Source organism: Triticum urartu, chromosome 3A (genome assembly GCF_056163025.1).
Source record: "Triticum urartu cultivar PI428250 chromosome 3A, HENAU_Tu73, whole genome shotgun sequence".
NCBI lineage: Eukaryota > Viridiplantae > Streptophyta > Magnoliopsida > Poales > Poaceae > Triticum > Triticum urartu.
Window position 1 is genome coordinate 534,758,516 of NC_141875.1, and position 69,717 is coordinate 534,828,232.

The 69,717-nt window shown below is 44.7% G+C and overlaps 7 protein-coding genes across 29 annotated transcripts; 5 read left to right on the top strand and 2 right to left on the bottom strand.

The window, feature by feature from the left end:
- Positions 1-16,237: 16,237 nt before the first annotated feature.
- LOC125544899 (uncharacterized) lies at positions 16,238-36,329 on the bottom strand. 14 transcript variants are annotated; one of them, XR_015619294.1, is made up of 17 exons: positions 35,931-36,273; positions 35,112-35,845; positions 34,871-35,023; positions 34,576-34,790; positions 34,244-34,493; positions 34,078-34,176; positions 33,673-33,979; positions 33,393-33,588; positions 33,223-33,321; positions 32,817-33,148; positions 32,577-32,735; positions 31,903-31,983; positions 29,947-30,068; positions 28,941-29,606; positions 21,720-21,861; positions 16,984-17,476; positions 16,238-16,586 (listed from the first exon to the last, which is right to left on the bottom strand). XR_015619294.1 is itself a non-coding variant. In XM_087547622.1 (12 exons), the coding sequence occupies exons 8-12, from the start codon at positions 33,876-33,878 to the stop codon at positions 32,726-32,728; spliced, it is 843 nt and encodes a 280-aa protein (XP_087403748.1). In that variant the 5' UTR covers positions 33,879-33,979; positions 34,078-34,176; positions 34,244-34,493; positions 34,576-34,790; positions 34,871-35,023; positions 35,112-35,188; positions 35,743-35,845; positions 35,951-36,273; the 3' UTR covers positions 32,388-32,725. The 14 variants fall into 14 exon arrangements, 3 of the variants coding, with proteins under 3 accessions (XP_087403748.1, XP_087403747.1, XP_048564644.2); XR_015619292.1 differs by having other exon boundaries at positions 31,903-31,988; XR_015619293.1 differs by having other exon boundaries at positions 31,903-31,988; positions 32,569-32,735.
- LOC147980404 (uncharacterized) lies at positions 17,491-19,841 on the top strand. Of its 6 annotated transcripts, XM_087547623.1 has the most exons (5): positions 17,491-18,221; positions 18,302-19,035; positions 19,118-19,216; positions 19,298-19,554; positions 19,630-19,841. In XM_087547623.1, exons 2-5 carry the CDS (start codon positions 18,955-18,957, stop codon positions 19,703-19,705), a joined length of 513 nt encoding a protein of 170 aa, XP_087403749.1. In that variant the 5' UTR covers positions 17,491-18,221; positions 18,302-18,954; the 3' UTR covers positions 19,706-19,841. The 6 variants fall into 6 exon arrangements, 2 of the variants coding, with proteins under 2 accessions (XP_087403749.1, XP_087403750.1); XR_015619306.1 differs by having other exon boundaries at positions 17,491-17,715; positions 17,816-17,881; positions 17,961-18,221; positions 18,302-19,841; XM_087547624.1 differs by having other exon boundaries at positions 18,145-19,035.
- LOC125544898 (protein FAR1-RELATED SEQUENCE 5) lies at positions 21,318-23,271 on the top strand. Its single transcript, XM_087547620.1, has 5 exons — positions 21,318-21,456; positions 21,617-21,889; positions 21,971-22,235; positions 22,334-23,024; positions 23,138-23,271. The coding sequence occupies exons 1-5, from the start codon at positions 21,407-21,409 to the stop codon at positions 23,176-23,178; spliced, it is 1,320 nt and encodes a 439-aa protein (XP_087403746.1). The 5' UTR covers positions 21,318-21,406; the 3' UTR covers positions 23,179-23,271.
- LOC147980405 (protein FAR-RED IMPAIRED RESPONSE 1-like) lies at positions 23,465-24,980 on the top strand. The gene is made up of 3 exons (XM_087547619.1): positions 23,465-23,595; positions 23,672-23,959; positions 24,032-24,980. Exons 1-3 carry the CDS (start codon positions 23,479-23,481, stop codon positions 24,467-24,469), a joined length of 843 nt encoding a protein of 280 aa, XP_087403745.1. The 5' UTR covers positions 23,465-23,478; the 3' UTR covers positions 24,470-24,980.
- LOC147980406 (uncharacterized) lies at positions 28,983-31,896 on the top strand. Of its 5 annotated transcripts, none has more exons than XM_087547625.1 (4): positions 28,983-29,214; positions 29,283-29,348; positions 29,534-29,599; positions 29,935-30,070. In XM_087547625.1, the coding sequence occupies exons 1-4, from the start codon at positions 28,983-28,985 to the stop codon at positions 30,003-30,005; spliced, it is 435 nt and encodes a 144-aa protein (XP_087403751.1). In that variant the 3' UTR covers positions 30,006-30,070. The 5 variants fall into 5 exon arrangements, 1 of the variants encoding a protein (XP_087403751.1); XR_015619309.1 differs by lacking the exons at positions 28,983-29,214; positions 29,283-29,348 and adding exons at positions 30,626-30,724; positions 30,854-31,896 and having other exon boundaries at positions 29,537-29,599; positions 29,935-30,527; XR_015619310.1 differs by lacking the exons at positions 28,983-29,214; positions 29,283-29,348 and adding an exon at positions 31,187-31,896 and having other exon boundaries at positions 29,537-29,599; positions 29,935-31,110.
- A 961-nt stretch (positions 36,330-37,290) lies between the features above and the next one.
- LOC125544901 (putative calcium-binding protein CML23) lies at positions 37,291-37,875 on the bottom strand. Its single transcript, XM_048708689.2, has one exon. The coding sequence runs from the start codon at positions 37,798-37,800 to the stop codon at positions 37,363-37,365; it is 438 nt and encodes a 145-aa protein (XP_048564646.2). The 5' UTR covers positions 37,801-37,875; the 3' UTR covers positions 37,291-37,362.
- A 388-nt stretch (positions 37,876-38,263) lies between these two features.
- On the top strand, positions 38,264-38,906 carry LOC125544902 (putative calcium-binding protein CML31). The gene has a single exon (XM_048708690.2). It carries the CDS (start codon positions 38,325-38,327, stop codon positions 38,748-38,750), a length of 426 nt encoding a protein of 141 aa, XP_048564647.2. The 5' UTR covers positions 38,264-38,324; the 3' UTR covers positions 38,751-38,906.
- Positions 38,907-69,717: the final 30,811 nt, after the last annotated feature.

Sequence of the window (69,717 nt, forward strand, 5' to 3'; positions counted from 1 at the left end):
AGCGGCCCAGACCGACATTACGTGTACGCTTATGCGAGACTGGTTCTACCGACGTGCTTTGCACACAGGTGGCTGGCGGGTGTCAGATTCTCCAACTTTAGTTGAACCGAGTGTGGCTATGCCCGGTCCTTGTGAAGGTTAAAACAACACTGACTTGACGAACTATCGTTGTGGTTTTGATGCGTAGGTAAGAATGGTTCTTGCTCAGCCCATAGCAACCACGTAAAACTTGCAACAACAAAGTAGAGGACGTCTAACTTGTTTTTGCAGGGCATGTTGTGATGTGATATGGTCAAGACATGATGCTATATTTATTGTATGAGATGATCATGTTTTGTAACGGAGTTATCGGCAACTGGCAGGAGCCATATGGTTGTCGCTTTACTGTATGCAATGCAATCGCCATGTAATTGATTTACTTTATCACTAAGCGGTAGCGATAATCGTAGAAGCAATAGATGGCGAGACGACAATGATGCTACGATGGAGATCAAGGTGTTGCGCCAGTGACGATGGTGATCATGACGGTGCTTTGGAGATGGAGATCGAAGGCACAAGATGATGATGGCCATATCATATCACTTATATTGATTGCATGTGATGTTTATCCTTTATGCATCTTGTTTTTCTTTGTTTGACGGTAGCATTATAAGATGATCTCTCACTAAATTTCAAGGTAAAAGCGTTCTCCCTGAGTATGCATCGTTGCCAAAGTTCGTCGTGCCGAGACACCACTTGATGATCGGGTGTGATAAGCTCAACGTTCAGCTACAACGGGTGTAAGACAGTTTTGCACACGCAGAATACTCAGGTTAAACTTGACGAGCCTAGTATATGCAGATATGGCCTCGAAACACTGAGACCGAAAGGTCGAGCGTGAATCATATAGTATATATGATCAACATAGAGATGTTCACCATTGAAAACTACTCCATCTCACGTGATGATCGGTTATGGTTTAGTTGATATGGATCACGTGCTCACTTAGATGATTAGAGGGATCTCTATCTAAGTGGGAGTTCTTAAGTAATATGATTAATTGAACTTAAATTTAGCATGAACTTAGTGCCTGATGGTATTTTGCTTGTCTATGTTATTGTAGATAGATGACCCATGCTGTTGTTCCGTTGAATTTTAATGCATTCCTTGAGAAAGCAAAGTTGAAAGATGATGGTAGCAATTTAGCAATTACACGGACTGGGTCCGTAACTTGAGGATTATCCTCATTGCTGCACAGAAGAATTACGTCCTGGAAGCACCGCTAGGTGCCAGGCCTGCTGCAGACGCTGCTGATGACGTTAAGAACGTATGGCAGAGTAAAGCTGGTGACTACTCGATAGTTCAGTGTGCCATGCTTTACGGCTTAGAACCGGGACTTCAACGACGTTTTGAATGTCATGGTGCATATGAGATGTTCCAGGAGTTGAAGTTAATATTTCAAGCAAATGCCCGGATTGAGAGATATGAAGTCTCCAATAAGTTCTACAGCTGCAAGATGGAGGAGAATAGTTCTGTCAGTGAACATATACTCAGAATGTCTGGGTACCATAACCACTTGCCTCAACTGGGAGTTAATCTTCCTGTTGATAGTGTCATTGACAGAGTTCTTCAATCACTACCACCAATCTACAAGAGCTTCGTGATGAACTATAATATGCAAGGGATGGATAAGACGATTCCTGAGCTCTTCGCAATGCTAAAAGCTGCTTAGGTAGAAATCAAGAAGGAGCATCAAGTGTTGATCGTCAACAAGACCACCAGTTTCAAGAAAAATGGTAAAGGGAAGAAGAAGGGGAACTTCAAAAAGAACGGCAAACAAATTGCTGCTCAAGAGAAGAAACCCAAGTCTGGACCTAAGCCTGAGACTGAGTGCTTCTACTGCAAAGGGACTGGTCACTGGAAGCGGAACTTCCCCAAGTATTTGGCGGATAAGAAGGATGCCAAGGTGAACAAAGGTATATGTGATATACATGTTATCGATTTGTACCTTACTAGAGCTCGCAGTAGCACCTGTGTATTTGATACTAGTTATGTTGCTAATATTTGCAACTCGAAACAGGGACTACGGATTAAGCGAAGACTGGCTAAGGACGAGGTGACGATGCGCATGGGAAATGGTTCCAAAGTCGATGTGATCGCCGTCGGCATGCTACCTCTACGTCTACCTTCGGGATTAGTTTTAGACCTGAATAATTGTTATTTGGTGCCAGCATTAAGCATGAACATTGTATCTGGATCTTCTTTGAAGCGAGATGGTTATTCATTTAAATCTGAGAATAATGGTTGTTCTATTTATATGAGTAATATCTTTTATGGTCGTGCACCCTTAAAGAGTGGTCTATTTGTGTTGAATCTCGATAGTAGTGATACACATATTCATGATGTTGAAGCCAAAAGATGCAGAGTTGATAATAATAGTGCAACTTATTTGTGGCACTGCCATTTGGGTCATATTGGTGTAAAGCGCATGAAGAAACTCCATACTGATGGACTTCTGGAATCACTTGATTATGAATCACTTGGTACTTGCGAACCATGCCTCATGGGCAAGATGACTAAAACGACGTTCTTCGGAACAATGGAGCGAGCAACAGATTTATTGGAAATCATACATACTAATGTATGTGGTCCGATGAATATTGAGGCTTGCGGCGGGTATTGTTATTTTCTCACCTTCAGAGATGATTTCAGCAGATATGGGTATATCTACTTAATGAAGCATAAATCTGAAACATTTGAAAAGTTCAAAGAATTTCAGAGTGAAGTGGAAAATCATCGTAACAAGAAAATAAAGTTTCTACGATCTGATCGTGGACGAGAATATTTGAGTTACGAGTTTGGTCTACATTTGAAACAATGTGGAATAGTTTTGCAACTCACTTCACCCAGAACACCATAGCGTAATGGTGTATCCGAACGTTGTAATCGTACTTTACTGGATATGGTGCGATCTATGATGTCTCTTACTGATTTACCGCTATCATTTTGGGGTTATGCTTTAGAGACAGCTGCATTCACGTTAAATAGGGCACCATCGAAATCCATTGAGACGACGCCTTATGAACTGTGGTTTGGCAAGAAACCAAAGTTGTTGTTTCTTAAAGTTTGGGGCTGCGATGCTTATGTGAAAAAGCTTCAACCTGATAAGCTCGAACCCAAATCGGAGAAATGTGTCTTCATAGGATACCCAAAGGAGATTGTTGGGTACACCTTCTATCACAGATCCGAAGGCAAGACATTCGTTGCTAGGAATGGATCTTTTCTAGAGAAGGAGTTTCTCTCGAAAGATGTGAGTGGGAGGAAAGTAGAACTTGATGAGGTAACTATACCTGCTCCCTTATTGGAAAGTAGTTCATCAAAGAAATCGGTTCCTGTGACATCTACACCAATTAGTGAGGAAGCTAATGATAATGATCATGAAACTTCAGATCAAGTTTCTACCGAACCTTGTAGGTCAACCAGAGTAAGATCCGCACCAGAGTGGTACGGTAATCCTGTTCTGGAAGTCATGTTACTTGACCATGATGAACCTACGAACTATGAAGAAGCGATGCTAAGCCCAGATTCCGCAAAATGGCTTGAGGCCATGAAATCTGAGATGGGATCCATGTATGAGAACAAAGTATGGACTTTGGTTGACTTGCCCGATGATCGGCAAGCCATCGAGAATAAATGGATCTTCAAGAAGAATACTGACGCTGACGGTAATGTTACTGTCTACAAAGCTCGACTTGTTGCGAAAGGTTTTCGACAAGTTCAAGGAGTTGACTACGATGAGACTTTCTCACCCGTAGCAATGCTTAAGTCTGTCCGAATCATGTTAGCAATTGCCGCATTTTATGATTATGAAATTTGGCAAATGGATGTCAAAACTGCATTCCTGAATGGATTTCTGGAAGAAGAGTTGTATATGATGCAAAAAGTAGGTTTTGTCGATCCAAAGGGAGCTAACAAAGTGTGCAAGCTCCAGCGATCCATTTATGGACTGGTGCAAGCCTCTTGGAGTTGGAATAAACGTTTTGATAGTATGATCAAAGCATATGGTTTTATACAGACTTTTGGAGAAGCCTGTATTTACAAGAAAGTGAGTGGGGGCTCTATAGCATTTCTAATATTATATGTGGATGACATATTGCTGATTGGAAATGACATAGAATTTCTAGATAGCATAAAAGGATACTTGAATAAGAGTTTTTCAATGAAAGACCTCGGAGAAGCTGCTTATATATTGGGCATCAAGATCTATAGAGATAGATCAAGACTCTTAATTGGACTTTCACAAAGCACATACCTTGATAAATTTTTGAAAAATCTCAAATTGGATCAAGCAAAGAAAGGGTTCTTGCCTGTGTTACAAGGTGTGAAGTTGAGTAAGACTCAATGCCCGACCACTGCAGAAGATAGAGAGAAAATGGAAAGTGTTCCCTATGCTTCAGCCATAGGCTCTATCATGTATGCAATGTTGTGTACCAGACCTGATGTATGCCTTGCTATTAGTTTAGCAGGGAGGTACCAAAGTAATCCAGGAGTGGATCACTGGACAATGGTCAAGAACATCCTAAAATACCTGAAAAGGACTAAGGATATGTTTCTTGTTTATGGAGGTGACAAAGAGCTCGTCGTAAATGGTTACGTCAATGCAAGCTTTGACACTCATCCGGACGATTCTAAATTGCAAACCGGATACGTGTTTATATTGAACGGTGGAACTGTTAGTTGGTGCAGTTCCAAACAAAGCATCGTGGCAGGATCTACGTGTGAAGCGGAGTACATAGCTGCTTCGGAAGCAACAAATGGAGGAGTCTGGATGAAGGAGTTCATATCCGATCTAGGTGTCATACCTAGTGCATCGGGTCCAATGAAAATCTTTTGTGACAATATTGGTGCAATTGCCTTGGCAAAGGAATCCAGATTTCACAAGAGAACCAAGCACGTCAAGAGATGCTTCAATTCCATCCGGGATCAAGCCCAGGTGGGAGACATAGAGATATGCAAGATACATACGAATCTAAATGTTGCAGACCCGTTGACTGAGCCTCTTCCACGAGCAAAACATGATCAGCACCAAGACTCCATGGGTGTTAGAATCATTACTGTGTAATCTAGATTATTGACTCTAGTGCAAGTGGGAGACTGAAGGAAATATGCCCTAGAGGCAATAATAAAGTTATTATTTATTTCCTCATATCATGATAAATGTTTATTATTCATGCTAGAATTGTATTTACTGGAAACATAATACATGTGTGAATACATAGACAAACATAGTGTCACTAGTATGCCTCTACTTGACTAGCTCGTTGATCAAAGATGGTTGAGTTTCCTAGCCATAGACATGAGTTTTCATTTGATTAATGGGATCACATCATTAGTAGAATGATGTGATTGACTTGACCCATTTTGTTAGCTTAGCACTTGATCGTTTTAGTTTATTGCTATTGCTTTCTTCATGACTTATACATGTTCCTATGACTATGAGATTATGCAACTCCCGATTACCGGAGGAACACTTTGTGTGCTACCAAACGTCACAATGTAACTGGGTGATTATAAAGGTGCTCTATAGGTGTCTCCGATGGTACTTGTTGAGTTTGCATAGATCAAGAATAGGATTTGTCACTCCGATTGTCGAAGAGGTATCTTTGGGCCCTCTCGGTAATGCACATCACTATAAGCCTTGCAAGCAATGCAACTAATGAGCTAGTTGCGGGATGATGCATTACAGAACGAGTAAAGAGACTTGTCAGTAACGAGATTGAGCTAGGTATTGAGATACTGACGATCGAATCTCGGGCAAGTAACATACCGATGACAAAGGGAACAACATATGTTGTTATGCGGTTTGACCGATAAAGATCTTCGTAGAATATGTAGGAACCAATATGAGCATCCAGGTTCCGCTATTGGTTATTGACTGGAGACGTGTCTCAGTCATGTCTACATAGTTCTCGAACCCATAGGGTCCGCATGCTTAAAGTTCTGTGACGATTGGTATAATGAGTGTATATGTTTTGATGTACCGAAGGTAGTTCGGAGTCCCGTATATGATCACGGACATGACAAGGAGTCCCGAAATGGTCGATACATAAAGATTGATATATTGGAAGCCTACATTTGGACATCGAAAGAGTTCCGGGTGAAATCAGGATTTTACCGGAGTGCTGGAGGGGTTACCGGAACCCCCCGAGGGTTAATGGGCCTTGTTGGGCCCTCGTGGAGAGAGAGAGGGGCCGGCCAGGGCAGGCCGCGCGACCCCTCCCCCTCTGGTCCGAATTGGACTAGGAAGAGGGAGCGGCGCCCCAATTTCCTTCTCCTTCTCCCCCTTCCTTTCCCCCTCCTAGTAGGAGTAGGAAAGAGGGGAGTCCTACTCCTACTAGGAGGACTCCTCCTCCTGGCGCGCCCTACAGGGCCGGCCGGCCTCCCCCCTTGCTCCTTTATATACGGGGGCAGGGGGCACCCTAGAACACACAAGTTGATAACTGATCTCTCCCAGCCGTGTGCGGTGCCCCCCTCCACCATAATCCACCTCGGTCATACTGTAGCGGTGCTTAGGCGAAGCCCTATGACGGTAGCTTCATCAACATCGTCACCACGCCATCGTGCTGACGAACCTCTCCCTCGAGCTCTACTGGATCGTGAGTTCGCGGGACGTCACCGAGCTGAACGTGTGTTGAACGCGGAGGTGCCATACGTTCGGTACTGAGGATCGGTCGATCGTGAAGACGTACGACTACATCAACCGTGTTGTCATAATGCTTCCGCTTAACGGTCTACGAGGGTACGTGGACGACACTCTCCCCTCTCGTTGCTATGCATCACCATGATCTTGTGTGTGCGTAGGGAAATTTTTGAAATTACTACGTTCCCCAACAATCGCTACCGCTTAGTGATAAAGTAAACCAATTACATGGCTATTGCATTTCATACAATAAAGCGACAACCATATGGCTCCTGCGAGTTGCCAATAACTTTGTTACAAAACATGATCATCTCATACAATAAAATTTAGCATCATGTCTTGACCATATCACATCACAACATGCCCTGCAAAAACAAGTTAGACGTCCTCTACTTTGTTGTTGCAAATTATACGTGGCTGCTATGGGCTGAGCAAGAACCGTTCTTACCTACGCATCAAAAACCACAATGAGGTATAATGATTTCTTTTTGATCTTCAGAAAGAACCATGTTCATTGAATCCGATTCAACTAAAGTTGGAGAAACTGACACCCACTAGCCACCTGTGTGCGAAGCACGTTGGTAGAACCAGTCTCGCGTAAGCGTACGCGTAATGTCGGTTTGAGCTGCTTCATCCAACAATACTACTGAATCAATAATCAACTAGTGATGGAAAGCAATATGTATATACCCACGCCCACAACTCCTTTGTGTTCTATTCATGCATATAACATCTACGCATAGACCTGGCTCGGATGCCACTGTTGGGGAACGCGGTAATTTCAAAAAATTCCTACGCACACGCAAGATCTATCATGGTGATGCATAGCAACGAGAGGGGAAGAGTGTTGTCCACGTACCCTCGTAGACCGTCGTAAGCGGAAGCGTTATGACAACGCGGTTGATGTAGTTGAACGTCTTCATGATCCGACCGATCCTAGCACCAAAGGTACGGCACCTGCGCGATCTGCATGCCTTCAGCTCGGTGACGTCCCGCGAACTCTAGATCCAGCTGAGTGTCGAGGGAGAGTTTTGTCAGCACGATGGCGTGATGACGGTGATGATGAAGCTATCAGAACAGGGCTTCGCCTAAGCACTGCAACGATATGACCGAGGTGGATTATGGTGGAGGGGGGAACCACACACGGCTAAACAATGTCAACTTGTGTGTTCTAGGATGCCCCCTGCCCCCGTATATAAAGGAGCAAGGGGGAGGCCGGCCGGCCCTAGGGCACGCCAAGGAGGGGAGGAATCCTTCCTCCCAATAGGAGTAGGATTCCTCCTTTCCTAGTCCTACTAGGAGGGGGAAGGAAGGAGTGGGGGAGAGGAAGGAAAGGGGGGTGCCACCCCCCCTCCTAGTACAATTCGGACCCAAGGGAGAGGGCGCGCGGCCTGCCCTGGCAGCCCCTCTCTCTCCACTAAGGCCCATCTAGGCCCACTAGTTCCTCGGGGGGTTCCGGTAACCCTCCGGCACTCCGGTTTTCTCCGAAATCATCCGGAACACTTCCGGTGTCCGAATATAGCCGTCCAATATATCAATATTTATGTCTTGACCATTTTGAAACTCCTCTTCTTGTCCGTGATCACATCCGGGACTCCGAACAACCTTCGGTACATCAAAACACATAAACTCATAATACCGATCATCACCGAACGTTAAGCGTGCAGACCCTACGGGTTCGAGAACTATGTAGACATGACCGAGACTCATCTCCGGTCAATAACCAATAGCAGAACCTGGATGCTCATATTGGTTCCTACATATTCTACGAAGGTCTTTATCTGTCAAACCGCATAACAACATACGTTGTTCCCTTTGTCATCGGTATGTTACTTGCCCGAGATTCGATCATCGGTATCTTAATACCTAGTTCAATCTCATTAACGACAAATCTCTTTACTCGTTCCGTAATGCAACATCCCGCAACTAACTCATTAGTCACATTGCTTGCAAGGCTTATAGTGATGTGCATTACCGAGAGGGCCCAGAGATACCTCTCCGACAATCGGAGTGACAAATCCTAATCTTGATCTATGCCAACTCAACAAACACCATCGGATACACCTGTAGAGCATATTTATAGTCACCCAGTTACGTTGTGATGTTTGATAGCACACTAAGTGTTCCTCCGGTATTCAGGAGTTGCATAATCTCGTAGTCATAGGAACATGTATAAGTTATGGAGAAAGCAGTAGTAAACTAAACGATCATCGTGCTAAGCTAACGGATGGGTCAAGTCAATCACATCATTCTCTAATGATGTGATCCCGTTTCATCAAATGACAACTCTTTGTCCATGGCTAGGAAACTTAACCATCTTTGATTAGCGAGCTAGTCAAGTAGAGGCATACTAGTGACACTATGTTTGTCTATGTATTCACACATGTACTAAGTTTCTGGTTAATACAATTCTAGCATGAATAATAAACATTTATCATGATATAAGGAAATATAAATAACAACTTTATTATTGCCTCTAGGGCATATTTCCTTCACAATGTGGTCTTCCGCATTATGGCCAAGGCTTACACCAATAGGGCGGCCCTCTTGGTAGACACCTTGACACACCCCAATCGATCGACCTTCATCCAAGGTCGTTTCATTATGGATGGGGTGCTTGTGTTTCATGAAGTCCTTCACAAAGTCAAAAGCAAACGTAAAAAGCCTATCTTCCTTAAGATCGACTTCCATAAGGCCTACGACATGTTACATTGGCCCTTCCTACGATAATTCCTCCTTCCCAAGGGCTTCGATGACCTCTAGGTCACGCCGCATGCAATTGGTGTCTAGTGGCCGCACCGTCGTCAACATTAATGGTGAGGTGGGTCCCTTCTTCCCCACACTTTGTGGGGTTAGGCAGAGGGACCCCTTTTATCCCCTTCCTGTTCAACATGGTGGTTGATGCCCTGGCCGCCATTCTGGACTTGGCCAAGGCGGCCAGTCACATCTATGGCATCGTCCCGCATCTGGTGGCCTTGGAGGGGTCTCCCTCATGCAATATGCGGATGACAAGATTATCATGGTTGAAGGGCCCAACAACGATATAGCCAACCTGAAATTCCTCTTGCTCTGCTTCCAGCAGATGTCGGGTTTAACCATCAACTTCACTAAGAGTGAAGTTATGGTCCTTAGTTACTCTGTTGAGGAAAGTCAAAGCATTGCGGACCGTCTCAACTCCCCCCCCCCCCGGGGGGGCGGATTTCCCAACCGTATATTTGGGAATCTCCATTAGTGACTCCCGCCTTTCGGTAGCGGATCTTCGGCCATATGTGACCAAGATCTAACATCGGGTGGAGCCTTGGTAGGGCAGGTGGCTCGGACAATCCTGATCAACTCGTCCTTGTCGAGTCTCCCATGTTTATCATGAGCTTCTATAGCCTCCATGAAACCTTGCACGATGAGATCGCCAAATTCCTGTCAAGACTTTTTTGGCAGGCGACGGAAACAACAAAAGCACCACATGGTACGACGGTCGGACATTTGTCGCCCCAAGGACTAGGGCGGTCTTAGCATCATGTCCTCCAAGTGCATGAATATTGCCCTATTGTATCGCTAATAATGAGGGCGGGCTCTAGCTGGACATTATCAAGGAGAAGTACCTCCGCAGCCATCCGCTTGCCTTCTGCCAACGCGCGGGAGGGCCACAGTTCTAGGAATCCGTCATCCAGCTCCTTCCAGTGTGGCGCATAGGGTCCTCGATCTCCGTAGGGTCGGGAGCAGTGACCCTCTTTTGGTTCGATTGGTGGGTGTCCGACGAACCCTTACCGGCTAGATTTCCGGAGCTTTTCTCCATCTGCATGACCCCGCTTGTCTCGGTCGAGACTGCCCATATTGACTTAGGGAGCCTCGCCTTCCGACGGGCCTTTGGGCCCATTGAGCAGTTGGTCTGGGATGAGCTCCTAGCTCGTGTGGCCCTCCACACTCCTAGCCTTGCCCCTGACCGGATTAGGTGGTGTCTCGAGCCGAGCGGACGCTTCTCTAATCGATCCCTTTACCATGCCATTGCGGCGTCTCCAGTGTCGGAACACCTATCAGCCGTATGGACAATCCGGCTTCCGCTTAAGATTAGGGTTTCCTATGGCAATGGATCCGCGGGACGGTACCTTCAGGGGTGGAGGTGCTCAAATGCAATGGCCCAGGGAATGGCAAGTGCCCTCTTTGCGATGTTGAGGAAGGTTCGAATCACATCTTCTTCAAGTGTGTGATGGTTCGTTTCCTTTAGAGTTGTTTCCGGGAAGTGGTAGGTGGCGAGTAGTTCCACTCGAACCTCCCAGAACTCTTTGAAGAGATTCAAGCTTGCTCTACCAGCACGCGTGCGCCACATTAGGTGGCTTGGCGTTGGAGCGCTTATGTGGACTTTGTGGACGCCCGCAACAAGCTTGTTATTGAAGACTCTCCTCTGTGTCGCTCTTCTGACGTCATCTACAAACTATGTGGTTTTCTGCAGCCGTGGAAGCCTCTTAGGCGAGGACAGGAGCACGCCGCCATCGATCATGATTGCAGATCTCCGCTCGTTGGCTCGTCGCTTGGCGTCGCCTCCCACCGCAACCAGATTAGGCCCCTATTTGGTCTTTAGGGATTGTTGAGCCGTGCCCTCAGCATTAACCTTGCACTTTTTCGTTCATTGTTTTTCTGTTTTCTTTCATACTTTGTTTGTAACTTGTGGTATCGGTGGTGGTGCTTTATTTATAAAGCGGAACATGAAGCCTTTTTCGGTAAATACTAAATCAACTTTCTCCTCTCCCATTTTATAGATGCATCTCATGGACTTGAATGGAGAAAGCGCTATCAAATTATCACTACTAGGAAAATGCTTATAGGTAGAAGTTTACCAGTAGCGCCTGTTTTTGACCCCACGCTACTGGTATTTACCAGTAGCGCTGGGTAGAAAACACGCTACTACTATTAAATAACAACAGCGTTTGTTAGCTTGGGCCGCGCTGCTGTTACATGGGCTGCAGGGCAAAAACGGTATCCCACTTACCTGTAGCGTTTGTTTCGAACGGGCGCTACAGCTAGTGGGCTTAGCAGTAGCGCCGGCCTCTACCCAGCACTACTACTAGGGGAAAAGAAAACATGCCCGATCTCCCCCCACACCCCCTCACTCTCACAATCAATCCCCTCCGACGACGCTGCCGCGGTTAGGGTTCCTCCCCGGCCGCCTCACCCCCGTCGATGGCGCCGTGCGCCGCCACCACGCGCGGTCGCCTCTCGCCTCCTCCGACGCTCCAGCCCCGTAAGTCCCCCTCGATCTCCTCCGCCCTGCGCGCGCCACCACTAGCTAGGCTCCAATCGATTCGCCGCGGCGACTCGCCATGTTTTGGGATTTCGCGTGGGGGAAAGGGATTTAGGGATTGCACGGTGACTCCGCGCTTCGATGCGACGTGTTCCAGGCTTGTTTCCTTGCGTGATTGGGGAGAGAGTAGAGAGAGGGGGGGTTAGGTGAGACAAGCAGTGGCGGCGGCGGCGCCTAGCGTCGTGAATGCTCCTCCTTTCATCTGAATGATGTTGATTGTGCCAGTTCTTCTTAAAGGTATAAATGTTTGTATCCTCGTGATGAGCTACCCTATGTGTGAATTTGATCCACTAGCTTCTTTGTTGATGCATATAAAGATATGACCAAGAAGCCCTCACTGTTATGTGGTTTCATGGAAAAATCAATGCTTGATTCGATACTCTTTCAGGTTGAAGAGAGTGTCTGTATGTGGTGATGCTCAAATTGTCAAGTTGTTATGGTGCGCATTTGAATATATGCTAACACCCGTTTCGAAAAAATGCTAACTGATCTGTCTCATGACTCTGTTTTCTTGAATGAGAAAACTGACTTTGCTGTGTTAATTAGGACAGGTTGATGCTATCTTTTGTCTGTGTGTGCGATTGTTCTTCCCTTGTATTACCTCTTAGTCTGGTGCTTATATTTTGTAGTATAAAATGCTAGCTACATTTTCACCCACTTGTGAATTCTATATTAGGCTCTGTTTGGGTTATTAGGCTCTGTTTGGGTTACATGATCTCTATTAGGTTATTGTCTGAACTGAACTACAATTTAGTTGTTATTTTGCTTGCCATGTGAACCTCATGTGTATTCTCTATGATTTTTATATTATTCAAAACCTGATGTGTGTATTGAAAACTTTATATTTAATTTTTGGATCGTTAATCCTCTAACCATATTGCTTTAGGGAAATGACGCCACCACCACCACCACCATGCTGACGGTGCAAGTCAAGGTGCACCAGCAGCCTTGCAACTGGCATGTTGTTCGGCATCTACTACCAGTCGAGTTTTCTTCATGCGGCGGTAATAAATTATATGAAACTAGTAACCACTATTTTGTTTTTAGTGTTATTGGCATTAATGCATTGAGTATATATCATTTTGCTTTTTGCACACAGATCGTCCCATGCAATGTGAGGTCAGAATTCAACAAGCTGACCGGAGACTCTGTGACCTTTGAGGCTCCTGGGGGCCCCTACACTATGGAGGTCGAGAAAGGACGAAATATGATGCAGGTGGGAGGAGATGGATGGGTCCGTTTCATCGCCCACATGCGTATCACGGGTGGTGAGTTGATCAGGTTCTCCTTCAAAGCAGAAAGACCCAAGTTGACCGTGATTTATGTCAACAAAGCAGAAGATGATGAGGATGATGAGGATGATGACGACCCACTTGGTGAAGCCATCGTTGCTCAAAGAATGAGGTTGAGCGAGGAGGAGGTGTGCAACCTATGGGACATCATTCCGCAACGTGCTGACTTCGTCGGGGTGCCATTCGTGACCCGCCTGACAAGTACCATGGTTGATCGGCATATCATGGTATGTTGCATTTACTATAGTAATTTGTTGATATGCTTTATTGTTATACTTAGTGTAGAGTCCGATGATATATATGCTTAGTGAATCTTATATACTCAGTAAATCCGATGATCTATATGCTTAGTGAATCCGATGATATATATGCTTAGTGAATCCAATGATATATATGCTTTATTGTTATACTTAGTGTAGAAATGTAGTACTGTCTTTTGATAGTGTAGAATGTGTGAGGCTACTTATTAATTGATATGTTTTTCTTATTCAGAAATTGCCAAAGAGCCTATCTGAGAGTTTTGGTATCAAGCCTGATGAAGAAGGCTCTGCTGGAATACGTCTTACCGCGAGGGGCTCCATCACCACTTGTGCGTACGGCATGGACACGGACGGTCGCACACACTTCAGCTTGGTTGGGTGGAAGAGCTTCCTCGTCGGCAAGAATCTTCATGTTGGACAGGCAATCCTAATTACTATTAGGAACACCCACCGCCCAGGCTTGAGGATGATGGTCGTCATCGGTATCATCTAGAACTACATATGCTTGTGAGATCTATCCATGCATGCGTGTGGATGCTGAACCATATATATGCTAGTATGACTACCTAGTAGACTTATCAACTATGATCTATCCATGCATTGTTGACTACTATATATGAGTTTGTGAGATTGTGTGGTTATATTAAATATGGTATTTGTCGTTAATGCTTGTGAGATGGTTCTGTGAACTTACTTTATTTGCACTGGACTTGTCTTGATTTCAATGAATATTGCCTCTGACTCTTTTTTTATTTTTTATTTCTATTTACCTAGTTGTAGCGTGAGGAGAAAATAGGGCATTACTACTATGTGATCATAGTAGTGGCGTTGGTAGAGAAAGAGGCGCTACTACTAATTATTTTAGCTACAACGCTTGTTTAGAAACGCGCTACTGCTAAATAATAGATGTAGCGCCCTAGCAGTAGCGCTGGTGCCCGCGCTACTGGTAGCTCAAAAACCAGCGCTACTGGTAAGCATTTTCCTAGTAGTGTATCTATGGAGTTTGTGTCGGTTTATATTATCTTCACCAAAAGCACATCGTTCACCTAGATCTTAAACCTGCAATTTTTTGCTAGATGATAATATGATGCTGAAAGTTGGTGATTTTGGTCTCTCGAGATGCTTCAATGGAAATCAGAGCCAAATTTTACTTCAAAATTGGCCGGAACTTTGTAAGCTTGCTATCAACCTTGGAAACTCTCTTTTGTTATGTGTGAATTCATATTGGTCCCTTTTTCTTATGAATTTGGCTACATAAATATTCGTGTCGGGGATATATGGTACGTGAATTCTATGGCGGATAGATCACATACAAGTTTGATATTTAGTCTTGGTATGATAATCATAGAGATAGTAACACGAGAGAAGGGATATCCTAATATTGACAAGGTAAGACAAGGTCGTTCCTATATAAAGTCTTGATTTCAAAATTGCTATAGTATCATATTTCCATTTAGCCATAGGACAGTATCATTCTGGGATCACATAGTAGTGCGAAGCACAAATTAGCTGCATGGTATCAAGGCAACCATAAAATTTCTAAATACGTAGGAATAGTAATGTGTCACATAATGCATCTACATGGTACCATATATTTGTAATATGTTACGACGCGAGTTAATTTTTTTACATGCTACTTTCTCAAGATACCTTATCCCTATGGTTTTATAGTGGGTCTTTGTAGCTGAAAATGTTCCTCCTTTCCCAGTTTGAGTTTTAGCTAAGGTCTCACCATGTCGGTGTGTAGTTTCTGCTTGGCATAGTGATCTGCTAAGATTTGATAGCTCCTTTTTTGATACCTGTCTTGTCTGTCCTTTTTACCGAAGCGTGGAAGGCGCTGACTAGTCAAGTGTGAAGTCTGCTGGTCGATCTGTTTTAATTAGGACCAGGTATTGTTGGAATAATGATGGGTAAAGTGCTATTTATAGGCTACTGCTCGAAAGGTGTTTTCTTCGTTGAACATTTTATAGATGTGCCATGTCCCAGGTATCCACTGATATTATAGTGGAGCACTGGAAATGGAAGCATTGTCAATTGTTCATATTTTTAGTTTGGCACTTTTGTTTTTCTCAAGGGATGTGGGTGTTGGGATATTAAGCCAATCTAGTTAGCTATAGAACAATAGACTTGTATCTGGGAAGGGAACTTTTGGTCTATGGGGACATATGTCCCCGGAATCATTGGCGTAGGAAACTGCATCGTGATGTGTAGCTAAAGTAACATTTCTGCCTATACGATCATTTGCAGGTGTGGGGCGGCTTATACATCGAAAGAACAGTGCTGTACTGGGCTAGGAACAGAACTGTACATGATCCAGAACAATGCTTTGACGCGGTTTACACTGCTTGAGATATCAATGCTATCCTTCTTGCACACACTTCACCTTTTGCACGCCCAATGTGTGTGTCAGGTTACGTACATATCACAGATTTTTTTTAAACATCTTACTCCATTCGGGGGGACTGGTTATGGATTTTCGTTTATCATATAAAATGTTTGGTACGCGAAATGTCATTATATAAAGCAATTGTATGAATGAAATTTAAAAACAGTTTTTGAAAGTATGAAGCAACTCAAAAAAGACATGTAATCACTCACTTAAGGGTCGGGGGATGTGTTTCTTTTTTGGTAGCAAGTGATTTTATTATGATCATTTTAGAGGCTTAAATGATTGTTATGACGAATGCTAATGAAGGTAAAAAAGAAAAAGTAACAGCAACTGACCCGCGTAAAAATAAGTTAATAAGAACGTACAATAACACAGGATAAATGCATTTTAATCAAAAAAGCCTGAAGCTCAGATAATAACCGTGAATTTAGTTATGTCGCAGACTCGCAGGAAAAGAAAGAGGAGCGCGGTTATTTCGGGGAGTTGGGTGGCCAACCTACAATTGAACTGTCGGTGGCACTGTGCCAGGGAGAGCTATAGCACAAAGGCATTCCATTCCATAAACGCAGCACAGTCGTCCACCCATAGGTCAAGTAAACACCACAAGCTGTCTAGCTGCAGGTGGAAGAAGACAGTTGAAGGTGGTGGCTGCAATGGCGGATCTGGCTGCCTGTAAGGTAAGGAAAATCAATCTATGTATTAGCTGTTGTATGGAGTAGTAGAAAAACAGTTTTCTTTGCTAACTGCATCAAATAAACTATCAGGATGTACTAGATGTGGCAGAGTCGTCTAAAGCAGGACAGGAACGAGACAAATCTTTTTTTGTGAGTGCCGATGGATTCAGTAGTATAAGCCCCATAGATCTTGTTAAGGATTCATGGCAGATAGATGGGGGGATCACTAAAACAGTATCGTTTGGGAGTGTGGGGGTAGGTGAGGAACAGTACCCTTTTGGACCGTCTGATTTGCAAAAGCTGTATTATGAACTTTCAGAAGAGCAGCAGTGTTTAATCAGGAGGATAGGACTGGGAGGAGTGGAATGGATTAACAAGATGATTCATACTGACCTAAATCATTCAGCTTCGTTGATGTTGAATGTCATGCCTGATGACAGAGCACTGAGAATAGGGCCGACTGATTGTGACATAGTTCATATTTACAGAAAGTGCGGCTGCTAACATAACAGGCAACAGGATTGGTGGCTCGTCCACAATTCCAGTTAGTGAAGATGTGGTGATGGATGGGGAAATAAAGGTTGTGCGGAGCATACTTAAACTCCCTGGATTATCTGAAGAAATATCAGTTTCAGAACTTGTCGCACTTCTATTGGGAGATAAGAAGTTGTTGAAATCAAATTGTGATGCTGCTGCGAGAACTCAGAGAGCATTTGCAATGCTTTATGTATCAATTGCACTTGGTCCTGGAGGGAAGAAGGTATGTCTGAACCGTAGTTCTTATATGATGGTGATAATGCATGCTGACCTGACAGATGTAAACTGGGGGAAATACGCAATAGATGAGTGATAATCCACTGCTCAACATTATTGTTCATGGGATGCCCTGCAATACTTGAGGTGATAGAAACAGTTAATATAATGATTCCAATATTATAATTATTTACAAAAGTGTCAAAATAATCTTGAAACAGATTCTGTATTTCGACTCGGTGGACACTGGTTTCATTCAACTCGATAAGAAAGTTTCCCCAAGGATCAAGCACTACAATAGAATGATACTACATGCTCTGGTGAAGGCAAACTGCAAAGTAGAGGGGGCGTATATCCTTTGTCCTAATGAAGGTAAAAATCGTAGCACTTTTGTTTTTATACATTTTATCACATAGCGCTTATATACGTAAGAAAAACATGACCAGACCGCTCGCATAAATGATTATGTCAGGTGAAAGGTTCAAGCAAGTTTAGTATTAATGTTGCGGCTGAGGAAATGAAAGATTCTTCCGTCAAGGTAACTGTGAACGACAACCTGTATCTCTTAGCGATTGGTCTAGTATGTAATATTGAATATCTAGAAATTATTTTTACAGGGTAGAACTGGATATTTGAAGAACTAGCGCAGCAGGCTGAAGGCAGGATAGAAAGATCAATGAAGTTACATGAAGACCTAACAAGTGACACTGGGCTGACTGAAGATAGGAAGATTAAACTTATGCAAACACATAGATCGGTGGAGAAGTTTATGCTTACTATCGCAACAGCCAAGGTGCTGCGTTTTGTTCAAAAACACGAGGTTGAGGGAGGTTTACTGTTAGACGAAACGGTTTCTAGTCTGGACCAAGTATTGGCTAGTGAGTATATATGAAGTTTCTTTCGAAAGTAAACAGTAATAATGGTAAAAAAATGTGCTAAAATGTTTTTGTTGAACTAGGTGTTCGTGATAACTTTGCCAGGGCTTCGAAGAGGAAATCTAGTCCAGATTTAATAGCTGTGGCGGATGCAGGTATGTACAGATGCTATACATTGTAAGTTGCATTTGATCAATCCTGAAAAAAATTAAAAACATTCACAGGGCCAAAAGTACCGGACCTGAACATGCCATTTATAGGAAGTTCAAAAACTGTTGAAAGGAACGATTATCAAACGGGTGTTGGAGTTTTTTGCAATGAGGGTATGCTGGTGAAGCACAATCCTAATGTTGAACTAGATCATGCTGTTGAAGAGTTAAGACGGAAAAAGATCCATCTAGAAAGCAACTTGAAGAAGGTTGCATTACCAATAATAAGAGCTTCATGTCCTTTCAAGTTTCGATCTATGTATCCTACTATATGCAATGAGACAATCGAAAAAGGATACAAAAACATGATACTGTGTTTCAAGAAGACATTGAAATCCTAAGTCTAGTGAATACAGAACATTATATTCATAAATAGATAGTACTTGTAATAAAAATGTTGTTGCAATTTCAGGCCCAGGATTATACACGACGTGCCTAGGCTCATATCGCTAACAGGAGAGCAAGTAATTTCTCAGTTCCACCGTTATGGAAGCTTGAAAAGCGATGGGTTTGAAATAGTGACCAGAATGATGGCGGGGGTAGAGAGATCATGGATACGAGGATTGTACCATGGAAGGTGGAGGCACATCTTGCACCCCATATGGGTTGTAAGTCTTTTATAGAACTAATCTAATAAATAGTATATGGATATATATGCGTTGGGTAACTGGTATATTAATGTACATGCAGGAAAAGGTGTTAAATGGTGAGCCGTACCTACTGGATGAGATGGTTAGAATGATGTTTACATACAAGAATTTGGGGTATGATGTAGAATGCTGCAGAGTGGTAAGTAATGAAAGGTAGTGGTTTACAAATTGCAAGCAACAGAGAGTTTGTTTTGTAATTTAAAAATGCAATACTTTGCAGATTTTTGTTCCGCATCGGGACATGGATGATTTCTGGAGCGTATACGCCATCGACATGGAAACATGCAGAGTTCATGTTTTTGACCCAAAAAGAGGAAACGGTGCATTATGGGCCTTGGAGAAAAAACACAGGAAGAAGTGCTATGGCCTGATTGAGGGGCTGTCTAGATGTGTTTACAGGTTCTTTGAAGGATGGAATATAAATGTTGAATCATTCAAATTCATCTATCACAGCTTCCTTGATAAGAATAGCAACAGGTAGTAGAGGGGTTGGTCGTTGTATACTTTTTTGGCAGAAATCGGTTTATTACTCTGACAGGTATCTTGTTACAGTTTCGACAGTGCATTCTACGTGTTGCACTGCATGATGAATTACCAGGGATCTGGGCTTGCACGTGGATGTACTTAGGTATGCCGTAGATAAATTTATTTTGTTGGGTAAGTAAATTATTTAATATTTATGTGAAACAATAACGGGAAGGGTTGAAGAAGATACGGGTATACATCGTCCACATGGTGCTGACAATGGAGGGCAACATTGGTGTTCCGCCAAAATGCATACTTAGTCCAATGAAGAGGGAATGAATAAATCGAATGATGCAAGGATTATGTGGTTTCTGTAATATATATCGTGGATTGTGGATGTTATGAGAACTAATATTAGTAATTTCCTACTTTTTAAGTATGCTATTTCCTTGGATATTCCATAGAAAACATGTCGTCCGTAGTTGTTCATTCTAGATGTACTTAAGAGGAAACCGTTTGTTTTTTTATCTACCAATCTTAAGAAGATTTCTTCTTTTGTCATGTTGATGATTCATATTACTGGGTTATCATCATTACATAATAACATGGCGTCACACAAGATTATAAGATGTACTTGGTGCCTTGAATAGTGAGAACTATTCTTGACATTGCGTGCAGGAAAAACCAGTATTGTAGGTAACAACCTATCTATAAATAGATATTAGCCCTTGTCATATGTAAAAAATTGGACATAGTAGGAAGTTTGGTTTCATCATGTGTATAAGGTGAGATAGGTATCCATGGTAAGATTTGTTATGCAAAACTTGAAGTTAGTTTTGCACTTTGAGGAGCTCAGAAGTTGTTTGCTGGCTTCGGCTATACGATGGGTTTCCGCGGGATATGTCCCCTGTTTGCCAGTATAAATTAGTGCTTCAATGTGTAGTTCAAAAGGGCGGAAGGGAGTAAACCGCTCGTGTGATGAACACAAAGTTGGAAGGCAGAGCAAACATGATGTGGAGTATTCGTTCAAAACGGATTTAGAAATTTGGGATATAAGCAATTAAGTAGGCATGGAAAGCGGCGTTAGACATATGTATTATAGGAAGAAAGTGGGTAAGGGATGTTATAGTAAGGTTGTACATAATCATAATTTGTCCACGTTATAGTGGAAGTTATGGTTGTAGTTGGTTGGATCATTACAAATTTAGTTACAAATGGGCCTGACTAGCCAGAATTAATAGCTTGATTAGATTCCTTATTTTTGTTCCTGCACCCAACATGTTCTTTTTTTAATTGTAAAATGTGATCTATAATTGTCCGAATATACATATTTGTAAAAAATGTTAAATTTTATATTTTTTGGGTAATTCATGCTCGTTGATCCATATAGTCACTTGTAAGTGATTATTATAACAAACAAAAAGTATAATACAAGCGGATGACATATGGAAAACATAATTAAATGCGGTTCGTTAATAAGGGAGTAAGTTAACGATATTAAGTGCTTTCCGGTGCCATTTATGAACTCGTTTGTTACAAATAAGTATAGTTTCATTACATGATTGGTGCTTTATAATTAAATTTTCTATGAAGTACAAATTTGGTTAAATTTTGTTACTCAGACCAAGGCGTAGCATTATAATTTTTTTTGGTAATATAGATATGGGCCATGTGGGAAGCAAACGGGCCTACGTATGTGTGGGCTGGTGGAGGGGTGGTTTTTAATATAAAAGTGGTAGGTGTGAAGGGTGGCATTGATGAGCTCGGCTGTGCAAGCAGATAAATTATTGAGCAGTTCCCGTTGGGAGGAGGATAGGGATAGGGTTTCCACTTAGATCTGAGCTCCGGAGCGAATTGCGCCGCCATGGAGACGGCTGAGGCACGGATGGAAGTTCCACGACATGGGCAAGAAAGGTTAGCCTTCCTACTTGCCTAACATTTTTCGTGTGGAGGGAGAAATGCTTTCTGGAAGTTTCGTTGGTCGATTACATGGTGCTGCTGGATTTGAATAAATTTACTGATTTAGGTTCCTAGCTCTATTGGAGAGCGCTAATAATGGGGAGTTGTTCTACAGGGATGACCTGAGTGCACTAGAAACAGTTATTGAAGGGAGTGAAACAGACCTAAATTCAGGGTCAGGCAACCTGCTCACAAACTATGCTGCTGGAACATCTTACCATGGCGACTTGGCGTATGAGATAGGAGAAGATGAGCCTGCTGGACTCCGGCTTATCAATGGGTTGATTGAGGCAGCCGAACCATCATTTGGTGATGAACGATTAGTTCAAAATTCAGATGTCGCTGAGATAGAACATCTTCCTGAAAATGATACAACATGGGTTAGAAGGTAATTTTGATTAGAGTTGTAATGTTTATGTATGCATACACTACAATAGTAAAAAGGAGTGATGTTCCTAGTATGTTGCAGGCATCGCGGAGGAGCAATGCCTGACGAGAGGACTATACAGCCAGAGAGGGTCACAGCTCTGGAAACAGCGATTAGAGGTTTTGCGGAAAGGAAAACCTCATCGGTCATTACCCCAACAATAGGCTTGAATTATGATTCATTGACAGAAGCGTACGATTTTTATAATCTCTACTCTTGGGAAACAGGATTCGGTATACGTTACGACAAAAGCAGAAATAATGTTAAGGGAGCCAGGTGTATGCAGGAGTTTGTTTGCTGCTGCTCGGTAAGTAAGATCTCAATTGTTTGCATGTTATATGTAGTTGTACTTGACTACTCCATTTAGCGGGTAAAAAATTACAGAATGGTTTCCATTTGAAACAGGGGAAACCCAGTAAGGAGAACAGCAGCTCGTGCAGGACAAAATGTCGGGCGATGGTCAGACTGTTAAGAACTGACGACGGAGGATGGTATATATCTGAGAACAGGCCAAATCACAATCATGTACTGCTTGATATGTGTGCTTCAAAACTTCACTTCCCGTCGCATAGGCACATAGACAAGTACACTAGAGAGTTGGTTGCTCAGCTTAGGCAGAATAATGTCAATCTTAGCAAGGTTTACAGCATCATAGGCACCTATTTTGGGAGGATTGAGAATGTTCCATTCACTAAGAGGTGCTTACGTATGTTGTGCGGTAAAATAAGTAGAGAACAGGCTGATGATGATGTGCATAAAACAATTGAGTTATTTTTGGAGATGAAAGAGAAAGATAGTGATTTCTCTTACACGGTTCAAGTGGATGATGAAAGCCGGATTAGGACATTGCTTTGGTCTAATGGTAGAAGCAAATTGCAATACCACTATTTCGGAGATGTGGTAACATTTGACACTACTTACAAGACAAATCTTTACGACATGCCCTTCGGTCTGTTTGTTGGTGTTAACAATCATTTCCGGAGTACTATTTTTGCTGGTGTGCTAATGAGGGGCGAGCAGTCCGAAAGTTTCGAATGGGTATTCAGTGAGTTTGTGAAGATGATGGGTGGGAAAGTTCCGGTCACAATTCTAACACGTAACAAATTATCTATTTTTAATACAAATGTTCATGTTGGACTGGAAAAAATCGTATGCTTTGCATACCTGTTAACCCTGTATTGATAAATTCTTCAAAAAATTGATTAACAGACCAAGCCCGAGCGATGGAGATTGCAATTGAGAATGTTTGACCAGAAACAACATACCGTTGGTGCAAGTGGCACGTTCTTCGGAAAGCTAAAGAGAGTTTGGGATATCATTATACTAAGAAAAGTGACTTCAGAGCAGAATTCCATAGATTGGTGAATGACATGCTGACAGTTGAAGAGTTTGAGAATGGTTGGATCGATCTCATGAAGAAATACAGTTTGCAGACTAATGCCTTCCTCATTCAAATATATGAGGTTAGGCGCAAGTGGGCAAAGTCGTTTTTTGCTGGGAAATTTTGTGTCAAAATGACTAGTACATAGAGGAGTGAGAGCGCCAATCACATGCTGAAGAATTATGTACCTCCGGCATGCCCAATGAATTTATTTGTGAGGCAATATGCCAAACTACAGTTTGATAGAGAACGGGAAGAAGGGTTCCAAGAGAAGAGGACAAAACTGGTAAGAGTAGAACATAATGTACATATACTCTACTGTTTTTAGCATGTGTGAATTATGTTTCGTATTTGGTATACAGGCTGGAGTTGTCCTTAAGGTCAACATACCAATTGAACGCCATGCAAGTACAGTGTATAACAGGGCCATGTTTGAGTTATTTGGCAAAAGCCTTTATTACTCTGGTTCTTATTGCATCGAAGAATTAGTACCAAGGAGGGAGTACCTGGATACACATGTAAAGTCTGAATCGAGGGAGAAATGGTACAAGAGCAGATACAAGGTTGTTGTTTCAGAATTCAAAGATTTGTTCTCATGTGAATGTGGACTCTTCGAGCATATGGGGATGATTTGCTGCCATGCATTGAAGGTGTGTGTAATTTTTTGTCTGGTTGCTTGCTTTTACTTGCTAAGTTCTAACACAAATCATCATATGAGATAGGTGATGATAGTTTTGGGATTGAATGAGATACCAAGGAAACACATAATGAAAAGGTGGACCATAGATGCACGAGATATTTTGCCGGAACATCTTAAGCATTATCAAAAAGATGTAGGGCTGCCTTATTCCACAACTTTCAGGCACAATGCAATGTACATCTCCGCCCTTGAGTTGGTTATGATGGGCGATAGCAATGCTGAGGCTTTCGAGTTTGTAATGAGCGGTCTAGCAGAACTGAAGGCCGGTGCACTACCCCTTAGTAATCTAAAAGATGGAATGAGTCTAATTGAGAAAAAGAAGTCTGCGAAATCTTCATCTATAGGAAAATCAGTTGGTGGGAAGGGGACTCAGAAACAAAATGTGGATGATGATGCTGGGTCTAGTGCTGGGAACCGTGAATGGAAAAAAAAACAAGACAAAGATGGTCAAATGGGGTGAGGGGTGCTCGGTGGTTGGTAATCTACAGTGCAGTGAGGACAGTAGCACCGCCGATTCAAATATTGCAGTGACTTCTAGATGCATGGATACAGATAGCGATGTGTCACTATTACCGCCTAAGAAGAAACCGAGGATGAAAGGACATCCCACAACAGCGAGAGACAAGCCAAATTATGAAATAACAGACAAGCGGTCGAGGTTTTGTACCATCTGCCGTGGAAAAGGGCACAAAAGAACAACATGCCCTCAAAGGGGCAACGAACCACAGAAGCCAAGGAAGATACCAACATGCACAAATTGTGGCGTAGCCGGCCATCGCAGGAACAATTGTTCCAAAGTACTGTACTCTACATTAGAAGGGGGTCCGTCTGTAGGATGTGCTTGAAGATGGTTTTGAATTTTTACTTGAATTTGTGATGGAGCAAACTTATGTATTAATTGTTGTACCCTAAACTATATTTGCTACAATCTTGGAGATGTGATTGAAGTGCTTGAAGTCTCTTTATTTGAATTTGTGGTGAGGCTCGGTTCAGAGTTTTTGTTATTAATCATGTGGAGAAAATGTTAAAATCATGTGTTTGGGCATTATAATCTGGTTGGTTTGAGGATAAGTCACAAAGCATTTGCATAACTTACTACCTTTGACCGGAAATCCGAGATAGATTAGAAGACAACATTGGAGAAATCTTCTTTCTGAATTAATAATAAATATATATTCCAAACGTGATCACTTATTTTTGAAAAGAATAAGAAGAGTTTTTTTGAATTGATTCAATGGTTGATATAAAAAAAGTTAGTCTGGAGTATGTGTTGGCAGTGGGAAAACAATGTGCGCACACTGTCCGGTAGATCTATGAGTGGGTGGGTGGGAAGTGAGTATTGAATGGTTCCTTTTGAATTTTGAATCCACTGTGAGAGACGGTTGTACATTGGTGAACATAAAAGGAGAAGCAGAGTGGTGAGCAAAGTTCGGTACTCCACACCGGTAGTAAAGGAGTTCATCACCTTATTGAGCGAGATAGAGAAGATAGAAACCTTGAGAGAAAAGATGGAGATGCTGATGGATGCAAAGAAGAAACTTCCAAGGAGCTATTTGGTTAGTTAAATATATATTCCATTTGTAGAAGTAAGTTTTCCGTTAGTTAGTTATTTGTAATAATAATTGGATTTTAGGCAGCTGTAAGTGCTGAAGGAGGGGCAGCGAAGGCTGTTATCCAGAATGGAGATGCATCCTGTGGATCCGAAGTTGAGCAGGTAGCAAATATTAGTGAGTTAATAAATTGAATGCAGTTTCAGATATGTGTGTTTTGACGGCCTCGCTGATAAAATACAGGTTGTGAAATTGGGGAAGGTTGGTAGGAAGGAAGTTGCTAGAGGCAAAAAGATAGTACTGGTGGTAAGTTCGAAATTTTGTAACATGCACTGCGCATTCATTTTTGAAAACAGATTCTTAATGATGGATTTTTTTTAAGGTTGGATGCAACAAAGGGTGGGGTGAGGTTGGTATTTGTGGTCAGGTTGTCATTAAGAAACCTGATTACGAGCCCTGCACAAATGAAGACGATGCAGTATCTGGAAGTCCTACTGGAGGGATGGTTGCTATTGGTTCGTGTGAAAGCGAAGATGAAGTTGACAACATCTGGAGCAAGAAGATTAAGACTAAATGAATGTTTTTACCCCCACACAATGTGGTAGTAGGAGTTTGATGTGTCTGTCCTTTATTTCTGTGGACTAGTATGTATTAATCTGGTAATTTCAATATGATGGTGCTGCTTTGCTTTTAATTTTGTTACTGGTGGTAATGGGCTGGTTGGTGGATGGTGGTCGATGGACAGCAGTAAATTTTTTGGGCCTATATTAATGTCGTAATGCGGTTTGTTCTAATAAGCATGCATTTAAGAGGGGGTGTAAAAGTGCTGGTAGCTTTTTTTACTGAGAATGGTAATGCGTGCAGGCAGGATGAGCTTCACTACAGGTGGGCAAACACACGAGCTGTAGTTACAAGTGTAAATGCGCCAATGAACTTATTGGCGTGCACCGGGGTGGAGACGTGTTGATACATACTGTGCGGTGGCTAAAACGATAGCTGTATCAGAGGTAAAGATGCCTAATAGTTATTGTGAGTTGACATGTACGAATAGAAAACATTTTACTTGGGGCAAATGAGATGTGTAGCATGTGCACATTAATACAAAGGGTGGGACTAGTTGGTAGCTGAGAGGCAGTAACTACATTTCCTTTCATATGCTTGGCTATCCTCTACTTCCTATCCGACGAGAGACGCAGTGAACCAGAGCAAGGGGAGGAGAAGAGGGAGTTGATGCTATCGATGAAGAAGACGACTGGGAGGTAATATCCACTAATCCTGGAGTCCCATAGTCTGTGTGGTTGAGTTTCTATTTGGATTTGCTTTTATACATAGATATTTCTTGGGAAGATGCATACTTGGATAGTGCTTGGTTTGTCTGGTATAGACCTAGTGTTTCTTAAGGATCATGAGCTTGTTTTTCTTCTTGATGGTTTTTAAAATATTTTGGTTCGTGGATCTACTGGTGGGTTCGGTCTAGGTGCTGCAACTTGAATGTGCTAGTGTTCTTGAGTACAAAGTTCCTGGGTGTATATGCACGTGGGGTGCAGGTAGGTCCAGATCTGTTGTTCTTGTCACAGTTGTTAGGGTTGGGAGGGAGGCATTGCATTAATAACGGGAAATTGCTTTTTTTGGTTTGTACTGTATTCCCCTAGAGGGGGTTGATGATTTGATGGCAGCAGAACAGTAACTGAAAATGGTTTGTACTGTACTGAGCATGAACTTTATTGCAGATGCCACCAGTGAGGGGCAATTGTGGCCAGAAAAAGCAGACACATATGTTGCTCTTTGAATGGAAAATAGGATGTTCTAGCAGAGATGTTGATGTCAGTTCTCCTCCAACAATGTATGAAGATCTGGGGGTGCTCCCGAACTGGACAGTTCAGACCTGCTACTCTCCTAAAGATTTGAAAGTTGCTATGCATGGTTGGGGGAGGATAAGAAGGTAGCAGTCAGGTCTATAGGGCTCAGCGGTGTGCTTGACATCGATATGTTCGCAAACAAACATAAGGAGCAGTCCATGCAGCTGTTGATGAGTGTCATCCCTAAGAAATCAGTTTTATCGTTGGACACAACTGGAAGGTACATTGAACGAAGATGTCTGCTGTAGAGTACTTGGGACCAGGAATGGTGGTTCAAATGAAATAGAAGTTTGCTCGTGACCAACTGAGATAGATGATATAAAGTCAGTTAGGAGGCTTCTGAAACTACAAGAATCATTTGTGCCAATAAAGTTTGATGAACTTGGCAAAATCTTGGTTAAGGAGCATGCATCAGGAATGGATGCAGATGAAACAATAAGGTTCCAAAGGGCATTTGCAATGCTGTACGTTTCGTCATTTGTAGGTCCGAGGGATCACCCAAAACAAGCTACTCATTCGGCTTGTCAGATGGTTCTGGAGCATGCTGATTTAATAGATTTAAACTGGGGCAAGTACACTCTGGAAGAAATTTTAGTGGGTGCCACAAAAAACAGAGGCAGACTAAATTTGAAAACAGCTTGGGTATATGGATGCCCGTTAGTGTTAATGGTAAGAATCTAAATTAATAAACTATGAAAAAAATCAGTAGTTACGACATGTGTATGAATCTTTTCTTTGTAAATGCAGGTTGTTTTCTTTGATTCGGTTGAAATAGGATTCATAAAGCTGGATCAAAAAGTTGAGCCGCGTATCAAATACTACAATGCTAGCTTGCTGGAAGCACTTGTGCATTATAATTGTTCCAAGGTTGATGGTGTAACGACATATGGAGTGCTTAAGGTAAATGTGTAAGATTGTTATTATAAAATGTTAATGAATGAAGGCTAACGGTGTGAAAATCCCTTGGGTGTAGATAAACCTTGGTTTGGGTGAAGACAAACAGAATTAATGATGTGATAATGAAACCTAAAAGGGAGCTGAAATGAAAATGATACTGTAATAATTTGTAATAATGAAAGTCAGTACGGAGCTAATTAACATCTGACTGTATGGCTTTAATTTTTTTACTTGGTATTATAGTTTACATATCAGATAATTATGCGATGAGATCCATGCTTAATGTTGAACGAGTACAAGTGGGATTTATTTTGTATAGTTTGAGACATGTGCCCTGGTTATTAAACTTTATTTGTGTGGTAAATAAATATTTCATGAGGAATAGCTCATTTAAATAAGTATGATTCAAACATACGGTGTGCGCAGAGGCACGAAAAAATAATTATCCTGTGTGGCTAAAATGTAAACTATTTTGTGATCCAGCCAAAGATAAAAGATCGTGACTTCGATGATGATGAAGGGGAGGATAGCATTAAGGCATTGACAAGAAAGGTGACTGATATAAAAAAAAGTACAACCATGTTGTAACTATTGTGCACGAATTATCTGATTTAGTTAGTCTCACTTTTGTCAGGCGATCCCATGGTTCACTTCACATGTTGAAAGGATGGCGGTGGAGGGGACTGGTTGTAGCATGGATTTACACGCTATGCTCGAAGCAGCATCAGGGGCTCAATCAAGAGATATTGACCTAATTAAGGAAAGATACTTGCTGAATGAGAAGACAACAGTGGTTGAAGATATCAGAAAGCTATTTGACTACATCATGTCGATCAGGAATGAAACAAAGAGCAACAACATTAGATATCTGCTAGCATGTGGAAAAAATTCAATTCAAGGTAAATGAAAGAAAATATCTGATTCCCACAATGTGTAGTAGGGAACTAATGTGATGACTGTTTGGCAGACTTGAAGAAAGAAAAGATGAATATAACGAGAGAGATTTGTTCATCGAAAAATACAAGTGTGACAGGTATGATAAGTGATATAGTAATTTTGATTATGCATTGTATTATGAACTTGTATAATATGTAGCGAATTCTAAATTCAGTTTTAAAAGTGTGAATCAACAAGAGCGAACTATATAATGTAATCTGGATAAGAGATTATGAAATTAAATAAAATGATAAGTAGTTATTGTCCTTTTATGTTGGACAGAGTGTGCCACTTCAGTAAAGGATACAAGAATGGAGGGGAAAGCGATTGATGGCACCGAGATTGTTGGTAAGTTCTGTAATGATTAGAGCTAAATTATCTGTATGCAATTCAAAATAATAAAATGGATAAGTGAGACTTAATAAATCTTGAATAAATAGGGGTCAACAAGGGTGGTTCAGCTGAAAATTGCAGCGGACCTCTTAAATTATTACGAAGTTCAGAGTGGGGGGAGGGTGAGTTGGGTGAAAGGAAAGAGGTTTTTGTTCCAGTGACTGTGTTTGCACAAGCATATTTAACACAAAAAATACATGGTAAATCTTTGTTGAATCAATTGATAAATGTGGTAAGTTCAGTGTATGTGCTATTGTTGGCGTAAATAAAGAGACGTGATTCAAATGCAGGAGCTTACATACCAGATCTTAACATCCCAACGTACGACGAAGGAGAATTTGTAGGCCATAATAATGACTAGGCAATGATGACAAAAAAAGGCTAGCATCAGATATGACTGGAGGGGAGGAGATTGTTTTCCAGCCTACAAAAAAGATACATCAAAAAGTATATGAGAGGACATGGCAAAAGAAAAATGTTTTTGCACTCTCTCCATTTGTATTAGGGCAGTGCTACAAGGAAATAAGGAACTCGGTGGCAAACTTGGGATACAAGAACATGCTAGAGTCGTTCATTGGATTGAGAAATTAGTAAGCTTTCGAAATCATATAAATTAGTTGGGTTATATATCTTACTATACATATTTTTTGGCTTATTGACTAATATTGTGAGTGTTTTGTTTTGCAGTACTTGATTCATGCATAAAGAACCAGATTTGCTGGAGATGAGTGGTACTGAATTTATAGCAGAGTATACTGGTCCGGGTGCTCTATCGTACAGAGGATTAGCTGTGGTTATTAGGATGATGTGGGTTGTTGAGATGACATGGAAGACATCTGCACAACGCAACCGATGGAGGCACATCTTGCTACCTCTTTGGGCGGTAAGTAATTGAAGCATATTGATTGTTGCGCTATATCAAATTTGATAAGACCCCATGTCATAGTAAGCATGGCTTGTGACTGGTGATTGAATTTGTAGGATCTGGTGTTATATGAGAAGAACTATCTTGCAAATTCAAAGGTGAAAGAAATGTTCACAAGTGCTGTTTGGGGCTATGATCTGAAGGCGTGCGCTATGGTATGAATATTGTGTCTAGTATATTTGTACGATATTGTGGTATATGATAACAACTATGTATCAATAGAATAATTTGAACTATTACTTAGGTTTTGACAAAACTAAGCATGATGTGACTGGTGTTTTTAGATAATGGTGCCTAGAAGGGATAATGAACATTTCTGGACAATGTATGGTATTGACATGAGTGAATGCATTGTGCATATTCTGGATCCAAAGAGTTCATGCATTGGTAAGGAAGCTCTGCTGGAAAAACACAGTGACACATGTAGAAAGTTGTTAAATGGATTAGCAAGGTGTGCACGCGAATTCTGCAAGGGGTGGGAAGTTATTCCAGAGAAGTTTACTTATAAGTGTCACGAAGATTTGCATGGCCCAGCCACAATGTAGGAAAACTTGATGATTTATTGACTTTCCTGTTAATACTGCACATTTCAAGATAGGCTGATATCTTTTTTTCAGGGGAGAATCCTCATTCCACATGGTGCACTACTTGTTGTACTTCAGTGGAAAGTATCTTGTGAAGGGCATATCAAAAGCATGTCTCTTAAAAACTTTCTTGACCTTCAATACTATCTTTTTGTAAGTATGAAAAAAATGGTGTGCAAGAAATTGAAATAATGATAGGTTGGTAACTGCAGGATGGGATAAAGCAGCTGAGGGAGACTTTGCTGCAGATGGTTCTGGGGATGGAAGGGAATAAAGGACGGCCGCCTAGATGCATTGTTGGAGCGGGAGAGTAGTTTAATAAGCAGCCGAGTGACAAGTATTACATATAAGACTAATATGCGTGTATTATTTTGCGCCTGGATATGTATCAGGCTTTATCGAACTGATGAGCTAGGGGATTTGGCCAAATTCCAACATGTAGACATGGGTACGGTTTCCCACCCCCAATGAGGTACAAATGTTGCGTCTGATGTGGGGGTTAGGATGCTATGCTATAGTTATCATACATGTGGGGTGGGGTTGGTGGTGCTGTGTGATTGGGCAAGCAAAGGTGATGATGCAAGAATCCCAAGCGAATATAAGTGTTATTTGTTCATAGATCTGACTGTAGAATAATTCGGAAGGCAAGAAACTGGGAAAAATATAGATGGTTAAGTTCATGTACAGGAATTGCATCCACGAATAATAGCTGTTTTCAGAGGAGATGCAGAGCTAATTAGGGAACTCACATTGGCCTCGGGAAAGCAGAGGTGGCTGAGTTAGCAACCTTCCATCCCATCGGCTCGTCACAAGGCAGCAGGTCAGGGCGGCTGTCCTGTGATTCAGCAGAAGGTTTAGTTTGGCCAGGGGGGATCGTAGATATGTAAACAAATCTATATCTGGGAGGAGATGAGAGTTGGGGAATGGGAGATCTGGAAATGTTCAATGAGTGGGAGAAGTACTGGCAGGTGGTTTTGAGTGGATGAGCGGTGTGGCGAGGATGTGGTGTTAGCGTTTGTTGAAGCAATTTTTAGGTGGCGGTGTGGGCCATCCCAGGGTTGTGTAGTTGTAGGTGTGTGGGGGTGGGTGTGTTGGGCGATTGCAGGGTGTGAGGCTATCTAAGAGGGGCAGGCTGAGAAACCTAGGAATATTCAACAATATTTCATATATATTCCATCATGTAGTTGGAAAAAATAAAACCATGGCAAATGGAAAAATAGTTCGACCATGCATAGGAAACAAAGTTAACATACTGACATAATGAACAGAATATTTATGAGGTTAAGAATAAATCCTGGAATATTATGATAGGGCATGATCAAACTGGCAAATAGATCCAAATATCCATTACACAGTTGATAAAAGTAACATGCAAATAGTTCGGAATTAAAGATGGTTTTGTGAAAGCAGTATACAGGCGTACGTCACAGATAAATAGCATGTAGACGCTCTGAAAGGCAGGCGATCATGCATTATGCTGGGCATGGAAGATTGCTTTCAGTGGAGCTGGGAGGATGGCGAGGTTCCCATGTAACTGCAGTAACTCGGCCGCCATAAGTTTCTTCTGATGAGCTAGCGTTTCCTGAGTATTCGAAATAAGTAAGGGGGAAGTGAGTATTTGTATTGCAGAAAATAAAGTGCAAAAAGAAGTATAGATGCTTACATTGGCAGGCTTACAAGCAAGTCCAATGCCATTGAAGTGACGAGCCGTGTGAAGCATACAGACACCGCTCTCGTTGCGGGCAAACAATGTGGCAGAGAGAAACTGGAATTTTTTTTCTTCCAGTTAGTTGAATCAACATGCCATGATTTGAAAAACTTATTCAAACATGTGAAGAGGGCGTCATGAAGCTTGTCAGCAATAATAACGTGGCTTGCTTTCTGAGCAGTGTAAGAAGAGGCATCAGCCATTGGATCACACATGTGGATGATCTTCCGCTTCATGTCCCAGCAGTAGACAGTCCAACCAGAAGGGAGGTAAGCTGGGATGATGAACTGAAAAGGTTGAACATGTTAATCATGATGTTCTTATAAAGTTTCAACGAGAGAGAAAAGGCTGATATACTTACTAGCCGAGTGTTCGGGATATTGTTGATTATATTGGGTGCGGTAAATTGTTTCTGAATAGACACCATGTCCCAAACACTGTCTCCAGCCAGTACAGACGTCTGTATAAAGATACAAGTATTAATAGAAGAACCTGATTAATTCATAACAAACAGTGCAGAGTAAAAGGTACCGAGAAATCAGGTTCGATGAACACACGCCATTTGGGTGTAGAACCAGGGTAGAGTAATTGATTATCAATCTGATTGAAACACCGGAATATGAGACAGCATGCTTCATGATCAAGAAGCTTGGTTCCAGACAGTTGTTCAACTATACTATCACCAGTAAGAGAGCAGTACCGGGGATCAGGATGTGTGATCCAGGGGCTGTGACAAAATTAAATGTGTTTCTTACAACAAATTTTGTGCATAAAGAAAACGTACATGCATATTGTATGGATGGGATAATACCTGGTAATGTCGGTTGATGGGGTGTTCCGTATATACGAGTCAATGTCGACAAGAACAGAAGGTGGTGGGTCAATGTGTGATCTGCCATCGGTCCAATGTGAATCAGCATAAGAGGTGTGCACGGTACTGCTGGGGGTTGGTTTGAATGGTGATATCTGAGCAAAGAGGACAGCATCTTCCGGGGGATCAGCCTCGTCGTTAAACATGATGATGCCGCCTATTATGCTGTCTGCCCAATTTTTGGACGGGTCGAGCTGTGCTGGTAATTTTGGCTGCTTCGGAGTTACCTCGTCATCAACGTCGTAAACTGTAATGGACAAGACAAGTGGATAGTTAACTAAAGTAGGAGATATATTGCGATATGAATGATTAGCACCGGATAAGCAACGATGATTATTGGCATACAATTCAGCCTGCTTTTCTTGACTAATGGAGTAAAATCATTCACAGTGTGGGATGAACTGGCTGCCTAGGGTTTCCCCTTTGGTGCTGCAGATGTGGCACCTGGAAAAATATGGAATTTGTTAACAAATTAAAGATGTTTCTTGCAATATTTCATTAGCATACTAACCTTCAGACTTGGATTGCTGGTTGGTTTACCGACACAAATTAGATAAAAGGGGGACTTCAGATGGCTGGAGCTCTTGTGCAATGCAGGTTGAACCACGGAGGGAGCAACATATGCAACTTTTGGAAAGGATTGACAAGAGGCTGTGGAGAAAACAAGTATTCTCTTCATGAACAGCAAGCTTCAAAGCATTGTACGCTTTGAAGTACACTGCATTGGGCTGATTAAGGAGTATGCCAAGCTCAGAATGCGCCTGTATAAAACAATGGGTTAGGGAACGGATGGAAGAAAAAGGAATGGTTCTACTTAGGGATTTAACAAACGAAAGGGTTTACCAAATCTGGGTAGTTATCTTTCAGGATGGTGGCGAATGCAGCAGGTGCAGGGATGTGTGACACATATGAAGAAGTTCCAGGAGACTGTTGTTGAGGAGTGTTATCGCAGGTATATTTTTAGCAGGATTGATTGGTTTCTTTGATGACGATGTGCTGGCTTCAGGCTTTCTGTCCCAAACCGCGCGCATGTAGCAAATCTGGGTGTGGTGACGAATCTATAAAAAAATTGGACAGAGATGCATGAGTACCTAGTCTGATTCCATTGCATGGATTAGTAAACGGAAGCAACGCATACCTGGGGTACAGAGAAATCTGTCGGGCCAGGGCCAATTCCGGTGCACTGTATGATCATTTTCCTGACCCTTGATTCATCAAAGCAGGAAATGCGTGGATATGAACTGTGAGGGAGGTTTAGCATGCCCAGGTCTAGGTTGTCTAGATAAAATATCTGCATTTTCATTCAATTTATATATTATTACTGGTTTCAGAAAAACGAACATCCGAGTGAAATGTAATGGGTTCATATTAGTTAATACCTGGAAAAAAAGATGGCATCCCGTCAAGTGAGTAACTGGCCTATTGTTCTGAATGTCTTGCTTCACCTTCCAGCAAGCTGCCAGTAAATCAGCAAATACATAACTCACAAAAGTTGAAGTCCACGATTTTATCTGTGTTCGCAATAGCAGCCCAGTAATCAATTACAAACACGTCGTGCTTAGTCGACGGTGCGAGGATGTGGCCCATGGAATATATCACAAAAGTCATTTTGAAACAGTCAATCTCTAAATTGCTGGCAGTTGACTCAGATAATTCTCTCATGAGAACTAGTTCAACATTCTTTAACACTTGATTCCCTTTGTCAGACAAACCAAAGACAGACCTAAAGAACTGAACTGAACTTTCGGCTTGTTGATATTCAGGACTATGAATGCCAATTGTGCCACATGGTATGCCAAAAACTTTGTGGATATCCTCTGGCCAGAATTTAATCGATCTATCATGAGATAGCTTGATGCATCTGTTCGGACCATCGACCATGCTCATGATCCATGTGCTAAATTTTAAATTAAGCCTAGGAATAGCCGGGAGACGCAACATGCCACCAAAACCAATTTCTACAACCAGTCTGTGTTTGGATTCGTTGAATGTAGAGATAAGAGCGCAAACTTTCTGAAGAGAGGTCCTGGATGTTGGGGTCAGCCAAGCGGGGTCAGTGGTGGCAAGGTCCACGCGGGGTGGTGCAGCTCATCATCTTGGTCCATCGAGTGTGCTGTAAGACAAAAATTTATGGACTATATTATGAGCGAGCGATGGAATCGAAGAAGAGGTTGAAGAATCCAGATAGGGGGGCTTACAAGGGATTTGGGAACCTCACCGGACGGTGACGACCGCGCGTTGCAGGAGCAGAGGGCGTGCTTCAGATCCCTCCTACCTGGATGAACCTCACCGGACGAGAGATTGGGGTGGGGGCGCGATTAAGGGGATGAGGAGGAGAGGGGAATGGATCTAGGGTTCTTACTGGAACAGAGCGGCGAGTGAAGAGATGGTAGTTTGGGGAGCAATAGCAGCCGAGAATGTTTTTTTGTCCAGGCGTCCATGAACAGTGAGCACTACCGATATTGCGTTCAGTGCTAATCATGCCCGATTCATCAAGGCGTCGTTTTGTTCTTTGGGACGGCCCGGTAAGAACGTAATCTGCGTGCTTCCCTGTCCTTCTAATTAGCAGTCCACATCAAATAGTTTCATCTAAATGGAAAATCTGAATCCTCATGTGGCAATGGATCAGCGGTCGGCTTTCGTCGGGAGTTGAGGTTCGCAAGCGCGATGGCCCGGGCTCTGGCCTCTGCCCCCTTTATGATACCCCCAAAGACTCGAACCATATTTTCTTCTTCTGCGTGTCTGCTCAGTTCGTTTGGAGCTGCTTTAGAGAGGCGGTTGGTGGGGATTGGTGCCACTCCAACTTCTCCGACCTCTTCGCCGAACTACATGCCTCCCCGTTGCCCTCTCGCCACATTAGGTGGCTTGAGATTGGGGCCCTCGCGTGGACGCTCTGGACGATTTGCAATAAATTTGTGATTCAGCGCTCCCCTTTTCGATGTGCTACTGACGCCCTCTTCAAACTGTCTGGTTACTTGCAGCTCTGGTGGCCGCTTAGCCGTCCTCGGGACCGAGATGCCATCTCCGCCTTCATCGCCGATCTCCGCTCGATGGCCGTCCGTCTGTCGCCGCCTCCTCTCGAGCCTGATTAGTCGTCTGTTGCTCTCCGGCTCCGGCTCCGGCCTTGGCCCCCGGCTGAGCCTTGTCTCTTATTTCGTGTGTGTTTTGGGCTTGTTAAGTTGTGTCCTCAGCAATACCTCTGGATCTATTATTATGAGACTTGGGTGTGTATATTTTAAACTAGTCTTTGTATGTGCTTTTGGCAGTTTGCTTTATTTATAAAGTTGGACGAAAGTCTTTTTTGGTAATGGGCAGCTACTTTTTGCACCTACACGCAAAGTCAGCCAGGGACAGTTGGGGAGGAGGTGGGTAGGTAAATGGGTATTGGGCAGGGTGCGGGACAGGTGTGGAGGACTGAAATACGAGAACAGCACTGCGGAGAGAGTTGCAATACGAAACGCGCGGACAGAACTATACTTAGGCAGGTGCGGATGTGCGGCGAGATTCCGAGGACAGATGTCCCAGGAACCAATGAGTATTTCCCTTTGTATCTGCCGCTAATCGAAGATAGAAATTTTCGAATTAGAATCAATCAACCAGACAAAGTATACAAAGTTCAGTTTTTGTATGTCATGCCATCATCATCATGGTCTTGAACTCGTCGAAGGTGAGGACCCCGTCGCCGTTGAGGTCGAACCGGCGGATCATGGCCTGGCACTCGTCGACGTCCAGGTGCAGCCCCAGCCTGCTCATCATCAGCTTGAGGCTGAGCGGGGTGATGCAGCCCCTCCCTTCCATCTCGTACATCCCGAACGCCTCCCTGCACCTGTCCCCCTCTTCCTCCTGGCCGGCCTCCGCCTCCCGCACCAGCCTCACGAACTCCTCCTCGTCCAGCAGCCCGTCACCGTCGGCGTCCGCGGACGCCATCAGGGCCTGCACCTCCTCGGCCGACATGTCGCCACCCAGCGCCGCCTTCATGCAGAGCCGCAGCTCGGCAGCGGAGATCTTGCCGTTGCCGTCCTGGTCGAACGCCGAGAACACGCGCGTGAACTCACCTGATGCTGCCATGCTGAGTCGCCTGCAAAGATCGGTTTGTCTTTGGGTGCTTGATGCTCAGTTCGTCGCTGGTTTGCTGCTGATTGAGATCGAGCTGTTCCGTGTTGGTATTTATAGCTGAGAATCTTGGCATGGGCAAGCAAATGGGAACGGTGTTTGATCAAGTTCCGCAACTAGCCGATTAGCACGTAGTACCGCATTTCTACGGTGACACCAAGAGCGAGTTAAATTTTAGACCAGGATAAATAAAATGAGTGAAATTCTTTGACGGAATATATAGCACAACTTTGAGGCGAGAACCATGGGTTTATTTGAAACCGCCGTGCCATTTAAAATTGAACTTCAGTTTTGGCCCAGTGAACTTCTTTTGACTGTACTACGGCGCTTCGATGAGTTCAATCTTCAGTGGCACACGTACGCGTTACGCCTACATATAGCGTGCGTGCACACGGACTTCTCATCGCACCATCTCAGCTACTGTCGCTCACACAAGCATCGAGCCGTCCACGCATCAGTCCAACACCAGTTAACTCACCATGGTGCGGATGGCCCGTGCCTTCTCATCCTTCGACCGCGACAGCGACGGCAAGATCTCGGCGGCCGAGCTGCGGCTCTGCGTGGAGGCGACGCTCGGCGACGGCATATCGGCCGAGGACGCCGCGGCGCTCGTGGAGTCGGTGGACGCGGACGGCGACGGGCTGCTCAGCGAGGAGTTCCTGAAGCTGGCGGCCGAGGGGGAGGGGGGAGAAGAGGACCAGAGGCGCAGGGGTCTGAGGGACGCGTTCGGGGTGTACGAGGTGGAGGGGAGAGGGTGCATCACGCCGGCCAGCCTGAGGCGGGCGCTGAGCCGGCTGGGCGCCAGCCGGGACGTCGGCGACTGCCGCGCCATGATCCAGAGGTTCGATCTCAACGGAGTCGGGGTGCTCACCTTCGACGAGTTCGAGACCATGATGGACTCGTAGGGGACTCCGTTGGCGCCAACCGTGTGCGTGCTTCGTATGCCCGGACGTGACGTCTTGCGCCTATGCATAGTACTACGAGAGAGTCGTGTATGTGTTGTGTCATGTGTGTATCGCGATTTCTTCAAAAATTGAATAAGAGTATAAAATATGAGAGTACTACGCGTGGTACAAGAGTATTGTGCATCCAAACTGTTGGAATGGGTGGCTCCCCTCCATGTCATGGTTAGGGCCTCTTTGATTTGCATAATTGCAGAAGGACAAAAATAGGAAAAAAACAAAAAATGCAGTTGCATCTTCACTTAGGACATCTCCAATGCCATCCTTGCATCTTCACTTAGGGCATCTTCAACGCCGTCCCTCAAAATGTCCGCATACATCCAGACGGTGTCCAACATCCCTCAAAACACCTGTTTATGTCCAAACCGAACTGCCCGGACGTAGTTTGTCATCCAACCGCACTCCTATTATCCGCGGACACGTCTCGGGCCACTCAAATAGCCCTCTCGGACCACTTTTCTTCCGCTCTACCCCAACCACCCCTTACTTTGCATCCGCACCCTCCTCGTTCGTCATTGCCATTGTACCTCTCCGTCCGTCGCCCAGGCATTACTGGACATCTGCAATCCCCACCATCACGAGCTTGCCCACCTTGGACTACGCCGCTGTCCACACAGGATCCGTACATAGCCAGGTACCCTCGCTCGCTGCCCACATTGTTCATGGCGGACACCACGCCAGTCAAATGTCATTGACCTTTTTTAAACTTGTTATTTCCTAGTGTGAGCACCATGGCATGATACTATGTGATGGAGGATAAGTTAATGTGTGATGCGTGATTTATTAAGCCCACCATTCTGCAAGTGGACCATACTTAACCAGGCAATCTTTTTTTTGCAAACCGGTGAAAAAATCAGGCGGTCGAACCAGCCCAACACGCATAATAAAAAGAAAATGGCATGCTTGCAGCAGGAATAGAAGGGAGCTCCTTTTTTTTGAATGTTGGTAGTTGATCTATCAAATTCATTGATCAGGAGAAAGAGGGTTGGTTCAGTCTATGAGGGAAACCGGACCCAAAAACCATACAAACGGCGCCTTTCGGCAAACAACACACATCCCCACGAGCCACGGGTCCCTCTGACCGAATCCATCTCCAGGACGATGCCCCCAAGAGAAAACGCGACGCCGAAAGACGCCGCCATCGTCCGATCTAAAACTAGATCAAGGGTTTCCCACGGAGCACGTCGGGTAAGGCAAGGTGAGAGCAGCTACATCGATGCCTCCAACGAGGGAACGACACCTGAAAGCGCCGCCATCAATGACTCCGGCCAGAACAGGAGTACGACTTTCGCCGGCAGTCTCACCTGCATAGCCCGAAACCCAGGATCCGATCAACCTACACACCGAACCACTATCCCTGCCTCCACGGCCAACCGCACCTCCCCGGCGGGCTCGACATGCTTCCAACCTTGCATCTGCATCCCCACTGGACGGAGGATGCAACCCCTAGCGGCGCCATTTGTCTCCCAACGAAAGGATGCAACCAAGCACAACGCCATTCGTCTCCTCGAGGATGCAACGCCTGCCGGCCATTCCTCTCCCGGCGAAGGATGCAACAACCGCAACGAGGCCATTCCTCTCCCTCCAGCCACCTCCATCTAGTCCTCCCACCCGAAGCAGCGTCGAGCTCACCGAACCACCAAACAGGAGGATGCTACACCAGGCGAGGTGTGACGCCCCCGATTCAATCGTACACTAATCATACATGTAAATGTGTATGATCAAGATCAGGGACTCACGGGAAGATATCACAACACAACTCTACAAATAAAAATAAGTCATACAAGCATCATATTACAAGCCAGGGGCCTCGAGGGTTTGAATACAAGAGCTTGATCATAGACGAGTCAGCGGAAGCAACAATATTTGAGTACAGACATAAGTTAAACAAGTTTGCCTTAAGAAGGCTAGCACAAACTGAGATACAGATCGAAAGAGGCGCAAGCCTCCTGCCTGGGATCCACCTAAACTACTCCTGGTCGTCGTCAGCGGGCTGCACGTAGTAGTAGGCTCCTCCCGAGTAGTAGTAGTCGTCCTCAATGGTGGCGTCTGGCTCCTGGACTCCAACGTCTGGTTGCAGCAATCGGATAAAGGAAAGGGGAAAAGGGGGAGAAAAGCAACCGTGAGTACTCATCCAAAGTACTCGCAAGCAAGGAGCTACACTACATATGTATGCATTGGTATCATATGGAATAAGGGTATCATATGTGGACTGAACTGCAGAATGCCGAAATAAGAGGGGGATAGCTAGTCCTTTCGAAGACTACGCTTCTGGTAACCTCCATCTAGCAGCAGGAGAAGAGAGTAGATGGTAAGTTCACCAAGTAGCATCGCATAGCATAACCCTAACCGATGATCCTCCGCTCGTCGCCCTGTGAGAGAGCGATCACCGGGTTGTATCTGGCACTTGGAAGGGTGTGTTTTATTAAGTATCCGGTTCTAGTTGTCATAAGGTCAAGGTACAACTCCAAGTCGTCCTGTTACCGAAGATCACGACTATTCGAATAGATTAACTTCCCTGCAGGGGTGCACCACATAACCCAACACGCTCGATCCCATTTGGCTGGACACACTTTTCTGGGCCATGCCCGGCCTCGGAAGATCAACACGTCGCAGCCCTACCTAGGCACAACAGAGAGGTCAGCACGCCGGTCTAAATCCTATGGCGCAGGGGTCTGGGCCCATTGCCCATTGCACACCTGCACGTTGCGAGGGCGGCTAGAAGCAGAACTAGCCCCCTTAATACAAGAGCAGGCTTACGTTCCAATCCGGCGCGCGCCGCTCAGTCGCTGACGTCACGAAGGCTTCGGTTGATACCACGATGTCGAGTGCCCATAACTGTCCCCGCGTAGATGGTTAGTGCGTATAGGCCAGTGGCCAGACTCAGATCAAATACCAAGATCTTGTTAAACGTGTTATCTTGAAATAACCACGAACGCCGACCAGGGCCAGGCCCACCTCTCTCCTAGGTGGTCTCAACCTGCCCTGTCGCTTCGCCACAAAGATCCACACAGAGGGCCGTTGGGACAAAGGTCCTTTCTGAAGGAAATATGCCCTAGAGGCAATAATAAAGTTATTATTTATTTCCTTATATCATGATAAAAGTTTATTATTCATGCTAGAATTGTATTAACCGGAAACATAATACATGTGTGAATACATAGACAAACAGAGTGTCACTAGTATGCCTCTACTAGACTAGGTTGTTAATCAAAGATGGTTGTGTTTCCTAACCATGGACAAAGAGTTGTCATTTGATTAACATGATCACATCATTAGTTGAATGATCTGATTGACATGACCCATTCCATTAGCTTAGCACCCGATCGTTTAGTATGTTGCTATTGCTTTCTTCATAACTTATACATGTTCCTATGACTATGAGATTATGCAACTCCCGTTTGCCGGAGGAACACTTTGTGTGCTACCAAATGTCACAACGTAACTGGGTGATTATAAAGGAGCTCTACAGGTGTCTCCAAAGGTACATGTTGGGTTGGCGTATTTCGAGATTAGGATTTGTCACTTCGATTGTCGGAGAGGTATCTCTGGGCCCTCTCGGTAATGCACATCACTTAAGCCTTGCAAGCACTGCAACTAATGAGTTAGTTGCGAGATGATGTATTACAGAACGAGTAAAGAGACTTGCCGGTAACGAGATTGAACTAGGTATGGGATACCGATGATCGAATCTCGGGCAAGTAACATACCGATGACAAAGGGAACAACGTATGTTGTTATGCGGTCTGACCGATAAAGATCTTCGTAGAATATGTAGGAGCCAATATGAGCATCCAGGTTCCGCTATTGGTTATTGACCGGAGACGTGTCTCGGTCATGTCTACATTGTTCTCGAACCCGTAGGGTCCGCACGCTTAAGGTTACGATGACAGTTATATTATGAGTTTATGCATTTTGATGTACCAAAGGTTGTTCGGAGTCCCGGATGTGATCACGGACATGACGAGGAGTCTCGAAATGGTCGAGACATAAAGATTGATATATTGGAAGCCTATGTTTGGATATCGGAAGTGTTCCGGGTGAAATCGGGATTTTACCGGAGTACCGGGAGGTTACCGGAACCCCCGGGAGGTATATGGGCCTTAGTGGGCCTTAGTGGAAGAGAGGAGAGGTGGCCAGAGATGGGCCGCGCGCCCCTCCCCCCTTGGTCCGAATTGGACAAGGAGAGGGGGACGGCCCCCCTTCCTCCTCTCTCTCCTCTTCCCCCCCTCCACGAATCCTATTCCAACTAGGAAAGGGGGGGAGTCCTACTCCCAGAGGGAGTAGGACTCCTCCTGGCGCGCCTCTCCTGGCCGGCCGGCCCCCCTCCCTTGAACCTTTATATACGGAGGCAAGGGCACCCCCTAGAGACACAAGTTGATCCACGTGATCAAATTCTTAGCCGTGTGCGGTGCCCCCTTCCACCATAGTCCTCGATAATATTGTAGCGGTGCTTAGGCGAAGCCCTGCGACGGTAGTACATCAAGATCGTCACCACGCCATCATGCTGACGGAACTCTTCCCCGACACTTTGCTGGATCGGAGTCCGGGGATCGTCATCGAGCTGAACGTGTGCTAGAACTCGGAGGTGCCGTAGTTTCGGTGCTTGATCGGTCGGGCCGTGGAGACGTACGACTACATCAACCAAACGCTTCCGTTGTCGATCTACAAGGGTACGTAGATCATACTCTCCCCTCTCGTTGCTATGCATCACCATGATCTTGCGTGTGCGTAGGATTTTTTTTGAAATTACTACGAAACCCAACAGTGGCATCAGAGCCTAGGTTTTATATGTTGATGATATATGCACGAGTAGAACACAAGTGAGTTGTGGGCGATATAAGTCATACTGCTTACCAGCATGTCATACTTTGGTTCGGCGGTATTGTTGGACGAAGCGGTCCGGACCGACATTACGCGTACGCTTACGCGAGACCGGTTCTCCCGACGTGCTTTGCACATAGGTGGCTTGCGGGTGACAGTTTCTCCAACTTTAGTTGAACTGAGTGTGGCTACGCTCGGTCCTTGAAGGTTAAAACAGCACCAACTTGATAAATTATCGTTGTGGTTTTGATGCGTAGGTAAGATTGGTTCTTGCTTAAGCCCGTAACAGCCACGTAAAACTTGCAACAACAAAGTAGAGGACGTCTAACTTGTTTTTGCAGGGCATGTTGTGATGTGATATGGTCAAGACATGATGCTAAATTTTATTGTATGAGATGATCATGTTTTGTAACCGAGTTATCGGCAACTGGCAGGAGCCATATGGTTGTCACTCTATTGTATGCAATGCAATCGCCCTGTAATGCTTTACTTTATCACTAAGCGGTAGCGATAGTCGTAGAAGCATAAGATTGGTGAGACGACAACGATGCTACGATGGAGATCAAGGTGTCGCGCCGGTGACGATGGTGATCACAACGGTGCTTCGAGGATGGAGATCACAAGCACAAGATGATGATGGCCATATCATATCACTTATATTGATTGCATGTGATGTTTATCTTTTATGCATCTTATCTTGCTTTGATTGACGGTAGCATTATAAGATGATCTCTCACTAAATTTCAAGATAGAAGTGTTCTCCCTGAGTATGCACCGTTGCCAAAGTTCGTCGTGCCCAGACACCACGTGATGATCGGGTGTGATAAGCTCTACGTCCATATACAACGGGTGCAAGCCAGTTTTGCACACGCAGAATACTCAGGTTAAACTTGACGAGCCTAGCATATGCAGATATGGCCTCGAAACACTGAGATCGAAAGATCGAGCGTGAATCATATAGTAGATATGATCAACATAGCGATGTTCACCATTCAAAACTACTCCATTTCACGTGATGATCGGTTATGGTTTAGTTGATTTGGATCACGTGATCACTTAGATGATTAGAGGGATGTCTATCTAAGTGGGAGTTCTTGAGTAATATGATTAATTGAACTTAAATTTATCATGAACTTAGTCCCTGATAGTATCTTGCTTGTTTATGTTAATTGTAGATAAATGGCCCGTGCTGTTGTTCCGTTAAATTTTAATGCGTTCCTTGAGAAAGCAAAGTTGAAAGATGATGGTAGCAATTACACGGACTGGGTCCGTAACTTGAGGATTATCCTCATTGCTGCACATAAGAATTACGTCCTGGAAGCACCGCTGGGTGCCAGGCCTGCTGCTAGAGCAACACCAGATGTTATGAACGTCTGGCAGAGCAAAGCTGATGACTACTCGATAGTTCAGTGTGCCATGCTTTACGGCTTAGAATCGGGACTTCAATGACGTTTTGAACGTCATGGAGCATATGAGATGTTCCAGGAGTTGAAGTTAATATTTCAAGCAAATGCCCGGATTGAGAGATATGAAATCTCCAATAAGTTCTATAGCTGCAAGATGGAGGAGAACAGTTCTGTCAGTGAGCATATACTCAAAATGTCTGGGTATAATAATCACTTGATTCAGATGGGAGTTAATCTTCCAGATGATTGCGTCATTGACAGAATTCTCCAATCACTGCCACCAAGCTACAAGAGCTTTGTGATGAACTATAATATGCAAGGGATGAATAAGACTATTCCCGAGCTCTTCGCAATGCTGAAAGCTGCGGAGGTAGAAATCAAGAAGGAGCATCAAGTGTTGATGGTCAACAAGACCACTAGTTTCAAGAAAAAGGGCAAAGGGAAGAAGAAGGGGAACTTCAAGAAGAAAATCAAGCAAGTTGCTGATTAGGAGAAGAAACCCAAGTCTGGACCTAAGCCTGAAACTGAGTGCTTCTACTGCAAGCAGACTGGTCACTGGAAGCGGAACTGCCCCAAGTATTTGGCGGATAAGAAGGATGGCAAGGTGAACAAAGGTATATGTGATATACATGTTATTGATGTGTACCTTACTAGAGCTCGCAGTAGCACCTGGGTATTTGATACTGGTTCTGTTGCTAATATTTGCAACTCGAAACAGGGACTACGGATTAAGCGAACACTGGCAAAGGACGAGGTGACGATGCGTGTGGGAAATGGTTCTAAAGTCGATGTGATCGCGGTCGGCACGCTACCTCTACATCTACCTTCGGGATTAATATTAGACCTAAATAATTGTTATTTGGTGCCAGCGTTGAGCATGAACATTATATCTGGATCTTGTTTAATGCGAGACGGTTATTCATTTAAATCAGAGAATAATGGTTGTTCTATTTATATGAGTAATATCTTTTATGGTCATGCACCTTTGAATAGTGGTCTATTTTTGATGAATCTCGATAGTAGTAACACACATATTCATAATGTTGAAGCCAAAAGATGCAGAGTTGATAATGATAGTGCAACCTATTTGTGGCATTGCCGTTTAGGTCATATCGGTGTAAAGCGCATGAAGAAACTCCATACTGATGAACTTTTGGAACCACTTGATTATGAATCACTTGGTACTTGCGAACCGTGCCTCATGGGCAAGATGACTAAAACACCGTTCCCTGGTACTATGGAGAGAGCAACAGATTTGTTGGAAATCATACATACAGATGTATGTGGTCCGATGAATATTGAGGCTCGTGGCGGATATCGTTATTTTCTCACCTTCACAGATGACTTAAGCAGATATGGGTATATCTACTTAATGAAACACAAGTCTGAAACATTTGAAAAGTTCAAAGAATTTCAGAGTGAAGTAGAAAATCATCGTAACAAGAAAATAAAATTCCTACGATCTGATCGTGGAGGAGAATATTTGAGTTACGAGTTTGGTGTACATTTGAAAATTATGGAATAGTTTCGAAACTCACGCCACCCGGAACACCACAGCGTAATGGTGTGTCCGAACGTCGTAATCGTAATTTACTAGATATGGTGCGATCTATGATGTCTCTTACTGATTTACCGCTATCGTTTTGGGGTTATGCTTTAGAGACGGCCGCATTCACGTTAAATAGGGCACCATCAAAATCCATTGAGACGACACCTTATGAACTATGGTTTGGCAAGAAACCAAAGTTGTCGTTTCTTAAAGTTTGGGGCTGCGATGCTTATGTGAAAAAGTTTCAACTTGATAAGCTCGAACACAAATCGGAGAAATGTGTCTTCATAGGATACCCAAAGGAGACTGTTGGGTACACCTTCTATCACAGATCCGAAGGCAAGACATTCGTTGCTAAGAATGGATCCTTTCTAGAGAAGGAGTTTCTCTCGAAAGAAGTGAGTGGGAGGAAAGTACAACTTGAGGAGGTAACTGTACCTGCTCCCTTATTGGAAAATAGTGCATCACAGAAAACTGTTTCTGTGACACCTACACCAATTAGTGAGGAAGCTAATGATAATGATCATGAAACTTCAGAACAAGATACTACTGAACCTCGTAGATCAACCAGAGTGAGATCCGCACCAGAGTGGTACGGTAATCCTGTTCTGCAAGTCATGCTACTAGATCATGATGAACCTACGAACTATGAAGAAGCGATGGTGAGCCCAGATTCTGCAAAATGGCTTGAAGCCATGAAATCTGAGATGGGATCCATGTATGAGAACAAAGTATGGACTTTGGTTGACTTGCCCAATGATCGGCAAGCAATTGAGAATAAATGGATCTTCAAGAAGAAGACTGACGCTGACGGTAATATTACTGTCTACAAAGCTCGACTTGTCGCAAAAGGTTTTCGACAAGTTCAAGGGGTTGACTACGATGAGACCTTCTCACCCGTAGCGATGCTTAAATCTGTCCGAATCATGTTAGCAATTGCCGCATTTTATGATTATGAAATTTGGCAGATGGATGTCAAAACTGCACTCCTGAATGGATTTCTGGAAGAAGAGTTGTATATGATGCAACCGGAAGGTTTTGTCGATCCAAAGGGAGCTAACAAAGTGTGCAAGCTCCAGCGATCCATTTATGGACTGGTGCAAGCCTCTCGGAGTTGGAATAAACGCTTTGATAGTGTGATCAAAACATTTGGTTTTATACAGACTTTTGGAGAAGCCTGTATTTACAAGAAAGTGAGTGGGAGCTCTATAGCATTTCTGATATTATATGTGGATGACATATTACTGATTGGAAATGATATAGAATTTCTGGATAGCATAAAGGGATACTTGAATAAGAGTTTTTCAATGAAAGACCTCGGTGAAGCTGCTTACATATTAGGCATAAAGATCTATAGAGATAGATCAAGACGTTTAATTGGACTTTCACAAAGCACATACCTTGACAAGATATTGAAGAAGTTCAAAATGGATCAAGCAAAGAAAGGGTTCTTGCCTGTGTTGCAAGGTGTGAAGTTGAGTCAGACTCAATGCCCGACCACTGCAGAAGATAGACAGAAAATGAAAGATGTTCCCTATGCTTCAGCCATAGGCTCTATCATGTATGCAATGCTGTGTACCAGACCTGATGTGTGCCTTGCTATAAGTCTAGCAGGGAGGTACCAAAGTAATCCAGGAGTGGATCACTGGACAGCGGTCAAGAACATCCTGAAGTACCTGAAAAGGACTAAGGATATGTTTCTCGTATATGGAGGTGACGAAGAGCTAATCGTAAATGGTTACGTTGATGCAAGCTTTGACACTGATCCGGACGATTCTAAATCGCAAACCGGATACGTGTTTACATTAAACGGTGGAGCTGTCAGTTGGTGTAGTTCTAAACAAAGCGTCATGGCGGGATCTACGTGTGAAGCGGAATACATAGCTGCTTCGGAAGCAGCAAATGAAGGAGTCTGGATGAAGGTGTTCATATCCGATCTAGGTGTCATACCTAGTGCATCGGGTCCAAAGAAAATCTTTTGTGACAATACTGATGCAATTGCCTTGGCGAAGGAATCTAGATTTCACAAAAGAACCAAGCACATCAAGAGACCTTCAATTCCATCCGGGATCTAGTCCAGGTGGGAGGCATAGAGATTTGCAAGATACATACGGATCTGAATGTTGCAGACCCGTTGACTAAGCCTCTTCCACGAGCAAAACATGATCAGCACCAAGGCTCCATGGGTGTTAGAATCATTACTGTGTAATCTAGATTATTGACTCTAGTGCAGGTGGGAGACTGAAGGAAATATGCCCTAGAGGCAATAATAAAGTTATTATTTATTTCCTTATATCATGATAAAAGTTTATTATTCATGCTAGAATTGTATTAACCGGAAACATAATACATGTGTGAATACATAGACAAACAGAGTGTCACTAGTATGCCTCTACTAGACTAGGTTGTTAATCAAAGATGGTTGTGTTTCCTAACCATGGACAAAGAGTTGTCATTTGATTAACATGATCACATCATTAGTTGAATGATCTGATTGACATGACCCATTCCATTAGCTTAGCACCCGATCGTTTAGTATGTTGCTATTGCTTTCTTCATAACTTATACATGTTCCTATGACTATGAGATTATGCAACTCCCGTTTGCCGGAGGAACACTTTGTGTGCTACCAAATGTCACAACGTAACTGGGTGATTATAAAGGAGCTCTACAGGTGTCTCCAAAGGTACATGTTGGGTTGGCGTATTTCGAGATTAGGATTTGTCACTCCGATTGTCGGAGAGGTATCTCTGGGCCCTCTCGGTAATGCACATCACTTAAGCCTTGCAAGCACTGCAACTAATGAGTTAGTTGCGAGATGATGTATTACAGAATGAGTAAAGAGACTTGCCGGTAACGAGATTGAACTAGGTATGGGATACCGACGATCGAATCTCGGGCAAGTAACATACCGATGACAAAGGGAACAACGTATGTTGTTATGCGGTCTGACCGATAAAAGATCTTTGTAGAATATGTAGGAGCCAATATGAGCATCCAGGTTCCGCTATTGGTTATTGACCGGAGACGTGTCTCGGTCATGTCTACATTGTTCTCGAACCCGTAGGGTCCGCACGCTTAAGGTTACGATGACAGTTATATTATGAGTTTATGCATTTTGATGTACCGAAGGTTGTTCGGAGTCCCGGATGTGATCACGGACATGACGAGGAGTCTCGAAATGGTCGAGACATAAAGATTGATATATTGGAAGCCTATGTTTGCATATCGGAAGTGTTCCGGGTGAGTACCGGGAGGTTACCGGAACCCCCCGGGAGGTATATGGGCCTTAGTGGAAGAGAGGAGAGGTGGCCAGAGATGGGTCGCGCGCCCCTCCCCCCATGTTCCGAATTGGACAAGGAGAGGGGGCCGGCCCCCCTTCCTCCTCTCTCTCCTCTCCCCCCCTCCACGAATCCTATTCCAACTAGGAAAGGGGGGAGTCCTACTCCCAGAGGGAGTAGGACTCCTCCTGGCGCGCCTCTCCTGGCCGGCCGGCCCCCTCCCTTGAACCTTTATATACGGAGGCAGGGGCACCCCCTAGAGACACAAGTTGATCCACGTGATCATATTCTTAGCCGTGTGCGGTGCCCCCTTCTACCATAGTCCTCGATAATATTGTAGCGGTGCTTAGGCGAAGCCCTGCGACGGTAGTACATCAAGATCGTCACCACGCCGTCGTGCTGACGGAACTCTTCCCCGACACTTTGCTAGATCGGAGTCCGGGGATCGTCATCGAGCTGAACGTGTGCTAGAACTCGGAGGTGCCGTAGTTTCGGTGCTTGATCGGTCGGGCCATGGAGACGTACGACTACATCAACCAAACGCTTCCGTTGTCGATCTACAAGGGTACGTAGATCATACTCTCCCCTCTCGTTGCTATGCATCACCATGATCTTGCGTGTGCGTAGGAATTTTTTTGAAATTACTACGAAACCCAACACTTTCAGCCCCCAATCCGTGAATCACTCGCGGGTGCTCCACGAGCCGACCCGACTTTAGTCACCACATGTATCATGTATAAAGTATATAGTATATACCCGTGATCACCTCCTGAGTGATCACGGCCCGATAGTATACCATGTCATACAGACAAGAATGTAGGGCCACTGATGATAAACTAGCATCCTATACTAAGCATTAGGATTGCAGGTAAAGGTAACAACAGTAGTAGCAAGGACAGGCTATGCATCAATATAGGATTAACGGAAAGCAGTAACATGCTACACTACTCTAATGCAAGCAGTATAGAGAAGAGTAGGCGATATCTGGTGATCAAAGGGGGGGCTTGCGTGGTTGCTCTGGCAAGAAGGAAGGTTCATCAACAACGTAGTCGTACTGGGTGTCTCCGGCGGTCTCGGGGTCTATCAGAAAGAAGTAACGGAGGGGGAACACAATAAATAACAGAGCAATCAATGTAACAAAAAGCAAGACGCGGCATTACGTTTTGCTACGGGGGACCTAACGCAGTATGAGGTGATACCGATGAAGGGGGAAAACATCCGGGAAAGTATTCCTGGCGTTTTGCGTTTTCGGGCAGATGAACCGGAGGGGGAAAGTTGCATGTTCACTATGCTAGGGATGCGTTGCGGGCGAACGGGCTGCGTATCCAGATCCGTCTCGCCGTTCTGAGCAACTTTGATGTACAAAGTTTTTCCATCCGAGCTACGGATTATTTTATATTAATTTTCAAAGTTTTATTCATTTTCTAAATTTATTTAGTTCGAAATAATGTGAATTGCTAGGTGCACCCAGCTCTGGGTACACATAAGTGTACCAGAGGGGCTGACATGTGGGTCCAAGGGGTCCCAGTTGACCAGTCAAACTTTGACTGGTCAACAGGGGGTGGGGCCCCCTTGTCATACACTGTTTTACTAACCTAACAGATTAAAAAGACTAAGTAGGTTATTAGGTTAACTAACACAGGTTAATTAAGTTGATTAGCTAACTAAACAAGATTAATTAAGTTAATTATTTAGTTAAATAGTTAATTAATTTTATTATTAATTTTATTATTAATTATTATTATTATTTATTATTTATTTTTCATTTTCGTTCTGGGTGTGGGCCCCGTTCGTCATAGGCCCCAGGGGGCCAAACCGGGGCGGGCGCCGGCACACCTGAATGGGTGCTGGCCCGCGGGGATGCACCCGACACGGGCGCTGTGAGCACCGCAGAGGGGTGGAGCGGTTGGAGACGGCGCGCTGGGCGCGGCGCGTGCGCGCGCGATGGGGCCTAGGCCGCGGCAGAGCGGAACAGCAGGGGGGCTCCAGGGCAGCAGCGGGCGCGAGCGTGCGGGCGTGGGCGCGCGCTGGCGAGCGGCCAAGCGCGGATGCGTGCATGCGCAGCGGCGGTGAGCGGCCAAGGGGGATGCAGGCGGCACGGCAAGGGCGAAGGCGACCGCCGCAAGGAGCAGGCGCGGGCGGGGCGGTGGAGTAGGCGGCGGTGGCGCGGCGACAGCGACGCCGACGAGGATGGTCGGGGCCAGACGCGGTGGCGGCAGGAAGAAGCGGCAGCGGCAAGAGCAGCAGCGGTCGAATGGAGACGGGCGCGGGGCGGCTACTGTGCGGTCGTCGGCAGGCTGGGGCAACGCGGCTGTGTGCGGGCACGTGCGGTGCAGGGGGCGGCCGGAGTGAGCTCCAGGCGCGGGTGCGGCGTGCGACAGAGGAGAGGAGGAGATGGGGGCTCACGAGACCGGTAGGGGAAAGGGCAGCGGGGGTCGGGGTGGTCGATGGGGACGACGGCGTCGGAGGAGGCAGACCGGCGAGGAGGTCCGGCAAGTCCAAGCGACGGGCGCCGGCGGGGGCAGCTCTACAACGATAGGATGTTATAAGGGAAAATCATCTAGGGGTATCCCAAGAATGAACATATGAGTATCTCTCGAGTTGAACAAATGAAACACATCGAGAGCAAAGTAAGATGGTGCAATAAGAAGTTTCAATGGTATAGGCAATCGTTCATTGCCTGAAACAGAGTGTGAATGGGGTTCAGAGCGACGGGAATAAGTATTGTGTCCGCTACCAGAATTGATCACTAGGAAGGTGGCTCGCAAATTACATACGAAACGAAGGACAAGGGATAACTTCGAAACAGGGATGTATAGGAGAGTCAGGTTTCGATCCTGCGGAACTGTGGGTTATCGGCCCACCATGTGGGTTAAAAGTAGAAGGAGCGGTGACATCTTGCTCGGTCATGACAGCAAGGCATGTCAAAGGGTAGCATGTCAATTATGTCGGCAACAACGTTGGTACCAAGGGCGAGGGACGAAGAGAACCATTTTCCTGCTCGTTGCAACGAGGCGGACCAATAGGCAAAGTTCTCGTCCATCGGTGGTTACCGGAATGTCATCAACAAAAGTAATAGGGTCTTACTGACAGAATTGTACACGAGGGGTTTACATAAGCAGGGAATTAATACTGCTTAGACCATAATGATCACCATAAAGGTTAAACCAAATAATGGAAAGGAAAATATGATTATCAGATATTTCAGGGGTATATCCTTCCCAATGATAAGCAAAGCACGATATCCATGACAGGATATAATGTAGAAAACCCTTTAGGTAAGGGGAGAAAATTTTCGTGACATTACCCATACAACGGTGTTCGGATAATTGAGCAAGAAACATTTGGCATTGGGATTCAAATGTTCTTGTTGAAAATCGGAGTACCATAGACATGCTTCTAGATAGCATTGACATGGTCAATAGGTGAAGATCAGACTTTGGAAACAAAAAGGATCCATCAGGAACAACTTATAGAATAATTCTTAAAATTTCCTCATGGAAGAATGGTTAACCTTGCTAAAATGGAAACTATAACAATAGGGCCTCCGTCCAGGTGTGCTAGGCATGACATCACCTTACCGGGTCTTATGAAGACCGATGTTATAACTCTTGGAAATATGTTCCAACCATCATATCTGACCGAGATTCAGATCTGATTGGTGTCGGGATAACTCAGAGTTGGGATGCCTGAGAAGAAAGGTGCAACACAAATTGACGAGATGACATTGTAAGTTTCTCGGGAATTGAACTATGGAAGCGAGTTCCGAAACAAGAGTTCATCATTAAATCAAGAAGAGGTGAGGGGGTGGCTGATTGACTCAGCGACAATTCATTGAGATTTTCATAAGATGGATTTCCACACTTATGTGAACAAGGAGATAACATTTGTCAGATCAAATGATATAATGTGGTATGCTTGAGGAGAACATACATAGTTAAACATTGGTTGAAAAGTGCACCCGAAATATGGGTTTAAGTAGCATGTGCTGGGGAACGTAGTAATTTCAAAAAATTCCTGCGCACACGCAAGATCATGGTGATGCATAGCAACGAGAGGGGAGAGTGTGATCTACGTACCCTTGTAGATCGACAACAGAAGCGTTTGGTTGATGTAGTCGTACGTCTCCACGGCCCGACCGATCAAGCACCGAAACTACGGCACCTCCGAGTTCTAGCACACGTTCAGCTTGATGACGATCCCCGGGCTCCGATCCAGCAAAGCGTCGGGGAGGAGTTCCGTCAGCACGACGGCGTGGTGACGATCTTGATGTTCTACCGTCGCAGGGCTTCGCCTAAGCACCGCTACAATATAACCGAGGTGGAATATGGTGGAGGGGGGCACCGCACACGGCTAAGGAACGATCACGGAGATCAACTTGTGTGTCTAGGGGTGCGCCCCTGCCCCCGTATATAAAGGAGCAAGGGGAGGAGGCCGGCCGGCCCCTATAGGCGCGCCAGGAGGAGTCCTCCTCCTAGTAGGAGTAGGACTCCTACTAGGAGGGGGAAAGAAGTGGGGAGGGAGAGGGAAAGGGGGGCGCCGCCCCCCTCTCCTAGTCCAATTCGGACCAGGGGGAGGAGGCGCGCAGCCCACCTCTGGCAGCCCCTCTCTCTCTCCACTAAGGCCCATATGGCCCATTACTTCTCCCGGGGGGTTCCGGTAACCCTCCGGCTCTCCGGTTTTCTCCGAAATCACCCGGAACACTTCCGGTGTCCGAATATAGCCGTCCAATATATCAATCTTTATGTCTCGACCATTTCGAGACTCCTCGTCATGTCCGTGATCACATCCGGGACTCCGAACTAACTTCGTTACATCAAAACTCATAAACTCATAATATAACTGTCATCGAAACCTTAAGCGTGCGGACCCTACGGGTTCGAGAACAATGTAGACATGACCGAGACACGTCTCCGGTCAATAACCAATAGCGGAAACTGGATGCTCATATTGGCTCCTACATATTCTACGAAGATCTTTATCGGTCAGACCGCATAACAACATACGTTGTTCCCTTTGTCATCGGTATGTTACTAGCCCGAGATTTGATCGTCGGTATCTCAATACCTAGTTCAATCTCGTTACCGGCAAGTCTCTTTACTCGTTTCGTAATACATCATCTCGCAACTAACTCATTAGTTGCAATGCTTGCAAGGCTTATGTGATGTGCATTACCGAGAGGGCCCAGAGATACCTCTCCGACAATCGGAGTGACAAATCCTAATCTCGAAATACGCCAACCCAACATGTACCTTTGGAGACACTGTAGAGCTCCTTTATAATCACCCAGTTACGTTGTGACGTTTGGTAGCACACAAAGTGTTCCTCCGGCAAACGGGAGTTGCATAATCTCATAGTCATAGGAACATGTATAAGTTATGAAGAAAGCAATAGCAACATACTAAACGATCGGGTGCTAAGCTAATGGAATGGGTCATGTCAATCAGATCATTCAACTAATGATGTGATCCTGTTAATCAAATGACAACTCTTTGTCCATGGTTAGGAAACATAACCATCTTTGATTAACAAGCTAGTCTAGTAGAGGCATACTAGTGACACTCTGTTTGTCTATGTATTCACACATGTATTATGTGTCCGGTTAATACAATTCTAGCATGAATAATAAACATTTATCATGATATAAGGAAATAAATAATAACTTTATTATTGCCTCTAGGGCATATTTCCTTCAGTCTCCCACTTGCACTAGAGTCAATAATCTAGATTACACAGTAATGATTCTAACACCCATGGAGCCTTGGTGCTGATCATGTTTTGCTCGTGGAAGAGGCTTAGTCAACGGGTCTGCAACATTCAGATCCGTATGTATCTTGCAAATCTCTATGTCTCCCACCTGGACTAGATCCCGGATGGAATTGAAGCGTCTCTTGATGTGCTTGGTTCTCTTGTGAAATCTGGATTCTTTTGCCAAGGCAATTGCACCAGTATTGTCACAAAAGATTTTCATTGGACCCGATGCACTAGGTATGACACCTAGATCGGATATGAACTCCTTCATCTAGACTCCTTCATTTGCTGCTTCCGAAGCAGCTATGTACTCCGCTTCACATGTAGATCCCGCTACAACGCTTTGTTTAGAACTGCACCAACTGACAGCTCCACCGTTTAATGCAAACACGTATCCGGTTTGCGATTTAGAATCGTCCGGATCAGTGTCAAAGCTTGCATCAACGTAACCTTTTATGATGAGCTCTTTGTCACCTCCATATATGAGAAACATATCCTTAGTCCTTTTCAGGTATTTCAGGATGTTCTTGACCGCTGTCCAGTGATCCACTCCTGGATTACTTTGGTACCTCCCTGCTAGACTTATAGCAAGGCACACATCAGGTCTGGTACACAACATTGCATACATGATAGAGCCTATGGCTGAAGCATAGGGAACATCTTTCATTTTCTCTCTATCTTCTACAGTGGTTGGGCATTGAGTCTTACTCAACTTCACACCTTGTAACACGGGCAAGAACCCTTTCTTTGCTTGATCCATTTTGAACTTTTTCAAAACTTTGTCAAGGTATGTGCTTTGTGAAAGTCCAATTAAGCGTCTTGATCTATCTCTATAGATCTTAATGCCTAATATGTAAGCAGCTTCACCGAGGTCTTTCATTGAAAAACTCTTATTCAAGTATCCCTTTATGCTATCCAGAAATTCTATATCATTTCCAATTAGTAATATGTCATCTACATATAATATCAGAAATGCTACAGAGCTCCCACTCACTTTCTTGTAAATACAGGCTTCTCCAAAAGTCTGTATAAAACCAAATGCTTTGATCACACTATCAAAGTGTTTATTCCAACTCTGAGAGGCTTGCACCAGTCCATAAATGGATCGTTGGAGCTTGCACACTTTGTTAGCTCCCTTTGGATCGACAAAACCTTCTGGTTGCATCATATACAACTCTTCTTCCAAAAATCCATTCAGGAATGCAGTTTCGACATCCATCTGCCAAATTTCATAATCATAAAATGCGGCAATTGCTAACATGATTCGGACAGACTTAAGCATCGCTACGGGTGAGAAGGTCTCATCGTAGTCAATCCCTTGAACTTGCCGAAAACCTTTTGCGACAAGTCGAGCTTTGTAGACAGTAATATTACCGTCAGCGTCAGTCTTCTTCTTGAAGATCCATTTATTCTCAATTGCTTGCCGATCATCGGGCAAGTCAACCAAAGTCCATACTTTGTTCTCATACATGGATCCCATCTCAGATTTCATGGCTTCAAGCCATTTTGCGGAATCTGGGCTCACCATCGCTTCTTCATAGTTCGTAGGTTCATCATGATCTAGTAGCATGACTTGCCGAACAGGATTACCGTACCACTCTGGCGCGGATCTTACTCTGGTTGATCTACGAGGTTCAGTAGTATCTTGTTCTGAAGTTTCATGATCATCATCATTAGCTTCCTCACTAACTGGTGTAGGTGTCACAGAAACAGTTTTCTGTGATGCACTACTTTCCAATAAGGGAGCAGGTACAGTTACCTCGTCAAGTTCTACTTTCCTCCCACTCACTTCTTTCGAGAGAAACTCCTTCTCTAGAAAGTTTCCGAACTTAGCAACAAAAGTTTTGCCTTCGGATCTGTGATAGAAGGTGTATCCAATAGTTTCCTTTTGATATCCTATGAAGACACATTTCTTCGATTTGGGTTCGAGCTTATCAGGTTGAAGCTTTTTCACATAAGCATCGCAGCCCCAAACTTTCAGAAACGACAACTTTGGTTTCTTGCCAAACCACAGTTCATAAGGGGTCGTCTCAACGGATTTTGATGGTGCCCTATTTAACGTGAATGCGGCCGTCTCTAGAGCGTATCCCCAAAACGATAGCGGTAAATCAGTAAGAGACATCATAGATCGTACCATATCTAGTAAAGTACGATTACGACGTTCGGACACACCATTACGCTGTGGTGTTCCGGGTGGCGTGAGTTGCGAAACTATTCCATAATTTTCAAATGTACACCAAACTCGTAACTCAAATATTCTCCTCCACGATCAGATCGTAGGAATTTTATTTTCTTGTTACGATGATTTTCTACTTCACTCTGAAATTCTTTGAACTTTTCAAATGTTTCAGACTTGTGTTTCATTAAGTAGATATACCCATATCTGCTTAAGTCATCTGTGAAGGTGAGAAAATAACGATATCCGCCATGAGCCTCAATATTCATCGGACCACATACATCCGTATGTATGATTTCCAACAAATCTGTTGCTCTCTCCATAGTACCGGAGAACGGTGTTTTAGTCATCTTGCCCATGAGGCACGGTTCGCAAGTACCAAGTGATTCATAATCAAGTGGTTCCAAAAGTCCATCAGTATGGAGTTTCTTCATGCGCTTTACACCGATATGACCTAAACGGCAATGCCACAAATAGGTTGCACTATCATTATCAACTCTGCATCTTTTGGCTTCAACATTATGAATATGTGTGTTACTACTATCGAGATTCAATAAGAATAGACCACTCTTCAAGGGTGCATGACCATAAAAGATATTACTCATATAAATAGAACAACCATTATTCTCTGATTTAAATGAATAACCGTCTCGCATTAAAAAAGATCCAGATATAATGTTCATGCTCAACGCTGGCACCAAATAACAATTATTTAGGTATAATATTAATCCCGAAGGTAGATGTAGAGGTAGCGTGCCGACTGCGATCACATCGACTTTGGAACCGTTTCCCACGCGCATCGTCACCTCGTCCTTAGCCAATCTTCGCTTAATCCGTAGTCCCTGTTTCGAGTTGCAAATATTAGCAACAGAACCAGTATCAAATACCCAGGTGCTACTGCGAGCATTAGTAAGGTACACATCAATAACATGTATATCATATATACCTTTGTTCACCTTGCCATCCTTCTTATCCGCCAAATACTTGGGGCAGTTCCGCTTCCAGTGACCAGTCTGCTTGCAGTAGAAGCACTCAGTTTCAGGCTTAGGTACAGGTTTGGGTTTCTTCTCTTGAGTAGCAACTTGCTTGCCGTTCTTTTTGAAGTTCCCCTTCTTCTTCCCTTTGCCCTTTTTCTTGAAATATTAACTTCAACTCCTCGAACATCTCATATGCTCCATGACGTTCAAAACGTCGTTGAAGTCCCGATTCTAAGCCGTAAAGCATGGCACACTGAACTATCGAGTAGTCATCAGCTTTGCTCTGCCAGACGTTCATAACATCTGGTGTTGCTCCAGCAGCAGGCCTGGCACCCAGCGGTGCTTCCAGGACGTAATTCTTCTGTGCAGCAATGAGGATAATCCTCAAGTTACGGACACAGTCCGTGTAATTGCTACCATCATCTTTCAACTTTGCTTTCTCAAGGAACGCATTAAAATTCAACGGAACAACATCACGAGCCATCTATCTACAATCAAGCATAAACAAGCAAGATACTATCAGGTACTAAGTTTCATGATAAATTTAGGTTCAATTAATTTAACTTAAAGAACTCCCACTTAGATAGACATCCCTCTAATCCTCTAAGTGATTACGTGATCCAAATCAACTAAACCATGTCCGATCATCACGTGAGATGGAGTAGTTTCATTGGTGAACATCACTATGTTGATCATATCTACTATATGATTCACGCTCGACCTTTCGGTCTCCGTGTTCCGAGGCCATATCTGTATATGCTTGGCTCGTCAAGTTTAACCTGAGTATTCCGCGTGTGCAACTGTTTTGCACCTGTTGTATTTGAACGTAGAGCCTATCACACCCGATCATCACGTGGTGTCTCAGCACGTAGAACTTTCGCAACGGTGCATACTCAGGGAGAACACTTCTTGATAATTAGTGAGAGATCATCTTATAATGCTACCGTCAACCAAAGCAAGATAAGATGCATAAAAGATAAACATCACATGCAATCAATATAAGTGATATGATATGGCCATCATCATCTTGTGCTTGTGATCTCCATCTCCGAAGCACTGTCATGATCACCATCGTCACCGGCGCGACACCTTGATCTCCATCGTAGCATCGTTGTCGTCTCGCCAATCTTATGCTTCCACGACTATCGCTACCGCTTAGTGATAAAGTAAAGCATTACAGCGCGATTGCATTGCATACAATAAAGCGACAACCATATGGCTCCTGCCAGTTGCCGATAACTCGGTTACAAAACATGATCATTTCATACAATAAAATTTAGCATCATGTCTTGACCATATCACATCACAACATGCCCTGCAAAAACAAGTTAGACGTCCTCTACTTTGTTGTTACAAGTTTTACGTGGCTGCTACGGGCTTAAGTAAGAACCAATCTTACCTACGCATCAAAACCACAACGATAGTTTGTCAAGTTGGTGCTGTTTTAACCTTCGCAAGGACCGGGCGTAGCCACACTTGGTTCAACTAAAGTTGGAGAAACTGTCACCCGCAAGCCACCTATGTGCAAAGCACGTCGGGAGAACCGGTCTCGCGTAAGCGTACGCGTAATGTCGGTCCGGGCCGCTTCGTCCAACAATACCGCCGAACCAAAGCATGACATGCTGGTAAGCAGTATGACTTATATCGCCCACAACTCACTTTTGTTCTACTCGTGCATATAACATCAACATATAAAACCTAGGCTCGGATGCCACTGCTGGGGAACGTAGTAATTTCAAAAAAAAAATCCTATGCACACGCAAGATCATGGTGATGCATAGCAACGAGAGGGGAGAGTGTGATCTACGTACCCTTGTAGATCGACAACGGAAGCGTTTGGTTGATGTAGTCGTACGTCTCCACGGCCCGACCGATCAAGCACCGAAACTACGGCACCTCCGAGTTCTAGCACACGTTCAGCTCGATGACGATCCCCGGGCTTCGATCCAGCAAAGCGTCGGGGAGGAGTTCCGTCAGCACGACGGCGTGGTGACGATCTTGATGTTCTACCGTCGCAGGGCTTCGCCTAAGCACCGCTACAATATGACCGAGGTGGAATATGGTGGAGGGGGCACCGCACACGGCTAAGGAACGATCACGAAGATCAACTTGTGTGTCTATGGGTGCCCCCCTGCCCCCGTATATATAGGAGCAAGGGGAGGAGGCCGGCCGGCCCCTATAGGCGCGCCAGGAGGAGTCCTCCTCCTAGTAGGAGTAGGACTCCTACTAGGAGGGGGAAAGAAGTGGGGAGGGAGAGGGAAAGGGGGGGGGGCCGCCCCCCTCTCCTAGTCCAATTCGGACCAAGGGGAGGAGGAGCGCAGCCCACCTCTGGCAGCCCCTCTCTCTCTCCACTAAGGCCCATATGGCCCATTACTTCTCCCGGGGGGTTCCGGTAACCCTCCGGCTCTCTGGTTTTCTCCGAAATCACCCGGAACACTTCCGGTGTCCGAATATAGCCGTCCAATATATCAATCTTTATGTCTCGACCATTTCGAGACTCCTCGTCATGTCCGTGATCACATCCGGGACTCCGAACTAACTTCGGTACATCAAAACTCATAAACTCATAATATAACTGTCATCGAAACCTTAAGCGTGCGGACCCTACGGGTTCGAGAACAATGTAGACATGACCGAGACACGTCTCCGGTCAATAACCAATAGCGGAACCTGGATGCTCATATTGGCTCCTACATATTCTACGAAGATCTTTATCGGTCAGACCGCATAACAACATACGTTGTTCCCTTTGTCATCGGTATGTTACTTGCCCGAGATTTGATCGTCGGTATCTCAATACCTAGTTCAATCTCGTTACCGGCAAGTCTCTTTAATCGTTTCGTAATACATCATCTCGCAACTAACTCATTAGTTGCAATGCTTGCAAGGCTTATGTGATGTGCATTACCGAGAGGGCCCAGAGATACCTCTCCGACAATCGGAGTGACAAATCCTAATCTCGAAATACGCCAACCCAACATGTACCTTTGGAGACACCTGTAGAGCACCTTTATAATCACCCATTTACGTTGTGACGTTTGGTAGCACACAAAGTGTTCCTCCGGCAAACGGGAGTTGCATAATCTCATAGTCATAGGAACATGTATAAGTCATGAAGAAAGCAATAGCAACATACTAAACGATTGGGTGCTAAGCTAATGGAATGGGTCATGTCAATCAGATCATTCTCCTAATGATGTGATCTCGTTAATCAAATAACAACTCCTTGTTCATGGTTAGGAAACATAACCATCTTTGATTAACGAGCTAGTCAAGTAGAGGCATACTAGTGAGACTCTGTTTGTCTATGTATTCACACATGTATTATGTTTCCGGTTAATACAATTCTAGCATGAATAATAAACATTTATCATGATATAAGGAAATAAATAATAACTTTATTATTGCCTCTAGGGCATATTTCCTTCAGCATGATTAATGTTAGAATGGTGATTCGATAACCAATGGTCTAAAAATGAAATGAAGACCCTTAACTTCGAAGCAATAGGGTTGCTAGAAGTTTAGAATTTACACATCACAGACCATTTGTCGGTATTCCGGTTTAGAACAACACGGAGACCAAGAAATGAACGCAAAAGGCGAGAGATATTACTATATCAAGAATTCTCAAGAGGTGGTAAAATTACCACGACATTCTTGACATAAAAGGTGGTAATATTCCAAGGTAAAGAAGAACAAATGCTGGATAGCAAGGATCTCAAGGTATAACACAAAACACGAATAAGTTTGTGTTTAACGGAAGGCAATAAAGTGGTCGGTGATAACACAAACCATTGAGGGGCGAGGATGGTATTTCTCATCAAGAATTCGATATATATCTTGGAAGAGCTCAGGATGTTGATGATGACCACGACACATTTGTCGAGAGATTTCATGAAGATGTAATCGGTTGGCAATGACATCAAGTCAAATGATGATGCAGCGAAAGTCGGATAATACTTGAAAAAGAACTCATAAGAAGTTATGCAGTTCCGTGATAATCTCGAGATACCAGAGGGGGTAATACTCGATGACAGATCAAAGTAGAGGTTGGACTAGGGTATTGCTCTACAGAAGACAAGCGCTTAAACTTGCACACGAAATGGTATTTAAAGGAGAACATGGTCGGAACCACGATTGCAAAAGGCCAGATCACAGATATAAGAACTTATACCAAGGGAAAATTTAATTTAAGAGAAGCTCTAATGATAAGATCTACATTGTGTCCATGGGCATGAACACAAAGTTCAAGGTCGACTCCCACTTCTTCAATGCATAACCTTTCATTCACTGCTCTAGATAAGAATGATTTCAGTGTCAAAACCTACCTGGTGAATTACCAGAGGAGTATGACCCGTGAAAACTTTTGGGTTCACACAGATTAAGAAAGGCATAAGTTCAACCCGTCAGGGTATCGTGGAAACATATACCACAAGCTTCAATCGTAAATACCACCAGCTTGAAAACAGAGCATGGTTGAGAAAACAGAGGATACAATTTACCAAAAGCATTATGTATCCGAGGAAAAGCTCACAAGGTTATTGAATAAGGAGGACACTGTCGAATAATAATCCAATAAAGGATCTGACGGTCCATAGCGGAGCTGAAGTGAGCATCGGCACATAGTCAGTTGAAGAAAGGATGCAAGGGCATTAGACTATAGGACACCTGAATGATTCGATGCTTAGATATCAAGGAATTATGATTTCCAAATAGAAGGATCAAAAGCAGACGCTCTGATCAAGGGTGGATAAGTTCAATAGACCTAAGGGTACAATTGACGGCAAACAGATTGGTCGAGAACAAGCTCATGTTCAAAAATGACGTCTAAGCCAGAAAGACAATTTAAAAGGATCAACTGATGATTGCGTGCATTCGCACTCATGTTGAATCAATAGGATCAAAATGATGGTGTCTAAGGATACTAACGAATATTGCCAGACATATGGAAAGCACCCATAATGCAAGCAGACAAGTATTGCAGAGCAATAAGCTACTAAGGATTTTTTGGAGGATCGAATAGTATTTCGAAGACCATTGTGAAGCACATGAACAACTGGGGGATGAGCGGATACTCGACAAGTGCGAGAATTATCCATAGGGGTATTCAGGTGGCAAGGAACTGCAAGGCAGTAGGCATAAAATATTCTCGGAACAACAGAGATAATTTTCGGTGTATCTTGTAATAATAAGATCAATGGGATTTGAAAGGGCAAGTGTATGTAGTCATCCATAATGATATAACAGTGGTAGGGAATTTGCAAAGGCGATGGGCACAAAGTCTCGCAAGAGTAGCAGAGAGTAACTTCGAAATCTTCTGGTGCAGCCGATGATCATCTGGTCTGAAGGGGCTCTTCGGGTGGATGTGACCACGAGTCCCTAAAGTTAGATTTAGCAAAATTCATTTAACCCGAATAGAAGAGAGATCAGAGTCCCAGAGTATAGACAAGGAGTAAAAGATCCTAATACCACCCAGATGGCGACGTGGGCCCGTAAGGCACACAGCCATGTTAGTAAAAGTTTTTGAAATGTCTAGACTCAACTTCGGCCAAGGAGTGTGGAAGGGGGATTCCTACAGGCAGTCGGCTCTGATACCAACTTGTGACGCCCCCGATTCAATCGTACACTAATCATACACACAAATGTGTATGATCAAGATCAGGGACTCACAAGAAGATATCACAAACACAACTCTACAAATAAAAATAAGTCATACAAGCATCATATTACAAGCCAGGGGCCTCGAGGGCTCGAATACAAGAGCTCGATCATAGACGAGTCAGCGGAAGCAAAAATATCTGAGTACAGACATAAGTTAAACAAGTTTGCCTTAAGAAGGCTAGCACAAACTGAGATACAGATCGAAAGAGGCGCAGGCCTCCTGCCTGGGATCCACCTAAACTACTCCTGGTCGTCGTCAGCGGGCTGCACGTAGTAGTAGGCTCCTCCCGAGTAGTAGTAGTCGTCCTCAACGGTGGCGTCTGACTCCTGGATTCCAACGTCTGGTTGCAGCAATCGGATAAAGGAAATGGGAAAAGGGGGAGAGAAGCAACCGTGAGTACTCATCCAAAGTACTCGCAAGCAAGGAGCTACACTACATATGTATGCATTGGTATCATATGGAATAAGGGTATCATATGTGGACTGAACTGCAGAATGCCGGAATAAGAGGGGGATAGCTAGCCCTTTCAAAGACTACGCTTCTGGTAACCTCCATCTTGCAGCAGGAGAAGAGAGTAGATGGTAAGTTCACCAAGTAGCATCGCATAGCATAACCCTAACCGATGATCCTCCCCTCGTCGCCCTGTGAGAGAGCGATTACCGGGTTGTATCTGGCACTTGGAAGGGCGTGTTTTATTAAGTATCCGGTTCTAGTTGTCATAAGGTCAAGGTACAACTCCAAGTCGTCCTGTTACCGAAGATCACGACTATTCGAATAGATTAACTTCCCTGCAGGGGTGCACCACATGACCCAACACGCTCGATCCCATTTGGCCGGACACACTTTTCTGGGCCATGCTCGGCCTCGGAAGATCAACACGTCGCAGCCCTACCTAGGCACAACAGAGAGGTCAGCACGCCGGTCTAAATCCTATGGCGCAGGGGTCTGGGCCCATCGCCCATTGCACACATGCACGTTACGAGGGCGGCCGGAAGCAGAACTAGCCCTCTTAATACAAGAGTAGGCTTACGTTCCAATCCGGCGCGCGCCGCTCAGTCGCTGACGTCACGAAGGCTTCGGCTGATACCACGACGTCGAGTGCCCATAACTGTCCCCGCGTAGATGGTTAGTGCATATAGGCCAGTGGCCAGACTCAGATCAAATACCAAGATCTCGTTAAACGTGTTATCTTGAAATAACCGCGAACGCCGACCAGGGCCAGGCCCACCTCTCTCCTAGGTGGTCTCAACCTGCCCTGTTGCTTCGCCACAAAGTTCCACACAAAGGGCCATTGGGACAAAGGTTCTTTCAGCCCCCAATCCGTGAATCACTCATGGGTGCTCCACGAGCCGACCCGACTTTAGTTACCACATGTATCATGTATAAAGTATATAGTACATACCCGTGATCACCTCCCGAGTGATCATGGCCCGGTAGTATAGCATGGCGTACGGACAAGAATGTAGGGCCACTGATGATAAACTAGCATCCTATACTAAGCATTAGGATTGCAGGTAAAGGTAACAACAGTAGTAGCAAGGACAGGCTATGCATCAGGATAGGATTAACGGAAAGCAGTAACATGCTACACTACTCTAATGCAAGCAGTATAGAGAAGAGTAGGCGATATCTGGTGATCAAAGGGGGGGCTTGCCTGGTTGCTCTGGTAAGAAGGAAGGTTCATCAACAACGTAGTCGTACTGGGGGTCTCCGGCGGTCTCGGGGTCTACCGGAAAGAAGTAACGGAGGGGGAACACAATAAATACCAAAGCAATCAATGTAACAAAAAGCAAGATGCGGCATTATGTTGTGCTAGGGGGGACCTAACGCAGTATGAGGTGATACCGATGAAGGGGGAAAACATTCGGGAAAGTATTCCCGACATTTCGCGTTTTCGGACAGATGAACCGGGGGGGGGAAAGTTGTGTGTTCACTATGCTAGGGATGCGTGGCGGGCGAACGGGCTGCGTATCCGGATTTGTCTTGCCGTTCTGAGCAACTTTGATGTACAAAGTTTTTCCATCCGAGCTACGGATTATTTTATATTAATTTTCAAAGTTTTATTCATTTTCTAAATTTAATTTAGATCGAAATAATGTGAATTGCTAGGTGCACCCAGCTCTGGGTACACATAAGTGTACCAGAGGGGCTGACATGTGGGTCCAAGTGGTCCCAGTTGACCAGTCAAACTTTGACTGGGTCAAACTTTGACTGGTCAACAGGGGGTGGGGCCCCCTTGTCATACACTGTTTTACTAACCTAACAGATTAAAAAGACTAAGTAGGTTATTAGGTTAACTAACACAGGTTAATTAAGTTAATTAGCTAACTAAACAGGATTAATTAAGTTAATTATTTAGTTAAATAGTTAATTGATTTTTTTATTTTTTTTCATTTTCGTTCTGGGCATGGGCCCCGTTCATCATAGGCCCCAGGGGGCCAAACTGGGGCGGGCGTCGGGCACACCCGAATGGGTGCTGGCCCGCGGGGATGCACCCGACACGGGCGCTGCGAGCGCCGCAGAGGGGCGGAGTGGTTGGAGACGGCGCGCTCGACGCGGCGCGTGCGATGGGGCCTAGGCCGCGGCAGAGCGGAACAGCAGGGGGGCTCCAGGGCAGCAGCCGGCGCGAGCGCGCTGGCGAGCGGCCAAGCGCGGATGCGCGCATGCGCAGCGGCGGTGAGCGGCCAAGGGGGATGCAGGCGGCACGGCAGGGGCGAAGGCGGCCGCCGCAAGGAGCAGGCGCGGGCGGGGCGGTGGAGTAGGCGGCGGTGGCGCGACGACAGCGGCGCCGACGAGGCTGGTCGGGGCCAGACGCGGTGGCGGCAGGAAGAAGCGGCAGCGGCAAGAGCAGCAGCAGCAGGGGCCGAACGGAGACGGGCACGGCGCGGCTACTACGCGGTCGTCGGCAGGCCGGGGCAACGCGGCTGTGTGCGGGCGCGTGCGGTGCAGGGGGCGGCCGGAGTGAGCTCCAGGCGCGGGTGCGGCGTGCGACGGAGGAGAGGAGGAGATCGGGGCTCACGAGACCGGTAGGGGAAAGGGCAGCGGGGGTCGGGGTGGTCGATGGGGACGACGGCGTCGAAGGAGGCGGACCGGCGAGAAGGTCCGGCGAGTCCGAGCGACGGGCGCCGGCGGGGACGGGCGCCGGTGTCGGCACACGGCGTCGGGGTTCAGCCCGATCTAGTTCTGGATCGAGGGGATGGGGAGCGAGAGGGGGAGTGGGTGCGACGACGTGGGAGTGGGGGGAGGGGAGTGGGTGGACTGATCTAGGTCACCGGAGGAGTGGGATGGGTTGTAGGCGCGGTTGGGCCGGGGGAGGGAGTTGGGTCGGCCTGGCTGGGCCATGGCCCAGTTGGGCCGAGCGGGAGTTGTTTCTTTTTTTGTTTTTTTATTTACTTATTTCTTTTCTGTTATATTTTGTTCCTTTTTTTTGTAAAGTACCAAAATGACCTTGAAATTAGTACTACCACTAGTCCCACTACCATATAAAGTTTAGACCCTAAATAGAATAGTTTAACATTTTTCTTAATTATAAAAGGCATTTCAATAATTGTTTTGCTACACTTTTATTCACTTTAGAGTATTTAAAGATTTTATAAAAGTGGGGTTTCTTCACCAATATTTAATATGAATTGTTTGGTTCACTCCGAACATTTTAGTTTTAATATTTGAAAACTTTTATTGTTTGCTTAATTTTGAATTTGAATTCGAACCGTTTTCGAACTAACGCGAGATTAGCAACAGTAATCAAGGTGACGTTGCATCATTAGCAGAGGTTCACTAGCCTAATTATCCGGGCATCACACGAGGTGCCATTCATCTCCCACCACTTCGTCCGCACGGCCAGCAGAAACCCAGATCGAGCCCTGCTGCCTGCGGAACTCACGCCTCCAGCAGAACCGACGTCATGCCTCTGTCGTGCGGAGAACCACCGGCCGCCGAAGACAACCGGCTGCCACCCAGCAGATCCGCGCTGGGGGCGCCACCGGCGCGCCTCCCACGCCCCGCCAGCCGCAGATCCGCGCTGGGAGCAGCGCCTGGCACCCTGCCCACGCACCGCCCCGGATCTGACGACGACCACCACGCCGCGCCCCGCAGCCGCTCAACGCGCCCAGCCGCACGCCTCCTCGCGCGCCTGCCATGCTTCCTCGCGCGACTGCCACGCCCAAGCCTCCAGCCACGCGCCACCTCGGGCCACTCCGTCGCGGACGCGCGCCCCCGCGCAGCCATGGCAGCCAGCTCGCCAAGCTCGCAGTCGTGGGAGATGAAAGGGCCCCGCCGCCACCTTCACCGGAGCAGGCGCGGGCTTTGCCGGCCGCTCCTCCGGCGGCGGCGAGCGATGGGGAGGGTAGAAAGGGGGGCTGGCGGCGCCGATCTAGGTTTCCCCCGTGTCGCCAGGAGGGCGACGCGGGGGCGGACTACCGGGTTGAAGTCCCGAGGAGAAACTGATTGCTACTAGAAGGGAGCTCCTATTGAGCGCCTTATGCGCTAGCAAGCGGAACGGCGCTCACACGCACGCCTCGTGGGCCGACCCATTATGGAGGCCAACGCTCGATGCGCCAGCGAATGCGACCGGCGCAGTAAGGCAACGGTTCGTCCTGGTTTTCTGGTCACAGTTGACCAGTAGCAGTTGACTGGTCAATCTTTGACCAGTTGACCATTGACTTTTCAAAAAATGCATTTTTCTGAAAATCAGGAATTAAAAAGTCATTCACAAAAAAAGTCCGTGGGTTCAAAACTAGTTGACGAACTTCAAAAAAAAGTTCACAAAAACAAAGAAAGTCCATCAATTTTGGAAAAAGTTCATTCGGTTCTTGAAAAAGTTCGTCCATTTTGAGAAGAAAATCAGCGATTTTGGAAAAAGTTCATTCAATTTTGAAAGAAAGTTTATCAATTTTGAAAAAAAGGTTCATCGATTTGAAATAAGTTCATTCAATTTTGAAAAAAGTAAAGAAAACAAAGAATAAAATAGAAGAATAAAAAGGTAAAAAAAGTTCCAATAAAAAATAAAAAGAAAAAAGAAAAAAGGAAAGAAAAAGAAAAAGGAAAGGAAGAAAAGCAGGAAGACGATGAAACATAGCACACCAGGTGGCGATGGTGGGGTGGTTAACGCATCTGATGATCGACCATGAGGTCACCAATTCGAAACACCACGCTATATATTCAATGAGAAACCTCCAAAAACTTCAAAAAAGAAAACGTATCCATTCCATATTAAGTGTCACTGATTTAGTATAACTTGGTACTAAATCAGCAACGGTTAATATGGAATGAAGGTAGTACTTGA

Coding starts and splice junctions, on each gene's coding strand:
- LOC147980404 (XM_087547623.1), top strand. CDS start 18,955: ATGATGGCGGGGGTAGAGAGATCATGGATACGAGGATTGTACCATGGA. Junction 19,036..19,117: donor TCTTGCACCCCATATGGGTT/GTAAGTCTTTTA, acceptor ATGTACATGCAG/GAAAAGGTGTTAAATGGTGA. Junction 19,217..19,297: donor ATGTAGAATGCTGCAGAGTG/GTAAGTAATGAA, acceptor AATACTTTGCAG/ATTTTTGTTCCGCATCGGGA.
- LOC125544898 (XM_087547620.1), top strand. CDS start 21,407: ATGGAGACGGCTGAGGCACGGATGGAAGTTCCACGACATGGGCAAGAA. Junction 21,890..21,970: donor GATACAACATGGGTTAGAAG/GTAATTTTGATT, acceptor AGTATGTTGCAG/GCATCGCGGAGGAGCAATGC. Junction 22,236..22,333: donor AGTTTGTTTGCTGCTGCTCG/GTAAGTAAGATC, acceptor CATTTGAAACAG/GGGAAACCCAGTAAGGAGAA.
- LOC147980405 (XM_087547619.1), top strand. CDS start 23,479: ATGCTGAAGAATTATGTACCTCCGGCATGCCCAATGAATTTATTTGTG. Junction 23,596..23,671: donor AAGAGAAGAGGACAAAACTG/GTAAGAGTAGAA, acceptor TTTGGTATACAG/GCTGGAGTTGTCCTTAAGGT. Junction 23,960..24,031: donor TTTGCTGCCATGCATTGAAG/GTGTGTGTAATT, acceptor CATATGAGATAG/GTGATGATAGTTTTGGGATT.
- LOC147980406 (XM_087547625.1), top strand. CDS start 28,983: ATGGCGGTGGAGGGGACTGGTTGTAGCATGGATTTACACGCTATGCTC. Junction 29,215..29,282: donor TGGAAAAAATTCAATTCAAG/GTAAATGAAAGA, acceptor ACTGTTTGGCAG/ACTTGAAGAAAGAAAAGATG. Junction 29,349..29,533: donor GAAAAATACAAGTGTGACAG/GTATGATAAGTG, acceptor TATGTTGGACAG/AGTGTGCCACTTCAGTAAAG.
- LOC125544899 (XM_087547622.1), bottom strand. CDS start 33,878: ATGTTTAACGACGAGGCTGATCCCCCGGAAGATGCTGTCCTCTTTGCT. Junction 33,322..33,392: donor TCATCGAACCTGATTTCTCG/GTACCTTTTACT, acceptor ATCTTTATACAG/ACGTCTGTACTGGCTGGAGA. Junction 33,149..33,222: donor ATATCCCGAACACTCGGCTA/GTAAGTATATCA, acceptor CAACCTTTTCAG/TTCATCATCCCAGCTTACCT.
- LOC125544901 (XM_048708689.2), bottom strand. CDS start 37,800: ATGGCAGCATCAGGTGAGTTCACGCGCGTGTTCTCGGCGTTCGACCAG.
- LOC125544902 (XM_048708690.2), top strand. CDS start 38,325: ATGGTGCGGATGGCCCGTGCCTTCTCATCCTTCGACCGCGACAGCGAC.